Consider the following 60948-nt stretch of genomic DNA (forward strand, 5'->3'; position numbering starts at 1 on the left):
GGAGCCAATCTTGGGTAACTAAGGGAATAAAAGATAGTATCAAATTAAAATCTCATGTGTACAAAGTTGCAAAGAATAGTGGGAGACTGGAGGATTGGGAAAACTTTAACAAGCAACAGGGAACAACTAAACAAGAAATAAGGAAAGGGAAGATAGAGTATGAAAGTAAATTAGCACAAAATATAAAAACAGATAGCAAAAGTTTTTATAAATATATAAAGTGGAAGAGGATGGCTAAAGTCAACATAGGTCCCTTGGAAGACAATAAGGGGAAATTGATATTGGGTGATAAGGAAATGGCTGAGGCATTGAATGACTATTTTGTATCGGTCTTCATGGTGGAGGACACGTCGAATATGCCAAAGAAGGATGTTATGGAAGAAATGGGAGGTGTGAACCTCGATAAATTCGCTGTCACTAAAGAGGTAGTGATCAGCAAACTAGAGGGCCTGAGGTAAGTAAGATGCCTTGTGCAGGAAGGCACAGAGTCGACTGTACTTCCTTAGAAGGTTGGCGTCATTCAATGTCTGCAGTGAGATGCTGATGATGTTCTATAGGTCAGTTGTTGAGAGCGCCCTCTTCTTTGTGGTGGCGTGTTGGGGAGGAAGCATTAAGAAGAAGGACGCCTCACGTCTTAATAAGCTGATAAGGAAGGCGGGCTCTGTCGTGGGCAAAGTACTGGAGAGTTTAACATCGGTAGCTGAGCGAAGGGCGCTGAGTAGGCTACGGTCAATTATGGAAAACCCTGAACATCCTCTACATAGCACCATCCAGAGACAGAGAAGCAGTTTCAGCGACAGGTTACTGTCGATGCAATGCTCCTCAGACAGGATGAAGAGGTCAATACTCCCCAATGCCATTAGGCTTTACAATTCAACTGCCAGGACTTAAGAACTTTTTTTTTTTTTTTTTTTTTTTTTAAGCTATTATTAATGCTTTTTGAGTTAGTGATTTAGATGCATATCATATTATTACTGAGTTAAGTATTGTATGTAAGGAGTTTTTGCTACAACAAGTGTATGGGACATTGGAAAAAATGTTGAATTTCCCCATGGGGATGAATAAAGTATCTATCTATCTATCTATCTATCTATCTATCTAAGTCCCCTGGTCATGATGGGATGCATCGCAGGGTGCTGAAGGAATTGGCGGAGGTTATAGTAAACGAGTTGGTAATCATTGATCAAAACTCTGTAAACCCTGGGCAGGTCCCGGTGGATTGGAGGACAGCAAATGTCATGCCACTTTTTAAAAAAGGATGTAGGCAAAAGATGGGTAACTATAGGCCAGTTAGCTTAACATCTGTAGTCAGGAAAATGCTTGAAGCTGTCATTAAGGATGAAATAGTGAAACATTTAGAAAGGAGTGATTCCATCAGACAGAATCCATGGATTCAGAAAAGGCAGGTCCTGTTTGACAAACTGACTGGAGTTCTCTGAGGACAAAATTAGTGCAGTGGATAGAGGGGAACAGGTAGATGTTGTATACTTGGATTTCCAGAAGGCGTTCAATAAGGAGCCACACAAGAGACTTATAAATAAGATATGGATGCATGGAGTCGGAGGAAGTGTATTGGCATGGATAGTGGATTGGTTAACCGATAGAAGGCAGAGAGTTGGTATAAATGGGTGTTTCTCTAGTTGACAGTCAGTGGTGAGTGGGGTGCCATAGGGGTTGGTGCTGGGCCTGCAGCTGTTTACCATTTACATTGATGATTTGGAAGAGGGGACTGAGTGTAGCGTAGCAAAATTTGCTGATGACATTAAACTGAGTGGAAAAGCAAATTGTACAGAGGATGTGGAGAGTCTGCAGAGGGATATAGGTAGGTTAAGTGAGTGGGCCAAGGTCTGGCAGATGGAATACAACATTGGTAAATGCGAGATCATCCACTTTGTAAGGAATAATAGAGCAGCAAATTACTATTTAAATGGTGAAAGATTGGAGCATGCTGTTGTGCAGAGGGAATTGAGAGTGCTTGTTCATGAATCGTAAAATGTTGGCTTGCAGGTTATTAAGAAGGCAAATGGATTGTTGGCCTTCATTGCTAGAGGGATTGAATTCAAGAGCAGGGAGGTCATGCTGCAACTAAACAGGGTACTGGTGAGGCCGCACCTGGAGTACTGTGTGCAGTTCTGGTCTCCATATTTCAGGAAGGATATACTGGCTTTGGAGGCAGTGCAGAAGAGGTTCACCAGGTTGATTCCAGGGATGAAGAGTCGCCTGGGTCTATACTCTCTGGAGTTCAGAAGAATGAGAGGGGATCTTACTCAAAATTTTGGAAGGGATAGATAAGATAGAAGTAGGAAAGTTGTTTCCATTGGTAGGTGAGACTAGAACTAGGGGACATTGCCTCAAGATTCAGGGGAGAAGATTTAGGATGGAGACGAGGAGAAACTGTTTTTCCCAGAGAGTGGTGAATCTGTGGAATTCTCTACCCAGGGAAGCATTTGAGGCTCCTTCACTAAATATATTTAAGAAACAGTTAGATAGATTTTTACATAGCAATGGAATTAAGGGTTATGGAGATAAGGCAAGTAGATGGAGCTGAGTTTACGGACAGATCAGCCATGATCTTATTGAGACAGGTCAGGCTTGATGGGCCGAATGGCCTGCCCTGCTCCTATTTCTTATGCTCTCATGAGACAGGCTGAATGGCATTTTTCTGTTCTGTCCTGGTCCTTGACTCTCAGAGGTTAAGGGTGAAATGTGAGATATTTAAGGGGAATTTCATTGAGAGGGTGGTGCGATTGTGAAACCAGTGGCAGTGGGCTCGATTGAACGTTCAAGAGACATCTGGATAAGTACATGGATGGGAGGGGTATGGAGGGCTATGGTCCGGGTGTAGGGTTGATAAGACTATTGCAGAATAACAACATGGCACGGACTAGATGGGCTGAAGGGCATGTTTCTGTCTTGTAACACTCTATGACTCTACAACTGGTCACAGGCTCGGTGGAAGACTGCCTGTCCTGGGCTTGGAGGCCTGTCTGGGTCAGCAGGAGTGTGTGGGAAAGGGCCTTGACTTGCTTTTGCAACACACACAGATGAGTATCACGTTTAATGAGCCCTGTGTGTGTCCTGAGAAAGGGTCTCGTCCTGAAACATCGACTGTTGACTCTTCTACATAGATGCTGCCTGACATGCTAAGTTCCTCCAGTGTGTGTTGCTCTGGATTTCCAACACCTGCAGATTTTCTAGTGTTTGTTGTCTTGCTATTGTCTTGTTGTGTTGTTTTCTGAACATGGTACATTGCTGCGGGAATCTGTGGTGACACTTTCGCCCCCGACCCCCTCCAGCCCATCCTTGTTAACTCTAACGATGCATTCACTGTTCCTATGATGAATCTGTAATTCTCATATCTGCACTGATCACAGAAATTAGTCACTTGCAGTCAGATCCATGGCTGCCCTCATGTGGTGGAATGGGATATTACATGCAATATGGTTGGAAGAATTCAAAGGCTTCGTCCCCGCGAAGGAGACTAGAACCATTCCCCATCCCACCCCAATCTACTGAATTTGAATCCAGATCAGGTTTAATCAGGCACGTGTCCTGAGTTTTTTGTTTGAAGCAGCAGTATATTGCAATACCTAATAAGAAATATTTATAAAAGTTAAATTTTAAAAGTAGCGCAAAAAGAGAGGATATAATAGTAAGGAAGTGTACGTGGGTTCATTGTCCATCCAGACATCTGATGTAGAGGTAAATAAGCTGTTCCTGAAAAATTGAGTGTGTCTTCAAGTTCCTGTCCCACTTCCTTGATGGTAGCAATGAGAAGAGGGCATGTCCTGGGTGATGGAGGTCCTTAATGATGGATGCTGCCTTTTTGAGGCATCATCTTTTGAAGATAGCCTCAATGCTGGGAAGCTGGTGCCCTTGGTGGAGCTGGCCGAGTTTACAACTTTCTGCAGCTTGTTTCGATCCTATGCAGTGGCCCCTGCATACCAGATGGATATGCAACCAGTTAGAATGCTCTCCGTGGTACATCTGTTAAAAAAAATGTATCTTTGATGAGATGTCAAGTCTACTCAAAGTCCTAATGTAGCCACTGTCATGCCTTCTGTGTAATTTCATCAGTATGTTGGGCCCAGGATAATCTTCAGCGATGATGACATTCTAGAACTTGAACCTGCTCACCCTTTGCAATGCTGATCCCTCAATGAGGACTGGTGTGTGTTCCCTAGATTTCCCCTTCCTGACCCTGAGGCACATACTGAACCGCTTCTTGGCAGAAACACAGAACTCAACATACACAGCTAGGATTGTGATTAGATTTGACTGTGATCAGGCAGCACAAAAGCATAGTGATTGCCATAATGCTATTACTGCGACCTGGGTTCAGTTCCACCGCTGTCTGTGAGGAGTTTGTACAGTACATTCTCTCTGTGACCTCCTGAGTTTCCTCTGCTCTGAATTCATTCCACAGGCCAAAGACATATGGGTCATTAGGTTAATTGTTCAGATACAACACACACACACACACACAATGAACTCAGCAGGTCAGGCAGCATTGATAGATGTTGCATTTTGGGTAGTCGACATTTTGGACTGAGACCCTTCATCAAGAGTGGAAAGGAAGATGCCAGATTAAGAAGGCTGAGTAAGGGGAAGAAGGTGATAGGTGAAGCCAGGTGGATGGGGACTAAGTAAGAAGCTGGGAGGTGATGGGTGGAAAAGGTAAAGGGCTGGAGAAGGAGAAGTCTGATAGGAGAGGAGAGTGGACCATGGGAGGAAGGAAACTGGGGGGCAAACCAGAGGTAGGTGATAGGTGAGGAGGAGTGTGATCAAGAAACCGTTGCAGCAGGAAGGGGAGGAGCGAAGGGCTCATGAGGTAATTGGCAGGGACAAATAAAAGGACAGGTAACTGAAGATAGCAGCCAGTGGTGTGAGTGGCTCAGGGTGTAAGTGAAGCTTCGAGGCTTTGGCTCGAAAGGCTTTGGCGAGCAGAGGCTGAGGACGAGCTTTCTCCAAGTGAGGTAAGGCCGGGTAAGTTCCTTTAATTAATTTAATTAGCTTAGGAGTAGGTAATGGAGGCAGCAGTTAGTGCTGTCGAGTGTTCTGTATGCAGGATGGGGCAAGTCAGGGACAGCACAATTGTCCCTGATGACTACACCTGTAAAAGGTGCATCCAGCTGCAGCTCCTGACAAACCAAGTCAGGGAACTGGAGCTGGAGCTGGATGAACTTCGGATCATTTGGGAGGCAGAGGCAGAAATAGACAGGAGTTTCAGGGAGGTAGTCACCCCTAAGAGTCAGAAGGCAGGTAGCTGGGTGACTGTCAGGAGAGGAAAGGGGAACAGACAGGAGGAGCAGAGCACCCTGTGGCCGTTCCCATCAACAATAAGTATACCGTTTTGGATACTGTTGGTGGGAACGACCTACCAGGGACAAATTTTGTGGTCACGTCTCTGGCACCGAAACTGGACTCTCAGCTCAAAAAGGAAGGAGGGAAAAGAGGAGAGCAATAGTGATAGGGGATTTGATAGGGAGACAGATAAGAGGTTCTGTGCGATTGATCGAGAATCCCGGATGGTCTGTTGCCTCCCTGGTGCCAGGGTCCGCGATATCTCGGGTCGAATTCTCAGTATTCTCAGGATGGAGGGTGAGCAGTTAGATGTCGTGGTCCATGTAGGGACCAATGACGTGGGCAGGAAGAAGGAGAAGGCCCTGCAAAGAGAGTTTAGGGAGTTAGGTGCAAAGTTGAAGGACAGGACCTCCAGGGTGGCAATCTCAGGATTGCTACCAGAGCCACGTGCTAGTGAGGCTAGAAATAGGAAGATAATGCAGCTAAATACGTGGCTAAGGAGTTGGTGCAGGAGGGAGGGCTTCATGTTTCTGGACAATTGGGCTTTGTTCCAGGGAAGGTGGGACCTGTTCTGATGGGACGGTTTGCACCCGAACTGGAAGGGGGACTAACATCCTTGCGGGAAGGTTAGCTAGAGCTGCTCTAGGGGTTTAAACAAGATTTGCAGGGGGAGGGGAACCAGAGTGTTAGAGCAGATGGTGAGATGGAGGAGGATAAAGGTCATGCGAGGACTGCTTGTGTGGACAGAAATCAAAGGTTTGTTTGTGATAGAAATGTTCTCAGGTACCAAACTGAAGAGACTGGGGAAGAGGCGTCTGGCTCTCAAATAGAGAAAGATAGGAGAAGTAGTAAAATGGATTCAGCAGTGGCTGGATGAAAGATGCCAGAGAGTAGTGGTGGATAACTGTTTGTCAGATTGGAGGCCGGTGACTAGTGGTGTGCCTCAGGGATCTGTACTGGGTCCAATGTTTTTTGTCATATACATTAATGATCTGGATGATGGGGTGGTAAATTGGATTAGTAAGTATGCAGATGATACTAAGGTAGGTGGCGTTGTGGATAATTAAGAAGGTTTTCAAAGTTTGCAGAGAGATTTAGGCCAGTTAGAAGAGTGGGCTGAGCGATGGCAGATGGAGTTTAATGCTGATAAGTGTGAGGTGCTACATTTTGGTAGGAATAATCCAAATAGGACATACATGGTAAATGGTAGGGCATTGAAGAATGCAGTAGAACAGAGTGATCTAGGAATAATGGTGCATAGTTCCCTGAAGGTGGAATCTCATGTGGATAGGGTGGTGAAGAAAGCTTTTGGTATGCTGGCCTTTATAAATCAGAGCATTGAGTATAAGAGTTGGGATGTAATGTTAAAATTGTACAAGGCATTGGTAAGGCCAAATTTGGAGTATTGTGTACAGTTCTGGTCACCGACTTATAGGAAAGCTGTCAAAAAAATAGAGAGAGTACAGAGAAGATTCACTAGAATGTTACCTGGGTTTCAGCACCTAAGTTACAGGGAAAGATTGAACAAGTTAGGTCTTTATTCTTTGAAGCATAGAAGGTTGAGGGGGGACTTGATAGAGGTATTTAAAATTATGAGGGGGACAGATAGAGTTGACGTGGATAGGCTTTTTCCATTGAGAGTATGGGAGATTCAAACAAGAGGACATGAGTTGAGAGTTAAGGGGCATAAGTTTAAGGGTAACACGAGGGGGAATTTCTTTACTCAGAGAGTGGTAGCTGTGTGGAACGAGCTTCCAGTAGAAGTGGTAGAGGCAGGTTCGGTATTGTCATTTAAAGCAAAATTGGATAGGTATATGGACAGGAAAGGAATGGAGGGTTATGGGCTGAGTGCGGGTCAGTGGGATTAGGTGAGTGTAAGCGTTCGGCATGGACTAGAAGGGCCGAGATGGCCTGTTTCCGTGCTGTAATTGTTATGAGACAGTGTGTAAGGGAGGATAGGCAGGTGATAGAGAAGGGCGCTCAGACCGAAGGCTTAAGGTGTATCTACTTTAACGCAAGGAGAGTTGTGAACAAAGCAGATGAGCTTAGAGCATGGATCAGTACTTGGGGATATGATGTGGTGGCCATTACAGAGACTTGGATGGCTCAGGGACAGGAATGGTTTCTTCACGTACCGGGTTTTAGATGTTTCAGGAAGGACAAGGAGGGAGGTGGGGGCGTGGCACTGTTGATCAGAGATAGTGTCACGGCTGAAGAAAAGGTGGACGCCATGGAGGGATTGTCTATGGAGTCTCTGTGGGTGGAGATTAGGAACAGGAAGGGGTCAATAACTTTACTGGGTGTTTTTTATAGGCCGCCCAATAGTAACAGGGATATCAAGGAGCAGATAGGGAAACAGATCCTGGAAAGGTGTAATAATAACAGAGTTGTCGTGATGGGAGATTTTAATTTCCCAAATATAGATTGGCATCTCCCTAGAGCAAGGGGTTTAGATGGGGTGGAGTTTGTTAGGTGTGTTCAGGAAGGTTTCTTGACACAGTATGTAGATAAGCCTACAAGAGGAGAGGTTGTACTTGATTTGGTATTGGGAAATGAACCTGGTCAGGTGTCAGATCTCTCAGCGGGACAGCATTTTGGAGATAGTGATCATTATTAGACAATAGACAATAGGTGCAGAAGTAGACCATTCGGCCCTTCGAGCCTGCACCGCCATTTTAAGATCATGGCTGATCAACTACTATCAATACCCGGTTCCTGCCTTGTCTCCATATCCCTTGATTCCCCTATCCATAAGATACCTATCTAGCTCCTTCTTGAAAGCATCCAGAGAATTGGCCTCCACTGCCTTCCGAGGCAGTGCATTCCAGACCCCCACAACTCTCTGGGAGAAGAAGTTTTTCCTTAACTCTGTCCTAAATAACCTACCCCTTATTCTCAAACCATGCCCTCCGGTACTGGACTCTCCCAGCACCTGCAACATATTTCCTGCCTCTATCTTGTCCAATCCCTTAATAATCTTATATGTTTCAATCAGATCCCCTCTCAATCTCCTTAATTCCAGCGTGTACAAGCCCAGTCTCTCTAACCTCTCTGCGTAAGACAGTCCGGACATCCCAGGAATTAACCTCGTGAATGTACGCTGCACTTCCTCTACAGCCAGGATGTCCTTCCTTAACCCTGGAGACCAAAACTGTACACAATACTCCAGGTGTGGTCTCACCAGGGCTCTGTACAAATACAAGAGGATTTCCTTGCTCTTGTACTCAATTCCCTTTGTAATAAAGGCCAACATTCCATTAGCCGTCTTTACTGCCTGCTGCACTTGCTCATTCACCTTCAGTGACTGATGAACAAGGACTCCTAGATCTCTTTGTATTTCTCCCTTACCTAACTCTACACCGTTCAGGTAATAATCTCCCTTCCTGTTCTTACTCCCAAAGTGGATAACCTCACTCTTATTCACATTAAACGCCATCTGCCAAGTATCTGCCCACTCACCCAGCCTATCCAAGTCTCCCTGAATTCTCCTAACATCCTCATCACATGTCACACTGCCACCAGCTTAGTATCATCAGCAAACTTGCTGATGTTATTCTCAATGCCTTCATCCAAATCGTTGACGTAAATGGTAAACAGCTATGGTCCCAATACCGAGCCCTGTGACACCCCACTAGTCACCACCTGCCATTCCGAGAAACACCCATTCACCGCTACCCTTTGCTTTCTATCTGCCAACCAGTTTTCTATCCATGTCAATGTCTTCCCCCCGATGCCCTGAGCTTTGATTTTACCCACCAATCTCCTATGTGGGACCTTATCAAATGCCTTCTGAAAATCGAGGTACACTACATCCACTGGATCTCCCCCGTCTAACTTCCTGGTTACATCCTCGAAAAACTCCAACAGATTAGTCAAGCATGATTTACCCTTGGTAAATCCATGCTGGCTCGGCCCAATCCTATCACTGCTATCTAGATATGCCACTATTTCATCCTTAATAATGGACTGTAGCATCTTCCCCACCACCGATGTCAGGCTGACAGGTCGATAGTTCTCTGTTTTCTCCCTCCCTCCTTTCTTAAAAAGTGGGATAACATTAGCCGTTCTCCAATCCTCAGGAACTGATCCTGAATCTAAGGAACATTGGAAAATGATTACCAATGCATCCGCAATTTCCAGGGCCACCTCCTTTAGTACCCTAGGATGCAGACCATCTGGACCTGGGGATTTGTCAGCCTTCAGTCCCATCAGTCTTCTCATCACCATTTCCTTCCGAATGTCAATCTGTTTCATTTCCTCTGTTACCCTATGTCCTTGGCCCATCCATACATCTGGGAGATTGCTTGTGTCTTCCTTAGTGAAGACAGATCTAAAGTACTCAGTAAATTCTTCTGCCATTTCTCTGTTTCCCATAACAATTTCACCCAATTCATTCTTCAAGGGCTCAACATTGTTCTTAACTATCTTCTTTCTCTTCACATACCTAAAAAAGCTTTTGCTATCTTCCTTTATATTCCTGGCTAGCTTGCATTTGTACCTCATTTTTTCTCCCTGTATTGTCTTTTTAGTTAAGTTCTGTTGTTCCTTAAAAACTTCCCAATCATCTGTCCTCCCACTCACCTTAGCTCTGTCATATTTCCTTTTTTTTAATGCTATGCAATCTCTGACTTCCTTTGTCAACCACTGTGGCCCCTTTCCCCCCTTTGAATCCTTCCTTCTCTTGGGGATGAACTGATTTTGCACCTTGTGCATTATTCCCAAGAATACCTGCCATTGCTGTTCCACTGTCTTTTCTGCTAGGCTATCTGTCCAGTCAACTTTGGCCAGCTCCTCCCTCATGGCTCCATAGTTTCCCCTGTTCATCTGCAACACTGACACCTCCGAGCTGCCCTTATCCTTCTCAAATTGCAGATAAAACCTTATCATATTGTGATCACTACCTCCTAATGGCTCCTTTACTGCAAGATCGCTTATCAAATCCTGTTCATTACATAACACTAAATCCAGAATAGTCTTGTCCCTGGTCGGCTGTCATACAAGCTGTTCCAAGAATGCATCCTGTAGGCACTCTACAAACTCCCTATCCTGTGGTCCAGCACCAACCTGATTCTCCCAGTTCACCTGCATGTTGAAATCCCCCATAACTACTGCGACATTACCTTTGCCACATGCCAATGTTAACTCCCTATTCAACTTGCACCCAATATCCATGCTACTGTTTGGTGGCCTGTAGACAACACCCATTTGGGTCCTTTTGCCCTTACTGTTCCTCAGTTCTATCCACACAGACTCTACTTCTCCTGACCCTATGTCCCCCCTTGCAAAGGACTGAATCTCATTCCTCACCAACAGGGCCACCCCACCCCCTCTGCCCACATTTCTGTCCCTACGATAGCACGTATACCCTTGTACATTCATTTCCCAGGTCTGATCTCCCTGCAGCCATGTCTCCGTTATCCCAACAACATCATAGTTACCCATTCACACCTGGGCTTCAAGCTCATCCACCTTATTTCTGACACATCGTGCATTCAGATATAGAATTTTTAGCCCATTTCTCCTCTCTCTGTTTGAATCGCTGCCTATTGTACTTAACCCAGCTCCCTGAACTCCCATCAGGTATACGCCCCTAGAATTTTGTTGTCCCTCCTAAATTTACTTATTCTTTCAACACATTTAACTCCATGTTCCGTCAGACCATCCCTCTGTACATGTGTCCTCCTTATCGCTTGTTCCGCCTCACCTTTCTCTACTACACACTTAATATTCCGGAACCATGTAGTCCCCACCTGTCCTTTATTCTTCCTCTCGCTATCCTCTCTCACATTCTGGATCCCTGCCCCCTGCAAATTTAGTTTAAACCCCCCCCCCCCCCCCCGAGAAGCACGAGCGAACTTTCCTGCAAGAATGTTAGTACCGCTCCAGTTCAGGTGTAAACCGTCCCTTCGGAACAGATCCCACCTTCCCTGGTACAAAACCCAATTATCTACAAACCTGAACTGATATTCTATCTCCTTCACAGTAGCATTGGAGAGAGATAGGAACAGACAAGTTAGAAAAGCATTTAACTGGAATAAGGGGAATTATGAGGCTATCAGGCAGGAAATTGGAAGCTTAAATTGGAAACAGATGTTCTCAAGGAAAAGTATGGAAGAAATGTAGCAAATGTTCAGGAAATATTTGTGTGAAGTTCTGCAAATGTACGTTCCAATGAGACAGGGAAGTTATGGTAGGGTGCAGGAACCGTGGTGTACAAAGGCTGTAATAAATCTGGTCAAGAAGAAAAGAAAAGCTTACAAAAGGTTCAGAGAACTAGGTAATGTTAGAGATCTAGAAGATTATAAGGCTAACAGGAAGGAGCTTAAGAATGAAGTTAGGAGAGCCAGAAGGGGCCATAAGAAGGCCTTGGCAGGCAGGATTAAGGAAAACCCCAAGGCATTCTGCAAGTATGTGAAGAGCAAGAGGATAAGATGTGAAAGAATAGGATCTATCAAGTGTGACAGTGGGAAAGTGTGTATGGAACCGGAGGAAATAGCCGAGGTACTTAATGAATACTTCACTTCAGTATTCACTATGGAAAAGGCTCTTTGTGATAATAGTGACAACTTGCAGCAGATTGAAAAGCTTGAGCATGTAGATGTTAAGAAAGAGAATGTGCTGGAGCTTTTGGAAAGCATCAAGTTGGATAAGTCGCCGGACCCAGACGAGATGTACCCCAGGCTACTGTGGGAGGCGAGGGAGGAGATTGCTGAGCTTCTGGCAATGATCTTTGCATCATCAGTAGGGAAGGGACAGGTTCCAGAGGATTGGAGGGTTGCAAATCTTGTTCCTTTATTCAAGAAAGGGAATAGAGATAGACCAGGAAATTAGAGACCAGTGAGTCTTACTTCAGTGGTTGGTAAGTTGATGGAAAAGATCCTGAGAGGCAGGATTTATGAACATTTGGAGAGGTATAATGTGATTACTTACTTACTTTACTTTATTGTCACCAAACAATTGATACTAGAGTGTACAATCATCACAGCGATATTTGATTCTGCGCTTCGTGCTCCCTGAAGTACAAATCGAAGTAAATGTAATAAAAATTTTAAATTATAAATCATAATTAGAAAATAGAAAAGGGAAAGTAAGGTAGTGCAAGTTAGGTCGGGATATTTGGAAGGTACGGCCCAGATCCGTGAATACTCAGTATGGCTTTGTCAAGGGCACGCCGTGCCTTATGAGCCTGATTGAATTTTTTGAGGATGTGACTAAACATATTGATGAAGGAAGAGCAGTAGATGTAGTGTGTATGGATTTCAGCAAAGCATTTGATAAGAAACCACATGCAAGGCTTATTGACAAAGTACAGAGGTATGATCAAGGGGACATTGCTTTGTGGATCCAGAACTGGCTTGCCCACAGAAGGCAAAGAGTGGTTGTAGACGGGTCATATTCTGCATGGAGGTCGGTTACCAATGGAGTGCCTCAGGGATCTGTTCTGGGACCCTTACTCTTCGTGATTTTTATAAATGACCTGGATGAGGAAGTGGAGGAATGGGTTAGTAAGTTTGCTGATGACACTAAGGTTGGAGGTGTTGTGGATAGTGTGGAGGGCTGTCAGGGGTTACAGCAGGGCATTGATGGGATGCAAAACTGGGCTGAAGTGGCAGATGGAGTTCAACCCAGATAAGTGTGAGGTTGTTCATTTTGGTAGGTCAAATATGATGGCAGAATATAGTATTAATGGTAAGACTCTTGGCAGTGTGGACGATCAGAGGGTTCTTGGGGTCCGAGTCCATAGGATGCTCAAAGCAGCTGCACAGGTTGACTCTGTGGTTAAGAAGGTGTACGGTGCATTGGCCTTCATCAATTGTGGAATTGGATTTAGGAGCCGAGAGGTAATGTTGCAGCTGTATAGGACCCTGGTCAGACGCCACTTGCTCAGTTACTGTGCTCAGTTCTGGTCGCCTCACCACAGAAAGGATCTGGAAGCCATAGAAAGGGTGCAGAAATTTACAAGGATGTTGCCTGGATTGGGAAGCATGGATTAGAAACATAGAAAATAGGTGCAGGAGTAGGCCATTCCGCCCTTTGAGCCTGCACCGCCATTCAGTATGATCATGGCTGATCATCCAACTCAGAACCCTGTACCTGCTTTCTCTCCATACCCCCTGATACCTTTAGCCGCAAGGGCCATATCTAACTTCCTCTTAAATATAGCCAATGAACCGGCCTCAACTGTTTCCTGTGGCAGAGAATTCCACAGATTCACCACTCTCTGTGTGAAGAAGTTTTTCCTCATCTCGGTCCTAAAAGGCTTCTGCTTTATCCTTAAACATTGACCCCTCGTTCTGGACTTCCCCAACATCGGAAACATTCCTCCTGCATCTAGCCTGTCCAATTCCTTTAGAATTTTATACGTTTCAATAAGATCCCCCCTCAATCTTCTAAATTCCAGTGAGTATAAGCCTAGTTGATCCAGTCTTTCTTCATATGAAAGTCCTGCCATCCCAGGAATCAATCTGGTGAACCTTCTTTGTACTCCCTCAATGGCAAGAATGTCTTTCCTCAGATTAGGGGACCAAAACTGCACACAATACTCTAGGTGCAGTCTCACCAAGGCCTTGTACAACTGCAGTAGAACCTCCCTGCTCCTGTATTCAGTTCCTGTTGCTATGAATGCCAACATACCATTTGCCTTTTTCACCACCTGCTGTACCTGCATGCCCACCTTCAATGACTGGTGTACAATGACACCCAGGTCCCATTGCACCTTCCCTTTTCCTAATCGGCCACCATTCAGGTAATAATCTGTTTTCCTGTTCTTGCAACCAAAGTGGATAACCTCACATTTATCCACATTAAATTGCATCTGCCATGAATTTGCCCACTAACCTAACCTATCCAAGTCATCCTGCATCCTCTTAGCATTCTCCTCACAGCTAACACTGCCGCCCAGCTTCATGTCATCCGCAAACTTGGAGATGCTGCATTTAATTCCCTCATCTCATCCCTCAATTAATATATATTGTAAACAACTGGGGTCCCAGCATTGAGCCTTGTGGTACCCTACTAGTCACTGCCTGCCATTCTGAGGATAGGTTGATAGCCTTTTCTCCTTGGAGTAACAGAGGATGTGAGGTGACCTGATAGAGGTGTATAAGATGATGAGAGGCATTGATCATGTGGATAATCAGAGGCTTTTCCCCAGGGCTGAAATGGTTGCCACAAGAGGACACAGGTTTAAGGTGCTGGGGAGTAGGTACAGAGGAGATGTCAGGGGTAAGTTTTTTACTCAGAGTGGTGAGTGCATGGAATGGGCTGCCGGCAAAGGTGATAGAGGCAGATTTGAAGTCCAAAAGTGGACAAGTTTAATGTTCAGCAGATCAGCACCCCTTCAGAACTGCCAACTCCAAGCCCATGACTGTGTGAATAAGGTTTCAGTGGTGCTCACTGGTGTCAATGTGTTACTGGAAAACTCCTATGAAGGCTGACTTAACTATTGAAAGTGAAAGGCTGAAAGTGAGTGGACATGGAGAGGATGTTTCCTATAAATGGGGAGTCTCAGACCAGAGGGCACAGCCTCAAAATACGAGGACCTCCCTTTCGAACAGATATCGGAGTTGGGAGCAACCAGAGTGGTGGTAGATGGTTGCATCTAGGTCTGGAAGCCTGGGGCTAGTGGTGTGCCACAGAGATTGGTGCTGTGTCCTTAGATGGTCACCGAATTATAGGAAAAATGTCAACAAAATAGAGAAGAGTACGGAGATTTACTAGAATGTTACCTGAGTTTCAGCACCTAAGTTACAGGGAAAGGTTGAACAAGTTAGGTCTTTATTCTTTGGAGCGTAGAAGGTTGAGGGAGGACTTGATACAGGTATTTAAAATTATGAGGGGGATAGATAGAGTTGACGAGGATGGGCTTTTTCCATTGAGAGTAGGGGAGATTCAAACAAGAGGACATGAGTTGAGAGTTAGTGGGCAAAAGTTTAAGGGTAACATGAAGGGGAATTTCTTTACTCAGAGAGTGGGATCTATGTGAAATGAGCTTCCAGTAGAAGTGGTAGACGCAGGTTCAGTATTGTCATTTAAAGTAAAATTGGATAGGTATTTGGACAGGAAAGGAATGAAGGGTTATGGGCTGAGTGCGGGTCAGTGGGACTAGGTGAGAGTAAGTGTTCAGCACGGACTAGAAGGGCTGAGATGGCCTGTTTGTATGCTGTAATTGTTATATGGTTTGTCATCTACATGGTTAATTGGATCAGCAAATTCAGATGACTCTGAGATGGGGGGTGCAGTGGACAGCAGGGAAGACTATCAAAGCTTGCAACAGGATCGGGACCAGCTGGAAAGTCTCAAAAACGGCAGATGGAATTTAATACAGACAAGTGTGAGGTGTTGCAATTTAGGAGGACCAGCCAGGGTAGAACAAACACAGTGAGCAGTAGGGCACTGAGGAGTGCAGAACAGAAGGATCTGGGAGTGCAGATCCATAATTCCTTTGAATGTGGTGTCATGGTAGATAGGGTCATAAAGACAGCTTTTGACGATTGGCTCTCATAATCGAATGTTATGTTGAAGTTGAATAGGATGTTGGTGAGGCCTAAAATGGATTATTGTGTGCAGTCCTGTTATCGACCTGCAGGAAAGATTGGAAGAGTGCAGGGAAGACTTGCAAGGATGTGGCCAGGATTTGAAGATCTGAGTAATGGGGAAAGGTTGAATAGGTTAGGACTTTATTTCATAGCGAGTAGAATAATGAGGGTATACAAAATTATGAGGGGTAAATGCAAGTGAGTATTTTCCACTGAGGTTATGGAACTAGAGGTCATGGGTAAAGAGTTAAAGGTGAAAAGGTTAAGGGGAACATGAAGGGAAACTTCTTCACTCGCGTATGGTGAGACTGTCAGAAGTGGTGGATGCAGTGTTGATTTCAACATTTAAGAGATGTTTGGATAGGCACATGAATGGGAGGGGGATGGGTTCAGGTCAATGGGAGTAGGCAGATAAGAAGTTTGGCATTAACTAGAGAGGCCCATGGACCTGTTTCTGTGCTGCAGCACTCTGACTCTGAGGAATTTCTTTAGCCAGAGGATGGTGAATCTGTGGAATTAATGATCGCAAATGGCTGGAGGACAAGAAATTGAGTACTATTATATTTAAAGCTGAGGTTCTTGCTTAGTCAGGGTGACGAAGGTTATAGAGGGAATGGGGTTGAGAGGGCTAGCAGATCAGCCATGATTGAATGCCAGAGCATTCTTTATGGGCTGAATGGCCTTGTCCTGCTCCTGTATCTTAGGGAATGAGAAGCGCCAAATTCTAATTAATGGTGCAATCTGATTGGAGGGGAAGGTGGGTAGAGGGGTGGGCTCTTCGAAGTTAGGGAAGACTCACATATTAATGCCTTGAAGTGAATTGATAGAGGTGAACATGATGATCGAGTTGTCCCTGGCTAATTCTACAGAGCTCAAGTTAAAAGTGATTGAAACAAAGGATAGGGGGATGTCAGAAGTATGTTGTATTTTGAAACAGAGTGGTCAGCATGTGGAACACACTGCTTGGGGCAGATATATTAGGGATATTAAAAAGACTCTTAGGTGGGCACCTGGATAATAGAAGAACAGAGGGTCGTGTGTGATCCTGGTAGTGTTGGTGGTTAGTGTAATCGCTTTACAGCACCAGCAAATGGGATTCAAATCTGCTGTGTCTGTAAGATGTCTGTATGTTCTCCCCATGACTGCAAGGGTGTTCTATAGGTGCTCTCGGTTATTTCACATTCCAAAGACATACAGGTAAAGGTTCGGAACTTGCGGGCTGCCCCCAGCACATCCTCGGACTGTGTTGCCCATTGACATACTGTACTCTTTGATTTGATGTATGTGACAAATAAAGCTAATTTTATATTAGAGATAAAAAAAGCTGATCTTATATTACCTAGAGAACTTCCCCAGAATGCAAACTTCCCAACCCCGACTCACCACCTCCTTCTCCTCACACGCTGACAGCTCGATAGCGTAATGGCTGGCCTAACTTCATTACAGCACCTGCAACCCAGGTTCAATTCCACCACTGCCTGTAACGAGTTTGTCTGTTCTCCCCGTGACTGCGTGGGTTTCCTCCCACAGTCCAAAGATGTACGGGTTAGTGGGTTAATTGGTGAGAAGAGTGTAACTGGCCAGCACAGGCTTGTTACCGTGCTCTAAGTTAAAGAAGATTCTTTAGGGCTGCTCTCTGCCTGGTTGCTACTTTGGGTCAGCAAGGGAGAGCAATGGTCAAAATAGTGACGCACACAGTCGCAGTGACCTCACCAACTCCAATCAACGGTGAAATTTCCTGTCCTTTTCCTTTTTCTATGGTGGAAAACCACTGCAGGTCATAGAGAACACTAAAATCTGTAGGTCTACCTTGCTAATGACTGTGCTGTGGTGATGTATGTTTTGTGGGTGCACTGTTCCGGAGGAACACTGTTTTGTTTGTATTGTCGTACAATCAGATGACTATAAACTTGAACTTGGAGTATTAAAATGGGAGCTCAGGAGACCCCAGCAGTACAGTACGCAGCAGCCTTGACGGGCTGAATTACGTACTCCTGTGCCTTAGGATGGAATCTGGCCCACACCTTCAGTTAGGTACCCATCTACACATTTGTGGTGAACTACATATACCTGTCTGGACACGCCCCTCTGCTGACTGCTTCTGTGGCTCTTCCCACCGACCCCTGTATAAAGGCAATTGGAGGCACTGCTCCTCCCTCAGTCTCCAGGATGTTGTGTTGTGTGGTCTCTTGCAACTAATAAAAGCCTATCGTTCGCCTCCGGTCTCCGAGAGTTATTGATGGTGCATCAACATTAACGCCAAATACCAGCAGATATATATTTATTTTACATCCCAAGAGTAGAAAAAACAGTAACCATGGTGATGGGGGTGGGGGGAGAAGGTAAAAAGGAATGAGGTGAGGGAATGTTGGAAAGGAGAGTTTAAAAACTGCCCCCCCTTTCCACCTCTCTCATATCCATCATCCAAGCCTTACCGAAATACAAATTATTTCCACAGAAACAGGCCTTGCAGAATAAACTGAGAACATCTTAAACAGCCTGTGCTTTACAGTTAGAGGCCTCGTGTATTTTACATTTGTACAATGGAACGCAGACGGCCGAGCCCCGGCCCCGTGCCCTCTCCAGCCTGGTCCTGGCCCCCACCCCCCCCCACCCCACGCAGGTCTCGTGGTGAGATTCAGTGCAAATTGAAACCACAATCCCCAAACTTCACTTGTACCCCATAATACCTTCTGTTCCTTTCCGGAACACTATGTACAGAATTTCAAAGCTATATACAAAGTTAAACACTGGACCCAGGTGTAACATTACTGATCAGTTAGAAGCTCCCTGGGCTGCTTCACAGGGGCAGGTACGTGCAGAGATAGCCCTTGTGGACTGGGTCATTTACCAAGAACCCCTACACCAACGCTCCCCTGGGCTGCTCGGTATTGCATTGAGGTGCTGCAGTCACTGGGCTCACTCCCACCTTCCCCCAGACATCATCAGCTGGCTATTCACCTGTAGAGGCAGCCAAGTTGTTGCCTGTGCTGATGTCCACAGGTGACCCAGGGCATCATTGCCCAAGCCACTAGTCCTCCAGAACCTCACCCACAACCAAAAACCCCTCCAAAACAGGAGCTCCATCGCTGTGTTTAAAACCCTGCCCGAGGAAAATGAGTAACACAAGAGATTCTGCAGATGCTGGAAATCCAGAGCAACACATAAAATGCCAGAGAAACTCAGCAGGCCAGGTAACATCCGTGGAAATGAACAGTCAATATGCCGGGCCGAGACCCTTCGTCAGGACTGAAAAGGAAGAGGGATGCCAACCAATTTAAATTCTATGCCCATTCCACCATGTCACTCCATGGCCTCTCTACTACCACACACGGCTACTCTCAGGTTGGAGGAGCAACACCTCGTCATCTGTCTAGGTAGCCTCTAACCTGATAGAATGAACATCAATTTCTCCAATTTCCAGTCATCCCCCTTCAATTCCACACCACCTTTTCCTCACCTGCCTATCATCTCCCCCCAGTGTCCCTCCTGCTTCCCTTTCTCCCACGGTCTACCCTCCTGTCTTATCAGATTCCTTCTTCTCCAGCGCTTTATCTTTATCTTTCCATCTGTCACCTTCCAGCTCCTTACTTCATCCCCCTCTCCCACCCACCTGGATTTACCTGGCACCTTCCAGCTTGCCCTCCCCCCCAGATTCTGATTCTGGCATCTCCCCCTTCCTTTCCGGTCCCAATAAATGGTCTCAGCCTGAAACATCAACTCCATCATTTCCATTGTTGTTGCCCGACCTGCTGAGTTCCTCCAGCATTTTGTGTGTGAGTGTGTGTTGCCAAGAAAAATCACAGCACATCCTCCTCTCCTGAGAACTATCAGAAGCCCCACAGCACTGGATTGGAAAGTGCACGTAAAACGGAAACCGGATTGGTTCAGCTCGAGCAGGTGAAGTTCCAACAGTGGACCTGTGCTACCAACTCCGCCAACTAACATGATACTCGGGCGCAAAACAGTTTCAGTTAAATAAGCTTAAAATGCTCTGAGCAGGTTGCTTCGGACCTGAAGTTCCTGCTTTTGCCAGGTGAAATCTCTGCTAACTGGTAGCAACTCAAGAGGGGAAGGGCAGCAAGTCATGTGTTGGGCCAGATCCAAGGTGGCAGTGTTTCCAACAGCCCAATCGCTCCCCGTGTCCCGCCTGACAGTGGTCTGGTTTCCCTGGGAATGGAGCACCAGCCAGCCAGTTGGCACTTCCAGGCACAGGAGCAGGGAGAAGGCACGAGAGAGATGGTACAGGAGCCACACTAGCCATGTATGTTCTTGCATGGCCAAGGATTGAATTAAGGCAGCGGACAGCTGGATAGTGCCCTGGCCACACCACCAAGCTTCAGATCGGTCAGCGTCTTCGCGTTATGCTTTCCCAGCAGCAACTCTGCCTGCCCCCAACCAAACCACGGCAGATTGCTTAGTATTCGCGAGCCTCCAACGCCTCACTCAGGACTTGTTCAGAGGAACAGGGAAGGTGGGGGCCATTGCCCTTGGCAAGGGACATCTCTGGCTGACCCACCCCTCCCACTGCCTTAGGCGAATTACACACGTTGGAACGAGGACACATGCGTGGTGACACAAATCACAGCCCAGAAGCAAGAGGATCTCCAGCTATAATTGCACTTGGTTTGAAGAACAGCAGAATGGCGGGGGCGCGGGGAGGAAGAAAGTGGGGCTTCCCAATTTCCAAAGTTAAATGTGGTGTGGAACAAGGAAACCCAGTCACTCAGTGGGCAGAGGACTGTAACCGGGGTAAAGGAGAGATCCAGACTGCTGTGGACCCTCAGAGTCAACATATACGCCAGATAGAGGGATGAACAAGTCTCCCCCTCTCTGTCGTCACCAACTCTGCCCCTCACCATCAACCCCACTCCAACCCACAATCAACCCAGCATCTCAAGCACCTCTGTTGTCAATGGGCATATAAATCACACTAACAAATATTCTATGGCAACTCTTTACATAGAAGTCCTGCTTCGTAAGTCAGTGAAGCCACAGATCTGAGTTAAACACAAGAGTATGAAGACGTCACCGTCTTGGTCCACCCTTCAAGCCCCACATTCCATCCAAGACGCCGAAAGTGATGGAATAGTGGGACTGAACGGCGTTCCCAGGGCTCGGAATATATACACATTCATCGCATGGTGACCCCTGCACCATTCTGCCTCTTCGGAAAGGCGCATCTTCAACATGGGGCGAGAACCAAGTGTTTCTCAACTACCATCGTTCCTGATTGTCTGCAAGACTGGGCCACAGAGCCAAGCTATTCGCTGAACCGTTTCTTGGGGCCGGTCCGAGCCCGATTTGATCTCCTGATGTCCTGCTTAGAGTCCTTGCACTTCTGGCAAATGAAGACCTCAGGGACATTGGACTTCCTGATCTTGGCGCAAGAGAGATGGATCCACGTCGCGCATTCGTTACACTCAATCATCGGCCGGCCTGCGAAGGGCTTCATACAGAAGCACGTGATCAGGTCCCAGGAATCGTCTTCTGAAAAGGAAGCAAATTGATCATCAAACTACATATACGGTACCATAACAACCCTGAGATTCATTTCCAGTAAATACAAACAATGACAATAAACAAACAATAAATATCGAGAACATGAGATGAAGACAAGGAAAGTGAGTCCGTAGGTAGTGGGAACAGTTCAGTGTCAGGGTGAATAAAGTTATCTCTTCTGGTTTTGGTGTGCAGTTTTGGGCTCCTTATTTTAGAAAGGATATATTGACATTGGAGAGGATTCAGAGAAGATTCATGAGAATGATTCCAGGAATGAAAGGGTTGACATATGACATCTGGCAGCTCTTGGGCTGTATTCCCTGGAGTTCAGGAGAATGAGGGGGAATCTGATAGAAACACTCCAAATATTAAAAGGTCTGAACAGATTAGAGATGGCAAGGTTATTTCCCATGGTAGGGGAGTCCAGGACAAGAAGGCACTACTTCAGGATTGAAGGATGTCCACTTAGAACAGAAATGCGGAGAAAGTACTTTAGTCAGAGGGTGGAACTTGTTGCTACGAGTGGCTGTGGAGGCCAAGTCACTGGGTATGTTTAAGGCAGAGATGGGTTTGCCAGGGCATCAAAGGGTATGGCGTGAAGAGGAGTGGGATGACTGGAAGAACTGGATCATCCCATGATTGAATGGCGGGGCAGACTCAATGGGCCGAATGGCCTAGTTCTGCTCCTTGCTGATGGCAGCAGCGAGGAGTGAGCATGGCCTAGAGGTGGGGATGTGACTTTCCTGCGGCAGTGCTTCAGGTAGATGCGCTCAATGATGGAAAGGAAACCATGAATATAGGAGATCCAGTTAGAAAGTAGCCCTGGGCTCAGCTTGATGCAACCGTCAGACCCGCCCTCCTGCTGAGCCCACAGCATCACACTACCCTAAGGAAACCTACCCACAGGAGGTTTACAATTACAAATCCACAAGGAAGATGCCAGGATTTGAGGATCTGAGATTAGGGGGAAAGGTTGAATAGGTAAGGACTTTATTCCCTGAAACGTACAAGAATGAGGGGAAATTTGATCAAGTGCACAAAATTATGAAGGTGTTTTTTTTTAATTCTGAGGTACAACATGGAACAGGTCCTCCCTGCCCCTTCGAAACACACTGCACAACAACCCCCCGATTTAACTCTAGCCTAATCACAGGACAATTAACCTACTAAGCGGTACATCTTTGGACTGTGGGAGGAAACTGGAGCACCAACAGGGAACCCACACACCCATGGGAAGGTATGTACAAACTTGCTTACAGAGGAACTGGTAAGCCCTGGGCTGTAGTAACATTGAGCTCCAGGAAAGTAACGACCAACACAGTCTAAGGATGCGCTGGGGGCATTCAGAAGAAACCCACACAGTCACAGAGAGAACGTACAAACTGAACTGAATCCCAGTGGCTGGTGCTGTGAAGTGTTAGGCTTACTTAGCTACATGACACGTGAGAGCAGCTATATTTCATTAGGAGTTTGAGACTTGCTATGTCACTGAAAACTCACAAACTTCTACAGACGTACCACGGAGAGCATTCTAACTGGTTACATCACCGTCTCCATGGAGGGGCCAGCTCACAGGATTGGAAAAAGCTGCATAAAGTTGCAAACTCATCCAGCTCCATCATGGGCACTACACTCCCCAGCATCGTGGACACTTTCAAAAGGCAATGCCTCAGAAAGGTGGCACCCGTCATTAAGGACTCCCATCATCCAGGACATGCAATCCTCTCATTGTTACTATTGAGGTGGTGGTACAGGAGCTTAAAGACACACACTCAACGTTTCAGGAACAGCTTCTTCCCCTCCGTCATCAGATGTCTGAATTGACAATGAGTCCATGAGCACTACCTCCTCTCTTTTTGGCTTTTGCACTGTTTAAAAATTCTATAGATATATTTCTTACTGTGGTTTGTGTATATATTTCTTGTGTATATATTGCCGCACAACAACAAATTTCGTGGCATATGCCAGTGATATTAACCTGATTCTGATAGTAAAATGGTAGTGGAATTATTTATTGGAATTTAGTGGGAGCTGTGCTACCATGCTGCCGTGAACCTTGACCCAGTCTGGTCCTTCATACTCTCACTCATCAGTCAGCCTCTGACCAGACTCGCTGCCAGTGAAACCAGGTGAGTGGGGGGGTGGGGGTGCAGATGAAGTCAGAAGCTGGGAGGTGATAGGAGGAAAAGGTAAAGAGCCGGAGAAGAAGAAATCTGATAGGTGAGGAGAGTGGACCATGGGAGAAAGGGAAGGACACCAGGGGAAGTAATAAGCAGGTGAGGAGAAGTAGTAAGAGGCCACAGTGGAGAAAGAAGAGGGAAGAAACTGATGTTCATGCCATCAGGTTGGAGGCTACCCAGTTGGAATATGACGCGTTACTCCTCCAACCTGAGAGTGGCCTCTTCATGGCAGAAGACGAGGCCATGGACCGATACGTCGGAATGGAAAGAGGGGAAGTATTAAAATAGTTGGTGATCGGGAAGTTCTGCTAGATGAAGATGGAGCGGAGGTACTTGACAAAGTGGCCCCCAATGCACAACCATACACTGTATTCCACCTGCTACTGCAAGGAATAAAAACTAAAGAGTCGACTGAAGGTGGTAGCGAAGTAGAGTCTCACACGTGGCAAGTTGGCCCCTATGACACTTACCTTCAATCTTAAGGCTTTCTGCAGGAGCAGCGTCGGGAGCACCTGCCAGAGAAAGTGGAAGCAACTTGGTCAATTCCTTCTTCAAAGCATGAAAAAGCCATTTGACCCCTTGGCATATTCTACCATTCAATAGGATTGCAGCTGTCCCCAACAATCTCAACCAACATAAACCCATCAGTTAGTCTTTAAACTCGGTTAACACTTTCCCAGATTACACGGAATGTTAGCAGAGCTGAAAGCTTGGTGCAGTCTTACTCCGGACCTAAGCAACTGGGAGAGCAAATTCAATGTGGGCCAATAATAAATCCTCTGTGCATACAGAGGCTGTTTGAGTGACTATTTGGTGTCAACATCTCTGAAAATCTATCCTGGGCCCAACATATGCGTCAATTACGAAGAAGGACATAACAACAGCTACATTTCATAAGGTGTTCCAGGAGATGTGAAAGAGTCTTTAAAGTGCAGGGGGCTAAACGCAGAGCCCTGTTGTGCAACTTTGCTGAGGGAGACCATGGAGGAGATGTTGTTGCCAATTTGAACTGACTGGGGTTTGCAAGTGAGGAAATTGTGGACCCATTTGCACCAGGTGATATTGAGGCCAAGGAGTTGAAGCTTATTGATCAGTTTTGAGGGGATGATTGTATCGAGTGCTGAGCTGTAGTCAATGAAGAGCATCCTGATGCATGCAGCTTCACTGTACACACATTCCCAGGCTAAGTGAAGAGCCAATGAAATGGTATCTACGGTGGACCTGTTGTGCTGGTGGGCAAATTGGACCAGATCCAAGTGACTTCTCAGACAGAAGTTGATGTGTCTCATCGTTAACCTCTCAAAACACAATGGATGCAAGTGCCCGTAAGGAAAGAAATCTCGGAGTTGTATATGCTGACATTATGTACTTTGTTAATAAACTGAGTCTTTGGTAACATAAAAACTAACAGATGTATGATTGAGAACTTTCTGACAGGCTGTATCACCGTCTGGTATGGAAGGCTACTGCACAGGACCACAGTAAACCACAGCCAGTTGTAAAATTCATCAGCTCCATCTTGGGTACTAGCCTCCATAGTATCCAAGACACCTTCAAGGAACGATGCCTCAGAAAAGCAGCATCCATTATTAAGGACCCCCATCACACAGGACATGCCCTCTCTTCACTGTTACCATCAGAGAGGAGGTACAGGAGCCTGAAAGCACACACTCAGTGATTCAGGAACAGCTTCTTGTCCTCTGCCATCCGATTCCCAGATGAATACTGAACCCATGGATACTATCTCACTACTTTTTAAATTTCTGTTTTTGTACTACTTATCTTAACTACTTAATATTCATATAGTTCCAGTAATTCAGTTTTTTTCTACACTTTTCAACATACTGCTTTCTATATTTATCATTGCACTGCTACAAACTTCACAACATACACTGGTGATACTCAACCCAATTCTGATCACCATCTGGCATGGGGTCAGCAAAGCACAGGATCAAACGAAGTCTACAGAGGGTTGTAGACACTCCCAGCTCCATCATGGGCACAACCCTCCCCTCCGTACCAGACACTGATGCAACCAGTTACAATACTCTCCATGGTACTTCCGTAGAGATTTGCCAGAGCCTATGGTGACCTATCAAGTCTCCTCAAACTCCTAATGAAATATAACCACTGCATGCCTTCTTTGTAATTGCAAAATGGTGGCAAAAAGGGTATGATACACCCACATCACATATCCCATTCTCACAAGTGTGGCCTTAAACACAACCAGGTTGGTGTCAGATCGCGAGAGGGAATTTGTTGAATGCCTATAAGGTGGCTGTTTAGGAGCAGCTTGTGGTTGAGCCTACAAGTGGAAAGGCTATCTTAGACTGGGTGTTGTGTACTAACCTAAATCTTATTAGGGAGCTTAATGTAAAGGAAACCTCTGGCGGTCGTGATCATAATATGATTTAATCCATACTGCAGAGAGGGAGAAGCATAGGTTCCATGTATCAGTATCCGTAATGGAATTACAGAGGCATGAGAGAGGATCTTGCCCAGGTGGATTGGAGGGGGATACTGGTGGGATGATGGCAGAGCAGAGGTGGCTGAAGTTTCTGGGAATAGTTCACAAGGCACAAGATAGATATGTCCCACAGAAGAAGTTCTCAATTGGCAGGGGAAGACAACCATGGCTGACAAGGGAAGGGAGGGATTACATAAAACCCAAGGAAAGGCCATATAGTGTAGCAAAAGTGAGTGGGAACTTGGATGATTGGGAAGCTTTTAAAATCCAACAATAGGCAATTAAAAAAAGCTATAAGAAGGTAAAAGAGTGAACATGAGGGCAAACTAGCCAATGATCTAAAGCAGGATGCCAAAACATTTTTTCAGTGTATAAAGAGTAAAAGGGAGGTGAGCGTTGATATTGGACCACTGGAAAATTATGCTGGTGAGGTAGTAATGGGGGTCAAAGAAATGGCAGATGAATTTAATAAGTACTTTACTACAGTCTTCACTGTGGAAGACACTATCAGTATGCCAGGGGTCAGTGAGTGTCAGGGAGCAGGAGTGAGTGCCATTGCTATTACAATGGAAAAAGTGCTAGGTAAACTGAAAGATAAGTCACCTGGACCAGAGGGACTACATTCCAGAGTCCTGAAAGAGGTTGCTGAAGAGATAACCGTTGTGATGGACATGATCTTTCTAGAATCATTTGATTCTGGCATGGTCCTGGAGGACTGGAAATTGCAAATGTCGTTCTACACTTTAAGAAGGGAGGAAGGCAAAAGAAAGAAAATTATAGGCCAGTTAGTCTAACCTCAGTGGCTGGGAAAGTGTTGGAGTCTATTATTACGGATGAGGTTTCGGGGTACTTGGAGACTAATGATAAAATAAGTCAAAGTCAGAATGGTTTCTGTAAAGGAAAATCTTGCCTGACAAATCTGTTGGAATTCTTTGCGGAAGTAACCAGCAGGGTGGACAAAGGAGAGGCAGTGGATGTCATTTACTTAGGTTTTCAAAAGGCATTTGATAAGGTCACATTATGCTGCTTAACAAGATAAAATCCTATTGCGTTACAGGAAAGATACTGGCATGGATAGAGGAATGAGTGACAGGCAGGAGTGGGAATGAAGGGGGCCTTTCTGGTTGGCACCAGTGTCAAGTGGTGTTCCTCAGGGGTCAATATTGGGACCGCTACTTTCCACATTATTTGTCAGTGAGTTAGATCATGGAATTGATAGGTTTGTGCCAAAGTTTGTGGATGATATGAAGATAGGTGGAGGGGTAGGTAGTGCTACAATGCAATTGTAGCAGGACTTAGACAAATTGGAAGAATGGGCAAAAAGTGGCAGATGGAATACAGTGTTAGAAAATGTATGATAATACATTTTGGTAAAGGGAACAATACTGTGGACTGTTACCTAAATGGGGAGAAAATTCAAACATCAGAAGTGCAGAGGGAATTAGGAGTCCTTGTGCAAGACTCCCAGAAGGTTAATTTACAGGTTGAGTCCATAATAAAGAAGGTAAATGCACTGTTGGCATTCATTTCAAGGGGAATAGCAAGGAGGTAACGCTGAACATTTATTAGACACTAGTCAGGCCGCACTAGAGTATTGTTGACATCGCAGAAAGGATGTGTTGTCACTGGAGAGTCCAGAGGAGGTTCATGACAATGATTCCGGGAATGAAAGGGTTAACACGTGAGAAGGATTTGGCAGCTTTGGGCCTGTACTCACTGGAATTTAGAAGAATGGATGCTACGGTTTCATTGAAACCTACGGAATGTTGAAAGGACAAGATAGGGTGGATGTGGAGAGGATGTTGCCTATGGTGGGGGTATCCAGAACTAGAGGGCACAGCGTCAGAATTGAAGGGCAATTTTTTAAGAACAGAGGGAGGAATTTTTCTGTGGAATGCTCCACCACAGACTGCTCTGGAGGCCAAGTCAATGGGTATATTTAAAGCAGAACTTAATGGTTTCTTGATTGGTCAGGGCATCAAAGGAGAGAGCAGGTGTATTGGGTTGAATGGGATCCGGGATCAGCCATTATGAAATGACGAAGAGGGCTCGATAGGCTGAATGGCTTAATTCTGCTATGTCTTGTGGTCTTATACAGGTAAGCCCTGTGTTATACTTGTTCAGATAATAGAAATTTGACCTTACACAGGTCACTGTAAATATTTGAGAAATGGGTTAAAATCAGTTCTCATGAATTTTGCTTGAGACCACCAGAAACATTTTCTTTTCCAATTGCAGTAGTCACTGGTTCATTGGTGAGACTGACAGCTGGCGAGCTGCGTGGCCTCAGTTGTAGTTCGGACCAGGCCTCATGCCGCAGTGTCACCTCTGGAGCCTCCCCTCCTGCTGCGGTGTGGTGCGGTATCTATGCTGGATTGGGGGCAGGTCCCTCCAGTCAGTGCTGCCCTCCAGTGTTCATTCGGTGGAGTACAAGCTGGACTGTGTGCGTGCATGTTCATCAAATGACACAGCCCATGTCCTATGAGTGCTACCCATTGTAACTCGGGGTCACCTGTATTCAGCAAATGTTTATACTCCAGTTAGGTTATCATCCTTACCCGGACTGGCTGAAGTCCCATCTGCTGCTCCGGTCTCTAGCTCTTTGCTGTGTTTCTCCTCCTCCTGCTCTTCGACCTCCTCCTTCACCTCTTTCTGATCTTCCACCTCTATCTTTCCATCTGACCCATCCTCATTCTCTTGGGTTTCCCGAGCCTCCTTCACTTGCTCACCCACTGAGGGTCTCCCGGGGTCTGCTGGCTCCTTCTCAGGCTCCTCCGGTGTCATAACGGGTTTGCAGACTTCCTCTTCCTCCGGTGCAATTTTCAGCATTTCCTCGTCGGACTCCGTTTCACTCTGCGGTGCCTTCTCAATGGACTGGTGGATCTCAACAGGCTGGGGGAGGGGGACCACTGGCCGGGATGTTACTATCACCTTCCTGACGGTGTCCGAAGTAATTTTCTTCCCGCTTTCAAGAACTTTCCTCCTCCTCGTGCCATCCAGGCTCACCTTTTTCAGGGAGATCTTCTTCTTCTTGGCCTTGTCGCACTTGGTTTTCTCAGGGCTACTGAACAGGGCGCCGGCAAAACTGGGCCGATCCTGTAAAAAGCTGTCCGATCTCCCCCGCTTTGCCCCCTCTTTAACCCCTGTGCATTTTATCTTCTTGCCACAGTGCAGGATGTGGGAGTCAGAGGATCTGGAGGACTCCCAGCTGTCGCTGTCCAATGTGCTGCCAGTACTGTTCCGGGGACTTAGACTTGCATGCGCCCAAGGGTCGTGCTGTGAACAGGAAGCACAGAGAGCTTAGAAAGGGAAGTAGGATGCTTTGCACTTAACTGTAACTCAAAGGTCAAAGTAAAATGTTATCTGAGCAATCCAAGGCTTTGGAGAGGGCAGTTTACCAGGATACACCCTCTGGATTAGAGGGCATGAGCTACAATGAGAAATAACAAAATACAACAGAATCTACAAAAAGCTATACATAAACAAAAACTGATAAACAACCAATGTGTCAGCGTGTGGTCGGAACACAAGAGGAGATCTATATAATAAGTAATACTTAACATACTTAACGTGTTGGTGCGTGGCCAAGTGGTTAGTTCGTCTAGTTATCTGAAGGTCGCTAGTTCGAGCCTTGGCTGAGTTGCGTGTGTGTCCTTGAGCAAGGCACTTAACCACACGTTGCTCTGCGACGACACCGGTGTCAAGCTGTATGGGTCCTAATGCCCTTCCCTTGGACAACATCGGTGGCGTGGAGAGGAGGGACTTGCAGCTTGGGCAACTGCCGGTCTTCCATAAAAAAAACCTTGCCCAGACTTGCGCCCTGGAAACTTCCCAAGATGCAAACCCATGGTCTATCGAGACTAACAGAGGCCTTCACACTTAACAAAGACGTCCAGGTTAAGGTTAGTAAGTTGTGGGCATGCTAAGTTGGCGCAAGGCATGGCATCACTCGTGGGCTGCCCCCAGCACATCCTCAGACTGTGGTGGTTGTTGATGCAAACAACTCATTTCCCTGTATGTTTCAATATTTTGATATACCAGTCACAAGTTTTAGTAAATTTATTATCAAAGTACGTATATGTCACCATATAGAGCCCTGAGTTCTGTTTTCCTTGAGACAAATAAAGCTAGTCTTAAATGTATGTTGAAGTCTACATGCCAGCAACATCCTTGTAAATTTTCTTTGCATTCTCTCAATCTTACTGATCTCTCTTGTAGGCAAGCGACCAGAACAATGCACAATACTCCAAAATAGTCCTCACCAGCATCTCACACAGCTTAACATATCACCCAAACTCTATATTCAATACTTTTATTTATAGAGGCCGATGTTCCAAAAACTCTCTGCACGCTCATGACGCCACTTTTAAGGAATTATTCTCAGATCCTTCTGCGCTACCACACTCCCCAGTGCCCTACTGCTCCCCCTAGAAGATGGAACCTGGCTGGCCCTCCCAAAGTGCGACACCTCACACTCGTCTGTGTTCAATTCCATATGCCATTTTTCAGCCCATTTCAGCAGCTGGTCCAGATCCTGCTGCAAGCTTTGATAGTTTTTGTTGATATCCACTCCACCCCAATCTTGGTGTCATCCACAAATTTGCTGTTCCAGTTTAGCACATTATCATCTGCATTGTTGATCTAGATGACAAACAACAATGGACCCAGCACAATCCTCTGGCACTGCATTAGTCACAGGTATTCAGTCAGAGAGGCAAACAACTGCCTCCACTCCCTGGCTTCTCCCATCTTAGGGACTAAACTCGAAATCCATTCAACCTTTCCTTATAACTCAGGTCCTCAAGTCCTGGTAACATCCTTGTAAATTTGCTCTGCACTCTGAAACTTATTTACAATCTTTGCTGTAGGAAGATGACCAGAAGTGCCTTCTGCCATTCTCTCCGATGCCTCAATTGCAGAGCTCAAGGTGAATCCAATCCATCAACTGGCCCAAGCAACCGATCTTTCGAACTTTAATAAGATTTACCAAGAATTCATGTTAAAAGCATCCATAGAACATGGAAACTACAGCACTGCACAGGTGCTTTGGCACACAATGTCATCTCAACCTTAAACATTCAATGGAGTTCATTCTGTGGGCGGCAAGGTGGAAACATGTCTCTATCAGAGGAGGTGTGAGGTGGTGGATGGAGACGTGTCCCTACCAGAGGAGGTGTGAGGGGGTGGGTGGAGATGTGCCTCACCAGAGGAGGTGTGAGGTGATGGGTGGAGATGTGTCTCACCAGAGGAGGTGTGAGGTGATGGGTGGAGATGTGCCTCACCAGAGGAGGTGTGAGGTGGAGGGTGGAGATGTGCCTCACCAGAGGAGGTGTGAGGTGATGGGTGGAGATGTGTCTCACCAGAGGAGGTGTGAGGTGGTGGGTGGAGATGTGTCCCTACCAGAAGAGATGTGAGGTGGTCGGTGGAGATGTGTCTCTACCAGAGGAGGTGTGAGGTGGTGGGTGGAGATGTGTCCCTACCAGAAGAGATGTGAGGTGGTGGGTGGAGATGTGTCTCTACCAGAGGAGGTGTGAGGTGGTGGGTGGAGATGTTTCTCTACCAGAGGAGGTGTGAGGTGGTGGGTGGATGGGTCTGTCCCAGAGGAGGTGTGAGGTGGTGGGTGGAGATGTGTCTGTCCCAGAGGAGGTGCGAGGTGGTGGGTGGAGATGTGTCTCTACCAGAGGAGGTGTGAGGTGGTGGGTGGAGATGTGTCTGTCCCAGAGGAGGTGTGAGGTGGTGGGTGGAGATGTGTCTCTACCAGAGGAGGTGTGAGGTGGTGGGTGGAGATGTGTCTGTCCCAGAGGAGGTGTGAGGTGGTGGGTGGAGATGTGTCTCTACCAGAGGAAGTGTGAGGTGGTGGGTGGAAACATGTCTCTACCAGAGGAGGTGTGAGGTGGTGGGTGGAGATGGGTCTGTCCCAGAGGAGGTGTGAGGTGCTGGATGGAGATGTGTCTCTACCAGAGGATGTGTGAGGTGGTGGATGGAGATGGGTCTGTCCCAGAGGAGGTGTGAGGTGGTGGGTGGAGATGTGTCTGTCCCAGAGGAGGTGCGAGGTGGTGGGTGGAGATGTGTCTGTCCCAGAGGAGGTGTGAGGTGCTGGATGGAAACATGTCTCTACCAGAGGAGGTATGAGGTGGTGGGTGGAGATGGGTCTGTCCCAGAGGAGGTGTGAGGTGGTGGGTGGAGATGTGTCTGTCCCAGAGGAGGTGCGAGGTGGTGGGTGGAGATGTGTCTCTACCAGAGGAGGTGTGAGGTGGTGGGTGGAGATGTGTCACTACCAGAGGAGATGTGAGGTGGTGGGTGGAGATGTGTCACTACCAGAGGAGATGTGAGGTGGTGGGTGGAGATGTGTCACTACCAGAGGAGATGTGAGGCGATGGATGGAGATCTGTCTCTACCAGAAGAGGTGTGAGGAGGTGGGTGGAGATGTGTCACTACCAGAGGAGATGTGAGGTGGTGGGTGGAGATGTGTCTGTCCCAGAGGAGGTATGAGGTGGTGGGTGGAGATGTGTCTCTACCAGAGGAAGTGTGAGGTGCTGGGTGGAAACATGTCTCTACCAGAGAAGGTGTGAGGTGGTGGGTGGAGATGTGTCTCTCCCAGAGAAGGTGTGAGGTGGTGGGTGGAGATGTGTCTGTCCCAGAGGAGGTGTGAGGTGGTGCGTGGAGATGTGTCTCTACCAGAGGAGGTGTGAGGTGGTGGGTGGAGATGTGTCTGTCCCAGAGGAGGTGTGAGGTGGTGGGTGGAAACATGTCTCTACCAGAGAAGGTGTGAGGTGGTGGGTGGAAACATGTCTCTACCAGAGGAGGTGTGAGGTGGTGGGTGGAGATGTGTCTCTCCCAGAGGAGGTGTAAGGTGGTGGGTGCAGATGATTCTCACCAGAGGAGGTGTGAGGTGGTGGGTGGAGATGTGTCTGTCCCAGAGGAGGTGTGAGGTGGTGGGTGGAAATGTGTCTCTACCAGAGGAGGTGTGAGGTGGTGGGTGGAAACATGTCTCTACCAGAGGAGGTGTGAGGTGGTGGGTGGAGATGTGTCTCTCCCAGAGGAGGTGTAAGGTGGTGGGTGGAGATGTTTCTCACCAGAGGAAGTGTGAGGTGGTGGGTGGAATCATGTCTCTACCAGAGGAGGTGTGAGGTGGTGGGTGGAGATGTGTCTCTACCAGAGGAGGTGTGAGGTGGTTGGTGGAAACATGTCTCTACCAGAGGAGGTGACAGGTGGTGGGTGGAGATGTGTCTCACCAGAGGAGGTGTGAGGCGATGGATGGAGATCTGTCTCTACCAGAAGAGGTGTGAGGAGGTGGCTGGAGATCTGTTTCTACCAGAGGAGGTGTGAGGTGGTGGATGGAGATGTGTCTCTACCAGAGGAGGTGTGAGGTGGTGGATGGAGATGTGTCTCTACCAGAGGAGGTGTGAGGTGGTGGGTGGAGGTGTATCTCTACCAGAGGAGGTGTGAGGAAGTGGGTGATCTGTCTCTACCAGAGGAGGTGTGAGGTGGTGGGTGGAGGTGTGTCTCTACCAGAGGAGGTGTGAGGTGACGGGATAGATATGCCTCTACCAAAGTTGGTGTAAGGTGGCAGGGTGGAGATACAACTCTACTAAAGGGTGTAAGGGGGGGTGGGGGATCTTCTTTCCACTAGCCTGCAGATCACCCTTGGGCAAATTGTAGCCCCTGATCAGGATCACAGGAAGCCAGGGAGCAGGTGGTGGACGGTTGTATGAGCAGCCGGTACATATTCCAAGCGCAAACACGAGGAAATCTGCAGATGCTGGAAATTCAAACAGCACACACAAAATGCTGGTGGAACACAGCAGGCCAGGCAGCATCTATAGGGAGAAGCACTGTCGACATTTCGGACCAGACCCTTCATCAGGACTCCACCCGAAACGTCGACAGTTCTTCTTCCTATAGATGCTGCCTGGCCTGCTGTGTTCCTCCCACATATTCCCAGCCCTGGTTATGCAACCACTGACACTGGGCAGACAATCTCTGAAAAGTATTGATAATGGCTGAGGTCATCTGTCCTGTAAAGACACTGCCCTGAAGAAGGTAATGTCAAACCACTTCTGCAGAGAAATTTGTCTTTAAAGATACATTAAGGGATCATAAACATTCCACCCAAGAACTTGGAGAAACAGACTGGTAAAAAGCCGGAGAAACTACAGTTGCTGAAGCAGAGGAAGCTTACCTCCTTGGGATATGGGATGTAGCCAGCATAAGCCAACACGAAGGTACAGAACTGGTTGAAGTCCTCCACTGTTCTCTGTCTCTTCTTTGGTGGCTAAAAATAAAACAGATGATTTGAGATTTGACAAATCACTGGGGGCAATTGACCTAACTGTTCCAGTCAACCAATAATCCCAGTGATCACCTGATCTTGCCAATGCCCCAGATTATTCAACATTCAATATTGTTTATGTCATTTTCAGTACACAAGCTTAAAGGAGAACAAAATAATTGTTACTCTGGACCCAATGCACCACAAAAAGCACAGACACAATAATAATATCCATAAAGTGACACTAGGCACAGGAGTGTCTGTACATAAGGTGATTCTGACAGGAAATGATAAAGTAGTGGAGGTTGGGGTGTGGAGGGGTGGGTTAGTGGGTGGAGATGTTGATCAGCCTCACTGCTTGGGGAAAGGAATTGTTTTTGAGCCTGATGGTCCAGCCCTGGATGCTATGCAGCCTCCACTCTGACAGTGCGACAAACAGTTCATGAACAGGGTGGGTGGGATCTTTCATGATACTGGAAAACAGCCAGTAACATCTTTTTGCATACATGTCCTTGAGGGCAGGGAAGGCTGGTGCCGATAACGTTTTGGGCAGTTTTGACTATCTGTTGTAGAGCGTTCCTGCCCATGCTAAAATTAAATGTCCCCATTTAATCGCACCACTCTGATTCTGATTCAAGTAGATGTATGAACTGACAGGGAATGGAGGTCTTTTTTCACTCTGCAGATGGGATCAGTTAGGTTGGCATGATGTTAACATGGAAACGACAGGGTCAAAGGTCCTGTTCCTCTGCTGTGCCATTCGATGTACGAGCACAGAATCAAAGATTCAAACACTTAGAATCTGAATCAGGTTTAATATCACTGGCATATTTCACGAAATTTGTTGTCTTGTGGCAGAAGTACATTGCAATACACAATAAAAAATCTAAATTAAGACATGATATATATAAAAATAAATTAGCAGTGCAAAAAAAGAACAAAAAGGGAAAAAAAATGGTGAAGTTGTGTCCATGGGTTTATTGTCCATTCAGAAATCTGATGGTAAAGGAAAAGGAGGTGTTCCTGAAATGTTCAGTGTGCATCTTCAGGCTCCTGTACCTCCTCCTTGATGATAGCAATGAGAAGAAGGCATGTCCTGGGTGATGGATGTGCTTAATACAATGTTGGAAAATGCACGGTCATGCACTTTGGTAGGAGAAATAAATGTGCAGACTATTTTCTAAACAGGGTGAACATCCAGAACCTGAGATGCAGAGGGACTTGGGAGTCCTTGTACAGAACACCCTGAAGGTTAACTTGCTGGTTGAGTTAGAGGTGAGAAAGGCAAATGCCTTGTTAGCATTCATTTCAAGAGGTCTAGAATACAAGAGCAGGGATGTGATGCTGAGGCTTTATAAGGCACTGGTGAGGCTTCACCTTGAGTATTGTGAACAGTGTTGGGCCCCTCATCTCAGAAAAAATGTGCTGGTATTGGAAAGGATCCAGAGGAGGTTCACAAGGATGATTCCAGGAATGAAAGGGTTTCCATACAAGGAACATTTGATGGCTCTGGGTCTGTACTCACTGGGATTCAGAAGGGGGATCTCATTGAAACCTTTCAAACGTTGAAAGGCCTAGACAGAATAGATGTGGAAAGGATATCTCCCATGGTGGGAGAGTCTAGGACAAGAGGGCACAGCCTCAAGATAGAGGGGCTCCCTTTCAAAACAGAGATGTGGAGAAATTTCTTTAGCCAAAGGGTGGTGAATTTGTAGAACCTGTTACCACAGGCAGCTGTGGAGGCCAGGTTATTGGGTGTATTTAAGGCAGAGATTGCTAGGTTCTTGATTGGACATGGCATCAAATGTTACGGGGAGAAGGCCAGGAGCTGGGGTTGAGGAGGACATAGGAAACAGGATCAGCCATGATTGAATGGCGGAGCAGACTCAATGGGCCAGATGGCCTAATTCTCTTATGGTCTTAAAAATGGACGCTGCTTTTTGAGGCATCACCTGTTGAAGGTATTCTCGACCCTGGGCGGTCTGGTGCCCATGATGAGGCTGGCTGAATTTACAACTTTTTGCAGCTTTTTCCAATCCTGTGCACTGGCCCCTCCAGAACAGACAGTGACGCACTGTTACAATGCACTGCAGATAAACTTGATGCTATTGCCAAGTTTGCTCTCAATATATGATACACAGTTAAATGTGACATATCAAGAAAGGTCAGACCATTAGCTGGGTGTGATTTATTAGTGTGATAAAGGCATTGTACATCCTCAATTAACTATTAGAAAATTGAAATGCCAGGCACCAAAGATGAATGGAAAATATACTGGGCAAAGTTCACAAGACCTATATGCACTGGGATTTACAGACCAGATCACATCCAACATTTCTACAGGGGCACCATCGAGAGTCCCCTGTCTGGCCTGCATCTTTGCAGGGTACAGAAGCTACAAGGCATCGGACAGCAAGACACTACAGAGGACAGTAAAAATCACCGGGATCTCCCTCCTCCCGAATTGTGACATTTACCAGGAGTGTTGTAGATGAAGAACCCAAAGCATCGTTGAGGAACCCTACAATCCATCCATGATCTCTTTGACCCACTACCATCAGGAAAGAGGTACTGAAGCATCAGGATTAGAACCTCCAAACTGGCCAACAACTTTTTCCCTCAGATTGTGAGACTAATGAATACCCTGGCACTACTCAGAAAATGTCACGAGGACAGCAAGCTGTTTACTTTTAAACCCATGCTCTGCACTGCACATATTTTGAATTCTGTTTTAACATTTGTGATTATGGTTTATTTAACGTGCTCTGTGTGAAAAATGTTTTGTGGGGGCACTGTGGTCCGGAGAAATATTGTTTCATTTGGTTTGATATATGTACAGTCAGATGTGATTTCATTATCCTCGAGCGCTCACCTTTAAATTTATTCAATGGCAATAACAAACAAGGAGACACGCATTTTCAAGAAATGCAGAGGAAAATGAGGCTACTTCAGCACATATCATGGTAACATGGTTACAGAGCTGACCCCACCGCTACCCTACCCCGGTGTTATACAGTGACAGACCCATCCCCACCAGTACCCTACCCCGATGTTACAGGTATCACACTGTTTAACACCGGGATACGGTACTGGTGGGGACGGGTCTGTCACTGTATAACACCGGGGTACAGTACCGTTGGGGAAGGGTCTGTCACTGTATAACACCGGGATACGGTACCGGTGGGGACGGGTCCGTCACTGTGTGACACCGGGGTACGGTACCATTGGGGACGGGTCCGTCACTGTGTGACACCGGGGTACGGTACCGGTGGGGATGGGTCCGTCACTGTGTGACACCGGGGTACGGTACCGGTGGGGACGGGTCCGTCACTGTGTGACACCGGGGTACGGTACCGGTGGGGACGGGTCCGTCACTGTGTGACACCGGGGTACGGTACCATTGGGGACGGGTCCGTCACTGTGTGACACCGGGGTACGGTACCATTGGGGACGGGTCCGTCACTGTGTGACACCGGGGGTACCGTACCGGTGGGGATGGGTCCGTCACTGTGTGACACCGGGGTACGGTACCGGTGGGGACGTCCGTCACTGTGTGACACCGGGGTACGGTACCGGTGGAGACGGGTCTGTCACTGTGTAACACCGGGGTACGGTACCGGTGGGGACGGGTCTGTCACTGTGTGACACCGGGGTACGGTACCGGTGGGGACGGGTCTGTCACTGTATGACACCAGGGTACGGTACCGGTGGGGACGGGTCCATCACTGTGTGACACCGGGGTACGGTACCGGTGGAGACGGGTCTGTCACTGTATAACACCGGGGTACGGTACCGGTGGGAATGGGTCTGTCACTGTGTGACACCGGGGTATGTTACCATTGGGGACGGGTCCGTCACTGTGTGACACCGGGGTACGGTACCGGTGGGGACGTCCGTCACTGTGTGACACCGGGGTACGGTACCGGTGGAGACGGGTCTGTCACTGTATAACACCGGGGTACGGTACCGGTGGGAATGGGTCTGTCACTGTGTGACACCGGGGTATGGTACCATTGGGGACGGGTCCGTCACTGTGTGACACCGGGGTACGGTACCGGTGGGGACGTCCGTCACTGTGTGACACCGGGGTACGGTACCGGTGGAGACGGGTCTGTCACTGTATAACACCGGGGTACAGTACCGGTGGGGACGGGTCTGTCACTGTATGACACCAGGGTACGGTACCGGTGGGGACGGGTCCATCACTGTATAACACCGGGGTACGGTACCGGTGGAGACGGGTCTGTCACTGTGTAACACCGGGGTACGGTACCGGTGGGGACGGGTCTGTCACTGTGTGACACCGGGGTACAGTACCGGTGGGGACGGGTCTGTCACTGTATGACACCAGGGTACGGTACCGGTGGGGACGGGTCCATCACTGTATAACACCGGGGTACGGTACCGGTGGGAATGGGTCTGTCACTGTATAACGCTAGGTCCCACGACCTATGTGGTACTGGGGTACTATAGGGAAGGGCTTTTTTGGGATTTGAACACAGTGTTATCTGTATCAACATCCAGGACCCAGGAACAAGGCGTAACATTAAAAATCTCCATCATGCGTTTCTTAAAACACGCCAAGCACAACCTTATCTCATTACCTGCACCCGTTGCGACCCTGCGCTTTTCATGGCCCCACCGTGTCAAAGAAACACTCGGAGTCCTTCGCAGACACAACAACCCGCTGTGTGGCCATACAGGAGGGGCTGGCGAGGTAAGGTTGGCAGCGACGCGCCGCCTCAGGCTCTCCCGAACAAAGTGCCGCGTCTACCCCAACTTGAAACCGTATAAGCGGTGGATTCTCCTGAAGTGATTCTCTTTGCAAGAAAACAAACGACACCGCGGGGCAGAGGGAGGGGAGGGGCAGCAGCAGGGAAGACTCAGCGAGAGGCGAGGCGAGGCGAGCGGAGGCGCAGACCAAGCCATGGCGCGGGACCGAGTGCTGGTGGCTCCCTCTGACCGGAGCTCCTGATCCAAGGCCCAGAGAGGACCGTGGCTGGGGTGAAGAGAGGATCACGGAGCGGGGTTGGCCGGGGGAGAGGAGTGAGCAAGGGAGAAAGGAGGGGAAAGTATGGTCGGCGGAGAGAGAGGGAGGAAGGGCAAGAGATGTTCGGAGGGAGGGTTTGTTACGGGGGAGATGGGTGAGCAAGGGAGAAAGGAGGGGGAAGTATGGTCGGCGGAGAGAGAGGGAGGAAGGGTAAGAGATGTTCGGAGGGAGGGTTTGTTACGGGGGAGAGGGGTGAGCAAGGGAGAAAGGAGGGGGAGGTATGGTCGGCGGGGAGAGAGGGAGGAAGGGCAAGAGATTTTCGGAGGGAGGGTTTGATACGGGGGTGAGGAGACCCAGGGGAGGGGTAGGAAGGGGGAGTGGAGATGTGGTGGGAGAGAATCGCGTAGAGGGTCAGCAGAGAGAAAAAAGATTCGAGGGCGTTTGGGAGGAGGGAGTGGTGAAAGAAGCGGGGGTGGGGCGTGACGGGAGGTGGCCGGGACCAGAAGGAACGGAGATGCCGATTGCCGAGAGGCAGCGCCCGATCCCAAGCGATCGACTGCAGAATCACAGCGAATCCTAACACACTCCCCACTCCTCCCTCCCTCCCTCCGGTATCAGCGCCACCACCAAACGCCCCCACCCTCTCTGGACCAAACATCGCCCTCAAACAAGAACCAACAACAAGCTGAACACGGCCACAGATAACAATCCGCAAGTGTCCAAAATGCGGGGGTGTCCGAAGTCTCGAATACGCCGACGCTAGTAACCCGGAGCCGTTCATATAGATGATTAACTTAGTTTTTTTAAATGCTTAGCTGAAGGAGACGAGGAACACTGAGAGGGCGCAATAGGGCCTGCAACCTGAGTGGTCCGCAGACCCAACGAGCGAGCCGTCAGCCGGTTTCGCCCCGGGATCAGCCCGAGCGCCGGCAGCAGGATTTTAAACCATCACAGCACGGGGTGGGGGGTAGTGAGAATGGAGGCTCCAACACATGTTTGGCAGGGGAAACTGACAAAAAATAAATAAGTAAGGAAATCAGAAGTAGACAGCGACAATAAGAAAAAGAGGAAAGCACACACAATGGGAGCGGGCGGCTGAGCGCGGCCGGAGTGTAGGTCAGGGCTGGGGAGAGGGTCCCACGGCCTCCGGGTGAGGGGGATGGAGCGGGGTACCCCACTATCTCTGTCTCCTCCACCATCCTTCCATCAACAGCTCGGGGCAAGCCTCGGTCACACTTCAGCCATACTTTGCAGCCTTTTGTCCGAATTCACACTCACTTTTTAAACTGACATCCCACCGGCAAGATGGCGACGGCAGGCAGGAGCCTGTCTGTACTCAAAGAGTGCTCGCACCGCCCTTTCGGGCTTATGTCTCATGCAACAGGACACGGTGAGGGAATACCGAGACGGCAAGTGACGGACAACCCGATCGACTTTACCACATATCTGCTCGACCACCAACCCGCTTCCCCAACCACCACAATAAAACAATATATCACTAGTCTACAACGAACCCAGTGCAAACAGCTTCCTGCAGCCAGCCTCCCCGTCACACAAGGGGCTTTCTTGCCTCCAGTGCGGCAGGGAGAACACCATGTCACAGCAACCCGTCAAAGAACTGCGTTAGAGATGGGGGTAAAAAAAAACCCTGGCATCCAGGAACTGACCTCTGACATCGCCGCCGCTCCGGAGGCTGGCTCTGTAAGACAAAAACATCTTTGGATTAATTACAACAAAATACACGGAATAAGACAGAGACGAGACATCCCTTCTCACACACGCACGCACTCAAAGTTGAGAAAGAAGACAGTGAATGCCCAGTAGAACTTGAAGTCCTTAAGATCCGCTCGAAAGTCAGTCTTGCCCCCCCAACACACCCACCCACCAAGCATGGTGCATATCTTTGGATTGAGTCCTGCCCTTGTTTATGGCAAGCCCAAAAGTGAAGGGGAAGAGAAGAACGGAGCGGCTGGGACGCGCCCAGTCCCATACACTCCATTACAAAGACATTCTCCGGCCACAGCACGCCCCAAACTAACCCCCACCCCGGAGCCTCCGCACCCCTCACCTGCACAAACTTCGCTATCGATCTGCGATGTCATGCCTGCGACCCGGCCGCCACTCTCCGCTCCACCGGCTCCGATGACAAAGAGCAACACCGCACGCTGGGCGGGGAGGGGGAGGGGGGAGACGGAGCGCGGCGCCACCGACACCCGGATCCGACCCTCGGCCAAACTCAACCAGCCAGTTCCGCCCCTCAATGACGTCACCCGGGACCTGCGGCTGTGCCACCACCCATGTGCCACGGGTGTTCTGGAGGAGAACCGAGAGGCAAAGGCGGGTAGAAATCACCTCAGATCGTCACACAAAGCACTGACAGATATTGCATCCTTTGGATCAAATTAGCTTCAGGACGGCCAGCTTATTGTGTGTGGATTTTATGTCAACCGTATTTCGGATATTTTGATCACCACCCCTTGCAGCAGCAGGTTGAGTGTTCATTAGTTGGTATCGTCCGCTCTGTTGACGTGCCCAGCCTCGTTTCCGGGCGCGGTCTATAAATTCCGCGACGGCGGGGGAATTTAGTCCGAGCTGCGTGCTCGGCTGTGGCTGTGGGTCGAATGCTGTCCGTCGTGAGGAAGGAAAATACAATCTGATGGGAATGCTCCCCAGGAGAAGGCAATTCCAATTCCTACTGGCTGTTCGTTACTCACCGATCATGGCATCCACGGAACTTCGAGCACGGAGCTGCGGAGAGCCGGCGTAGGCCCTGCTGACGGGGTGAGGGAGTTCTTGAGGGGATGGGTGCGTGGGCGGGCTGGACCGGACCGGGTGGGGGTGTTGGCGCGCTGGGCTCCGGTGCCCCACCCTCACGCCGTCATCACGTGATCTCCCGCCTCCGGGCGAGTGTCCAAGGAGGGGAAGTGACGAACTCAGCAGGCCATTCGGCCCCCTGTGCCGTCCCGCCCGTGCTAGCTCTCTGCAGCAACAACCTGTTTGATGCCAACGCCCGTCCCCGTTCCCTCCGCCTGACATAAGCACGGCTGGAGTTGACAGAATTCGTGTACAACTAAAAAGTTACCAAACTGCAGCAAAAGGAAGATGCTGTTGGAGAAACTTAGCAGATCAGGCACCGCATGTGGAGATGGTCAAGCTGTCGGGCCACGGCCAAACTCGGAGTTTGTTATAAAACACTGCTTCAACACTGAAGCAGGCTTTTGGAGCAGAGCTATTAATCTGCTTAGTCCCATCAATCTGGACCATAGCTCTCCACACCTTCTCATCTGTATACCAATATAAATTTCTCTTAAGTATTGAAATCAAACCCGCTTTCACACACTCACCACCCTCTAAGTGAAGCGCCCTTTATACATTTGATCTTTCACCCTTAACCTCTAGCTTCACATTGATTTTTGCTGTAATGTAAAATATATTAACATTTAGTACAGGAGTAGAATTAGGCAACTGCACTCTGCCATTTCATCATGGCTGATCCCAGATCCTATTCAACCCCTATATACACCTGCCCTCTCACCATATCCCTTGATGCCTTGACCAGTCAGGAATCTATTAACTTCTGTTTTAGCCACTGCCTCAGTCTGTGGCAGAACATTCCACGCGTTCACCACTTTCTTACTAAAAAATTCCTCCTTCATTCTATTCTCTGGACTTACTCCAATGATAGATAGATAGATACTTTATTCATCCCCATGGGGAAATTCAACACATCCTTTCTTTACCACAGACTCAACTGGTAAATTAACCTGGGAGTCTTGCACAAAGATATTCAGTCCCTCTTCACCTCTGATGCTTGAACCTTCTCATTTAGATAATAGTCCACACTATTGTTCCTTTTACCAAAATGCACTATACATTTCCCAATACTGTATTCCATCTGCCACTTTTTGCCCATTCTTCTAATGTGTACAAGTCCTGCTGCAATCACCTTGCTTCCTCAGCACTACCTACCCCTCCACCTATCTTCGTATCATCCGCAAACTTTGCCACAAAGCCCTCAAATTCACAATCTAAATCATTGACGATGTAAAAAGTAGCAGTCCCCTTCCTGATCCCATATGAATACCCCTAGTCATTAGCAGCCAACTAGAAAAGGCCACCTTTATTCCCACTCACTGCTTCCTGTCTGTCAGCCAGCATCATTCCTGTAATGTGAGGCACCTTATCAAATACCTTCTGAAAATCTAAGCAAATGACATCACTGCCTCTCCTTTGTCCACCTGCTTGTTACTCAAAGAACTTGAACAGATTTGTCAGGCAAGATTTCCATTGATAGAAATCATGCTGACTTTGACTTATTTTATCATTAGTCTCCAAGTACCCCAAAACCTAGACCTTAATAATGGACCAGAGCTTTCCCAGTCACTGAGGTTAGGGTAACTGGACTATAATTTCCTCTATTTTGTGTTCCTCTCTTCTTAGAGTGGAGTGACATTTGCAATTTTCCAGTCCTGTGGGACCATGCCACAATCAGGTGATTGTTGAAAGATCATGACCAAAGCATCTGTTATCTCTTCAGCAACATCTTTCAGGACTCTGGGATGTAGTCCATCTGGACCAGCTGACCTGTCCACCATAAGACCTTTGAGTCTGCCTAGCACTTTTTCCTTCATAATAGCAATGGCGCTCACTGCTGCTCTCTGACACTTACGGACCTAAGGCATATGGTTATGTCTTCCACAGTAAAGACTGAAACAAAGCTATTTCTTTGTCCCCCATTACTACCTCATCTGCATCACTTTCCAGTGGTCCAATATCAACTCTCACCTACCGGATATTCTGTATACAGCCGAAAAAATCTTTTAATATCCTGCTTTATATTATCGGCTAGTTTGCCCTCATATTTCATCGTTTCCCTTGTAGCTTTTTTAGTTGCCTTTAACAGCTTCCCAATCATCCAACTTACCACCCACTTTTGCTACATTATATGCCCTTTCTTTGGCTTTTATGCGGTCCTTAACTTGCCTTGTTAGCCATGGTTGCCTAGCCCTGCATTTGAGAACTTCTATCCTACACCTTGTGAATTATTCCCAGAAACTTCAGCAGCCTCTGTTCTGCCTGTATCATCCTCCAATCCACCCAGGTAAGGTCCTCTGTCATGTCTCTCTAATTACCTCTATTCCACTACGATACTGATACACATGACATGTGCTTCTCCCTCTCAAATTGCAGTATGAATTCAATCATATTATGATCACTGCCTCCTAAGGGTTTCTTTACATTAAGCTAACTAATAAATTCTGGGTTATTGCCTTATTACAAGCCTTTTCCAGCTCCCTTTGCAATCTCAACTACTCATCTTGACTACTATTAACTCCACCCACAAAGATTCAACATTCTGTGACACTACATCACCGCTTTCTAAAGATGTAATTCCATCTCTTATCAACAGAGCCACACCAACATCTATGCCTTTCCAGCTGTCCTTTCGATAGAAAGTATATCTTTTGATTTTAAGCTCCCAGCTATGGCCTTCTTTCAGCCACAACTGAGTAATGCCCACAACATCATACTGACCAATCTCTAATTGTGCCAAGAGTTTGTCCAACTTATTCCAAATGCTACACACATTTAAATACAGCACCTTCAGTCCTGCATTGAATTTTGCCTCTGTGACTCTGTGCTCTGTCTGTGTCCTTCCTTCCATTCATGTTACACCCATCATCTACCTGTAACCCTGCTGGCTCATCCTCAGCTCTATCATACTGGTTCCCATCCCCCTGTTAGTTTAAACCAGTCCCAACAGCTCTGGCAAACATGCCCACAAGAATATTGGTCGCCCTTGGATTTTGTGCAACCTGTTCCTTTTGTACAGGTCACACCTACCCCAGAAGTAGTCCCAATGATACAGCAATCTGAATCCCTGCCCCCTGCTCCAATAAAATAATGTATATTATTCCCACACAGATCAGGGATCCATGCCAAAATCACCGGACTCAAAAAGTTAGTTTCCCCAAGCAGTAAGGCTGATCGACACCTCCACCCCAACCACCACTACTTTACCCTGTCAGTCACCTTATGTACAGACGCTGCTGTGTCTAGCGTCATTTTATGGACGTACAATCAATTGATGTACACAGGCTGTCTTGTGTATTTGTGTTTACTGTTATTATTACCGTCTTCATCTTGTTTTTTTTGGTGCTGCCTTGGTCGGATCTGGGGTAACAATTATTTTGTTCTCTTACGCACTTGTGCACTGGAAATGACATTGAATAATCTTGAAGCTTGAATGTAATATAATAATAACCTCAGTTTTTTAGATAAATGTTATTGTATTTCTTTATAAATACCTGTATGAAAATTTATCTGTGACATTATGTACTTTAATAATAAATTTCCATTGAACTTTGGAAAAATGACTGAGGATGCTTGGGGTGGTGGGACCAGCATCTTTGCTCTTCAGCTGGGGATACCACGGATCCTGGACATAAACCGTCAACAATTTCTCCTTTCCCACCCCATCCCCACAAATGCAGCCTGACCTGGATAGCTTCACTGTTGCTGTCCTCTGAAGCATTACTGGAACTACTAGACAAACTGGGTTAGGTGTTCCTGGGCCCAGTGATCGCATCACCCCTTGGAACATTAGCTAGCCCGTGAACCTATTACACTGTCAAGATGGCGACTACAAATCTTGTAAATATCATCCTGAACCACTCTCACTGCAACCTGCAGTCTGTAATTATCTTTTATTTATTGTTTTGTTTTTGTATTTGTACAGTTTGAACCATAGAACACTACAGCACAGTACAGGCCCTTCAGCCCTCCATGTTGTGCTGACCCATATAATCCTTTTTTTTAAAAAAAGCACTAAACCCACACTACCCCATAACCCTCCATTTTTCTTTCATCCATTTGGTTGTTTGTCCGGTTTGTGACTCTATTGTTTCTATGAATGCCCACAAGAAAATAAATCTCTGGGTTGTATTGGCATATATTTAGTGACCAGTTGGGGTTTGGGATCGACTAGAGCAATTAAAGGAAGGAAGGGCAAGTGCAAAGTGCAGCATCCATAGTCGCAGTGGCCGTCATCAGAGTGGATTGAGTCAGAGTGGTGATCTTGAGGCTTTAACTTTTCGAGGCTTCGGCAAAGAGAAGCTTCACTCAGAGAAAGCAGAGGAAAGAAAAGCTCGTTTTTATTTCCTTCTCTTCTTTATATCTGCTCAGCAAGGACTGTGTAATGCTTCTCTTGCAGGATGTGGGAAGGCAGAGACACCTGCGGTGTTCCTGAGGACTACAACTGTACGACATGTATCCAGCTGCAGTTTCTAAAACTCTACTTTAAGGAATTGGAGTTGGAACTGGTGGGCTGGAATGGTTGGATCTCTGGCACTGCCTCTGGGACTCAAAGGCAAAGGCACTCTGTGGTGATAGGGGATTCGTTAGTTAAGGGGAACGGATAGGAGGTTCTGTGGGTGAGAATGAGATTCCCAGATTGTAAGTTGCCGCTTGATTGTCAGTGTCCGAGATATCTTGGATTGAGTTCTCAGCATTAAGTTGGAGAGTGAACAGCCAGAAGTTGTGATCAATGACATGTGTAGGAGAAGTGATGAGTTCTGCATCGGGAGTTGGTTGCCAAGTTAAAGGGTAGGACCTCCAGGGTTGTTATCTCAGGATTGTTACCCATGACGTGCTAGTGAGGCCAGAACCAGGAAGATTATAGAACGTAATATGTGGCTAAGGAGTTGGTGTAGGAGGGAGGGCATAGACTTTTTGATCATTGGGCTGTATTCCAGGGAAGGTGAGACTTGTACAGAAGGGATGGTTTGCACCTGAACTGGAAGGGTACTAATACTCTAGCACGAAGGTTTGTTAATGCTGTATGGTCGGCATTAAATTATTCCAGGGGGATGGGAACCAGAGTGCCAGAACAGTAGAGAGGTTGTGGAGACAGATGTTGGTAAGACCTCAGACAAAGTTAGGGATCAAGAGGTTGAGCATGGTGCGATTAATGTCCTGAGCTGCAAGATGTATCATTGGAAAGGAGGGGTATCAGGTTTACAAACAAAGACAATGTGTAGAGAGGAGAGGCTGTTGATAAAGCAAAATTGCAGTCAACAGGATGAGTTGCAACATAAAAGGTGGACAAAATCGAAAAAGGTGATTTCAGGACTGAAAATGTATTTGAATGTGCAGTACATGGAATAAGGTTGGTAAACTTGCAGAATGGCAGGTATGATGTTGTAGGCATCACTGAATCATGGCAGAAAGATTATAGCTGGGAGCTTAAGGTACAAGGATACACATTGTAGTGAAATGATAGGCAGGAAGGCAGAGGGGGTGGCATTGCTCTGGTGAAAAATGAAATCAAACCGTCAGACCACTGCAACACAAGAATGAGAGGTGACCTCATTAAAGCTTATAGAATGGTGAAAGGCCCTGATAGTGTTTTTGGAGAGGATGTTTCCTATGATGGGAGAATCTAAGACCAGAGGACACAGCCTCAGAATAGAGGGGTGTCCTTTTAGAACGGTGATGAGAAGGAATTTCTTTAACCAAAGAGTGGCTAATCTGTGGAATCCTTTACCACAGGCAGCTGTGGAAGCCAAGTCTTTATGTATATTTAAGGCAGATGTTGATAGATTCTTGCTTGGTCAGGACATGAAGGGATATGGGGAGAGGGCGAGAGACTGGGGCTGAGAGGAAATTTGGATCAGCCACGACGGCTGATGGTGGAACAGACTCAATTGGCCAAATGGGTTAATTCTGCCTCAGATCTTATGGTCTTTGTATGTAATATCTATAAATGTAATTTCTCTAATTATTATGGTGGCATGAAAATCTCCCACAGTCGGAGATTATCGAGCTGCTGAGTTGTGTAATTCTCTAATCAGTTTGGACTTCTGAATCCCAGCTGGTCAGGCTGCATTTCTGGCGAGGAATAAACAGTCAACTTTACGAGCTGTTGAAGGATCTTGGTTCGAAACAGCAAGTGTTTATTCACCTCCATAGATGTTGCTTGACCTGCTGAGTTCCTCCAGCATTCAGATTTCCAGTATCTGCAGACTCTCTTGGGTTTACAATTCATTCTGTGCTGAGAATTTCTACAATTCATTATATCCACAAATAGTCTGATCGCCAGCCTTCAAAGAGTGCTGGTAGCTCTGGTCTCCAGCCCTCTTGCAAATAACAGCTAGAATTTGCAGCTTTAAAGTACATCAGTCTTAACATCTTCCCAGTCTCAGGATGTCTTGGATATGGCAGTTATTTCCCATGGTAAGGGAGTCTAGGACAAGAGGGCAGGACTTCAGGATTGAAGGACATCCATTTAGAACAGAGATGCACAGTAATTACTTTAGTCAGAGGGTGGTAAATTTGTGGAATTTGTTGCCACAAGTGGCTGTGGAGGCCAAGTCGTTGGGTGTATTTAAGGCAGAGATAGATAGGTTCTTGATTAGCCAGGGCATCAAAGCATATGGGGTGAAAACAGGGGAGTGGGGATAACAGGAAGAATTGGATCAGCCATGATTGAATGGCGGAGCAGAGTCAATGGGCCGAATGGCCTACTTCTGCTCCTATATCTTTAGGTCTTATATCCCCAGCATCTCTCAGTCGTTGAAACTGGACTCAGGTCCTGTTCAATCCCAGGAGGGTCAGCTGGTTTGATACTGGGAAACCTCATGGGAACACCATCTGACCCCTCATTTCCACCCCCAACCAGATTGGGAGAATGACAACCCAGAACTGAAGGACTTCTTGTGTTTATGGTGGGCTTCTGAATCTACCAGCTTGACCTGATAGAGATTGTACAACCCAACAGGCCAGAGGTCGTGCATTTTTGTAGCATGTCTCACAGGTTTGTATGGCTGTAGGGTGTAGTTACTTGTAGATAACTTCCTGCCATTCTGTCAGATCACAACTAAGCCAATCTGGGCCTCAGATGCCTGATTCTCCAGAATCACATACACCCACAGGAAAACTCCCTGAAGCAGCTTGGAAACAGAATTCCAAAGATCCCATGCGCTCTGCAGAAATCCCATTGTATCTTTGTTGTAGGAGGGTGAACCCTTCAGAAAAGTGCAGTAGAATACAAGAGCAGGCCCTTCAACCTGCATTCTCTGTGCCAACAATTATACCAAATTAAACTCATCTGCCTACATTTCATCGATTTCCCTCCTTCCCTGCCTGTACAATCACCTCTACTGAATGACCTAATTATGTTCCTATGTCTTTGTGGTCTCTTAAATGGGCTAGTAACTTTACCAAAGATCCCATCCACCCTGCTCATGGACTGTTTGTCCCACTCCCATCAAGGAGGAGTATCCACACCAGGAACAGCAGACTCAGAAACAGTTTCTTTCCTCAATCAGTAAGGCTGATTAACACCTCCACCCACTAACCCATCCCTCCGTACTCCCAGCCACCACTACTCGTATCATTTCCCGTCAGTTAACTTGTGTACAGACACTCTTGTGCCTAGTGTCACTTTATGGACATACAATCAGTGTATATAAGCTATCTTATGTATTTATATTTATTGTTTTTAATTATTATTGTGCATTGGAACTGGAGTAACAATTATTTTGTTCCCTTTTACACTTGTTTACTGGAAATGACATTAAATAATCTTGAATAATAAATGGCTCTTTCCTCAAAATGAGGCTATGTTGGAGATTTACGCTGTCTGAACCAGTCAAAGAACAATGTGCCTCAGAAACACAGCAGGCCAGGCAACATCTTATGGAGAGGAATCAACAGTTGGTGTTTTGGGCCAAGACATTCTTTGGGGTTTCTAGTGTCTGCAGAATCTCTTGTGTTTATGAACACTTTCAGCCTTGTTTCTTAAAGAAGCCTGAGTTTTATAACACTTGGATAGAGCACTGATACACATGGGTCTGTTACTGCATATCAAAGTATGGATTGAGTATTAAAATAGCATTGATTGCAGTTTATATCACATTACAGGCTATCCTTTTAAGTTGCTCTAAGATCAATCTAATTCTTCCATCTTACATAGACCTCCATTTTTCTTTCATCCATGTGCCTATTTAAGAGTTTCTTAAATGCCTCTAATGTTTCTGTCTGCTGGTGTAATAACAACAACCTCCCACTCAATGTCAGTAAGTCCAAGGAAGTGATTGTAGACTTCAGGAGAGGGAAACCAGAAGTCCATGAGCCGGTTATCAGAGGTGGAGAGAGTCAGTAACTTTAAATTCCTGGGTGTCACTATCGCAGATGATCTGTCCTGGGTCCATAAATGTAATTGCAAAGAAAGTACAACATCACCTCTACTTCCTTAGGAGTCTGTGGAGATCTGGCATGTCATTAAAAATGTTGGCAAACTTCTATAGGTGTGTGGTGGAAAGTGTTCTACACTTTTTTTTTAAATAACCTCTTGACAACCCCCCCCCCCCCCCCACACCCACACCCACACACACTTTCCTCCAATTACCTTTAAATTATGCCCCTGTGTGTTAAGCATTTCTGCCCTAGGGAGAAATGTCTCTGACTGTCCATGGTACCTATGCCTCTTATCATGTACATCTCTATCAAGTCATCTCCTTCGCTCCAAAGAGAAAAGTCTGAGCTTACTCCATCATTTCATAACACGTTACCAAGGTGTGTTCACAAAAAAATGTGGAAATCACTATTAAATATCAAACAATGAAGATTTGAAAATAAAATCATCCATGATTTTATTGTTGGAGTAGACTTGTTGAACTGAAAGTCATTATTCTGCTGCTCCATCATCAAAGGATCCCCACCAGCTGGACCATGCTCCCCTCGCTGCTGCCGTGAGGAAGGAGGCATCAGAGCCTCAGGTCCCACACCACCAGGTTCAGGAACAGTTATTACTCTTCAACCATCAGGCTCTTGTATCAGTGTGGATAACTTCACTCATCTCAACAGTAAATTGATTCCACAACCTACAGACTCACTTTCAAGGACTCAACAAGTCGTGTTCAGGATTCAAGATTTTTTAATGTTATTTCCAGTACACAAGTGTAAAGGAATATTAAATAATTGTTACTCTGGATCAAATCCAGCAAAAATAAAACACTAAGGTAAAGTACACAGCAATAAATTGTAATTATAAATACATAAGACACAATCTCATACGGCTTTAGACCACCTGGACAACATAAACATCTATGTCAAGATGCTGTTCCATCGACTACAGCTTAGCATTTAAAACTATCATTCCCGCAATCCTGATTGAGAAGTTGCAGAACCTGGGCCTCTGTACCTCCCTCTGCAATTGGATCCTTGACTTCCTAACCAGAAGACCACAGTCAGTGTGATTAGTGATAACATCTCCTCTTCGCTGATGATCAATGCTGGTGCACTTCAGGGGTGTGTGCTTAGCCCATTGCTCTACTCTCTGTATACACATGACTGTGTGTCTAGGCATAGCTCAAATACCATCTATAAGTTTGATGACGATACAACCATTGTTGGTAGAATCTCAGGTGGTGATGAGAGGGCGTACAGGAGTGAGATATGGCAACTAGTGGAATGGCGCCGCAGCAACAACCTGGCACTCAACGTCAGTAAGACGAAAGAGCTGATTGTGGACTTCAGGAAGGATAAGATGAAGGAACACATACCAATCCTCATAGAGGGATCAGAAGTGCAGAGAGTGAGCAGTTTCAAGTTCCTGGGTGTCAAAATCTCTGAAAATCTAACCCGGTCCCAACACATTGATGTAGTCATAAAGAAGGCAAGACAGCGTCTATGACGCTGAGTCCTGACGAAGGGTCTCAGCCCGAAACGTCTACAGCGCTTCTCCCTATAGATGCTGCCTGAACTGCTGCGTTCCACCAGCATTTTGTGTGTGTTGCTTGAATTTCCAGCATCTGCAGATTTCCTCATGTTTGCCTTTTAAAGACAGCATCTATACTTTGTTAGGAGTTTGAAGCGATTTGGCACGTCAACAAATACACTCAAAAACATCTATAGTTGTACCATGGAGAGCATTCTGACAGGCTGCATCACTGTCTGGTGTGGAGGGGCTACTGCACAGCACCGAGAGAAGCTACAGAATGCTGTAAATCTAGTCGGCTCCATCTTGGGTACTAGCCTACAAAGTACCCCGGACATCTTTAGGGAGCGGTGTCTCAGAAAGGCAGCGTCCATTATTAGAGAATTCCAGTTCCCAGGGCATGCCCTTTTCTCACTGTTACCATCAGGTAGAAGATACAGAAGCCTGAAGGCACACACTCAGGGATTCAAGAACAGCTTCTTCCCCTCTGCCATTCAAAGACTTTGAAGCTTTGGACAGCACCTCACTTTTTAATATACAGTATTTCTGTTTTTCCACATTTTTAATAATCTATTTAATATATGTAATTGATTTACTTGTTTATTATTATGCTTTTTTTTTCTCTCTTTCTGCTAGATTATGTATTGCATTGAACTGCTACTGCTAAGTTAACAAATTTCACGTCACATGCCGGTGATAATAAACCTGATTCTGATTCTGAGCTTGTATACAGAAATTGATTGTGTGTCTGTAAAGTGCTGCTAGACTCAGGAGTTCTGTACATAAGGTGACAGACAGGAAATGTCAGTCAAAGTGAAAACATCTCTTCAAAGTGATTGAAATTATTTACAAATATAAAACAAAATAATTGATTGCATAAGTATTCACCCCCTTTAATATGACACACCAAATCATCACTGATGCAGCCAATTGGATTTAGAAGTCCCTTAATTAGTTAAATGAAGATCACCGTGCGCAGTTAAGGTGTTTCAATTGAATGTGGTAAGAATACACCTGCATCTGGATAGTGCAACTGCTGGTGAGTCAGTATCCTGGCAAAAACTATACCACAAAGACAAAGGAACACTCCAAGCAACTCCACAAAAAGGTTTTTGAAAAGCACAAGTCAGGAGATGGATAAAAGAATATTTCCAAGTTGTTGAATATTCCTTGGAGTACTTAAGTCAATCATCAAGAAATAGAGAGAGTATGCAACAACTATAAATCTGCCTAGAGTAGGCCATTCTCAAAAACTGAGAGACTGTGCAAGAGGGGACTAGTGAGGAAGGCCACTATGATAACTCTGGAGGAGGTACAAGTTTCAGTGGCTGAGATGTGAGAGACTGGACATTGAATAACTGTTGCCCAGGTTCTTCACCAGTCAAAGCTTTATGGGAGAGTGGCAAAGAGAAAGCCACTGTTGAAAAAAACTCAAATGAAATCTCAGCTAGAGTTTGCCAGAAGGCATGTGGGATACTCTGAAGTCAGCTGGAAGAAGGTTCCATGCTCCGATTAAACCAAAATTGAGCTTTCTGGCCATCAGACTAAATGCTATGTTTGGCATAAGCACATCTCAAAACACACCATCCCTACCTTGGCTGCATCATGCTGTGGGGATGCTTCACTGCAGCAGGCCCTGGAAGGCTTGTGAAGGTAGAGGGTAAAATGAATGCAGCAAAATATAGAGAAATCCTGGAGGAAAACCTGATGCAGTCTGCAAGAGAACTGCAACTTGGGGGAAGATTTGTTTTCCAGCTAGACAATGACCCCAAGCATAAAGCCAAAGCTACACAGGAATGGCTTAAAACAACAAAGTTAATGTCCTGGAGTGGCCAAGTCAGAGTCCAGACCTTAATCCAATTGAGAATTTGTGGCTGGACTTGAAAAGGTCTGTTCACGCACGATCCCCATACAATCTGGCAGAACTTGCAGTTTTGTAAATAATGGGGGAAAATTGCAGTGTCCAGATGTGCAAAACTGATAGAGATCTATCCACACAGACTCAGGGCTGTAATTCCTGCCAATGGTACGTCTACTAAATACTGAATTGAAAGGGGTGAACACTGATGCAATCAATTACTTTGTGTTTTATATTTGTAATTAATTTAGATCACTTTGTTGAGATCTGTTTTCACTTTGACACAAAAGTCTTTTTCTGTTGATCAGTGTCAGAAAAGCCAAATTAAATCCACTGTGATTCAATGTTGTAAAACAATAAAACATGAAAACACCCAAGGGGGGTGAATATGTTTTATAGGCACTGAATATGTATTCTGATAATAGATAGACTTTGAACAATATTACATGGCCTTGTTTCAATCGTGTTCAGTGCCTGTGTCATAAATGTAACAGACTCGGGTGTAGACTCGTCGAATTCATGACACAGGAAGCTATTGTTTGCGTTGGTTAATTTAAAAATAACTTAGCTGAATCACGTGATTGGGTTCCACGTTCCTGCAGACCATGGCTCTTCAATTAGGGTGTTACTCATTCATTGAGTTCTTGATTCTGCCACTCTCTGTGTGATTTTATTTGTGAAAATACATTGCTCATTTCTCCTGTAATTACTTGCCCTTCTTTTGATTCATTTATGGAGCCATAAGGTTCGTCACTGACACAATTCCTTAGATGTGCAATTGAGAGTATATTGACTGGTTGCATAAATTCCTGGTATGGAAACTCCAAAGCCCTAGACTGGAAAACCCTACAAAAAGGAATTGATACGGCCCAGTACATCACAGGTAAATCCCAACCGACCATTGAGCACCACTACATGGAGCACTGTTGCAGGAAAGCAGCCCTCCATTTCTAAACTTTAACCTTTGGACCCATTCTTTCTTTTTCCATAACTATTTAAAAACTAGTAGACCTGTGGTCACTGGACCCAACGTACTACCCAGCTGTCATTTCAGTTACTTTTGGTCTGCCTTGTTCTCTAAGAGGAGGTCCAATATTGCCCCTTCATGAGTAGATTTTTCTGTTTTGCTGCATGAGGAAATTATCTTGGAAGCACCATACAAATTCTGCCCCATCCCGGCCCTTGGCAATAGGTGGCCCAATCAATCCTGGGAAAATTGCAATCTCCCACTAGCACGACCCTTCTGTTCTCACAACTGCATGCAATTTCTCAGCACATTTGCTCTACAATAAGAAATATATTTTTTTAAAACAAATAATAAGTTGCATTTATGACACAATTTAAAAAAGTAAACACTATAACGCTACTGATGGTTCATGCATGATGAGAGCTGGGTGGTGATACAGAAAAACGAGTTTCCCCATTAGGATATTTGTTCCCCTCTAGTTCACGTGCAACTCATCCCTCTTTTACAGAACATCTCTATCCCAGAAGAGATCTCAATAATCCAACAACCTGATTCCCTGTAGCACGTCATCTTTTCTGTGATATTAAAACCCTGAACATGAATCTGGACCCTTTCCCTCAGACGGTCACAGTGTCAGAGACCGGGCTATGACAGCTAGCCCCAAAGGTAAATGTCCTTCGTATTTATTCTACTCACCTAACAGTCCATTTATCATGTATAATTTGGTCAAATTTAGGTATAGTGTATAAGGAATTTGTGTTACTAGAGTCTTTTCAATTTTCAAATAAACTCACTCAGACAGGATGTCTTTGAGAAAGTACCACATTATAATTAAATGCTCCATTCACGACAAAAAAAATAATTTCACACCCTTCCTACAATGTGTTCACCTCAGCTTGTGGCTTAATTGGTTCTTTTTCAAAGTTAAACACAACTGCCTTGCTTTAATGAAACTTAGGACCCAATGCATTTATTCAGTATGTCCTTTCAGGTGAAGAGATGTGTGTACAGATACACCCAGGTTTCTGTTCCTATACGTTCTCCAGAATTATTTTAGGTGATTTGGTATGTTACCAAAAGACTCACAAATTTCTATAGATGTACCATGGAGAGCCTGCATAGGATCGGAAAAGTCTACAGGAAGTGTTAAACTCAGCCAGCTCCATCATGTGCAAGGGCCTCCCGAGCGTCAAGGACACCATCAAAAGGTGATGCCTCAGAAACACAGCATTTAGCATCGGGGTCACTCATCACCCAGGACATGCCCTCTTCCCATTACTACCATCAGGAAGGAGGTACAGGAGCTGAAGACACACGCTTAATTTTACAGAAACATCCTCTTCCTCTTGGCCATCAGATTCCTGAATGGATAAAGAATCCATGAACACTACTTCACGATTTTTGCTCTCTTAGCACTACTTATTTAAGTATGTACAGTATATATTATTGTGATTTATAGTTTTTATTATTATGTTTTGCAATGTACTATTGCTGCAAAACAACAAATTTCATGACTTATGCCAGTGATATTAAATCTGATTCTGATACTCTTTGGTGGACTTTTCTTGCACCATTAAATGATTTTTCTCATGCCACAGTAGTGCAGCAGTTAGCACAGCGCTATTACAGCTCATTGCAGAGGAGTTCAGAGTTCAATTCTGAGTTAGTGGTGGAGAGGAGGTCACTGAACAGACTGTTATCAATAATGGACAATCTGGCACATCCTCTCCATGACCGACTGAATAAGCAGCGGAGCCCCTTTCTAACAGACTCACTCAGCTCCGCTGTCACAAGGATCATTATGGAAAATCTTTCATACCTAATGCAATAAGCATATACAACAGTTCATATCTGTGTGACAGGAGAACAATACAATAGTACAATATTTTCTGTTTTATTATTTTGTACATTAGTATTGCACAGTACTGCACATTATTTCACATTGGTAAATTATTATTCTGTATATTATTATTCTGTACTTTATTATTAGTTAATATATTTATTGTTATTATTGCTAAGTGTGTTTTTAAATGTCGCTGCTGTAATGAAATGATTTTGTTATTTCAGATCAATAATGTACGTATTATTATTCTGATGTCCTCTGTCAGCAAGTTTGTATGTTCCTTTCAGTGTGCATGTGGGTTTCCTCTGGGCACTCCAGCTTCCTCCCACTGTTCAAAGACATACCAAATAGGAGGTTCATTGCTGATCATTAACTGTCCTGTGATTAGGCTCAGGTTAAATCAGTGGGTTGCTGGGTGGCGCAGATCAGTGGGCTGGAAGAGTCTATTCCGCACTGTATCTCTAAATAAATAAATAAAACAAATAAACGTCCATTGCCAAGTGGTTGCCTGCTCCATCAGCCTGTGTCCTCCAATCATCTTCTAAACTGTGAGCCATTAACCGGTGTGGTCTTTATTATGGAAGCATGTATATGAAGCCATACACTGTTGATTAAGGGGAAAATGAGGGGAAACCTTTTCTTGGGCTATGCAGGTATGGTAAGTGTCAGCATCAGAGGCCCACCACAGTTTGGAGTGCAGATGTGAAAACTGCAGACTCGGAAAAATCCAGTCTTCTTTCGGTGGCTGAGTTGCGGGAGTGTGAGTGTTGGTGTCCGCCCTCTACGGAAGTTGGGAGAAAGGATATAAAAGGAGCAGATTCGGGCAAGGCCGGTATTTTGGGGCTGCGCAGGCACATTAGGTATCAGAGGCCTAAACTCAGCTACAAATAAAAGGAAGGTAGGCTCAAGTGGAGCGGACATTGCTTGAGTGGGAAGTCTTTGGCTAAACAGGTGGAGGTACAGTTAAGAAGAGGTAAGCTTTTTTTTGTATAGTGTAGTCAGAATGGAATGCTCCTCAGATTCAGTTTATTGTCATTTAAAAACCACAAATGCAAAGCAGTTAAAAAATGAGACAACGTTCCTCAAGAATGATATCACAAAATCACATGACAAAACAGACTACACCAGAAAATCCACATAACGTTTGGCAATCCCCAATCCAGAGTCTGGAGAGGCTGCTGCGTATTAATATCGCACTACCATCTTAGCGCTTTTTCCTGAAAGGAGCTCCAAATCCACCAGACAAAACAAGACCAAAAACTAAATCTACAAGACCTGCACAAAACCACATAGTTACAACAGTGTGAACAATACCATAATTCATTAAAAAAAAACAGACCATGGGTAAAAAAAAGTCCAGAGATGCTAAGAGGATTAAGCATTCCCCTTTGAATACTGTTAGGAGGGATGATCCATCAGATCAGGGTAGCAGCAGGCGGGTTGGTGGTTCGGAAGCTGGACAGGAAAGGGTTAAGTCAAGCAGTGTGTAGTTATGGAGGACTTGATAGTTAGGGGGGAACAGAATGGAGATTCCGTGGCTGCAAAAGAGACACCAGGATAGTGTGTTACCTCCCAGGTGCTAGGCATAATGTAAAAGAGCTGCTGCAGGATATTCTGAAGGGGGTAGGGGAACAGCCAGAAGTCGTGGGACATATTGGCACCAATGATATTGCTGAAAAGGGGAAGAGACTGAAGAGAAGGACCTCCAAGGTTGTAATCTCCAGAGTACTCCTTGTGCCCAGGGCCAGTGCAGGTAGGAATGGGATGATAGCATGGATGAATGAGTTGCTGACGAAATGGTGCAGGGGATGGAGTTTCAAGTTCTCGGATCATGGAACCTTTTCTGGGGAAGGGGTGAAGTATACAAGAACATAGAATAGTACAGCACATTACAGGCCCTTCGACCCACAATGTTGTGCCGACCCTCAAACCCTGCCTCCCATATAACCCCCCACCTTAAATTCCTCCATATCCATGTCTAGTAGTCTCTTAAACTTCACTATTGTATCTGTCTCCACCACTGACTCAGGCAGTGCATTCCACACACCAACCACTCTGAGTAAAAAAATCTTCCTCTAATATCCCCCTTGAACTTCCCTCCCCTTACCTTAAAGCCATGTCCTCTTGTACTGAGCAGTGGTGCCCTGGGGAAGAGGCGCTGGCTATCCACTCTATCTATTCCTCTAAATATCTTGTACACCTCTATCATGTCTCCTCTCATCCTCCTTCTCTCCAAAAGAGTAAAGCCCTAGCACCCTTAATCTCTGATCATAATCCATACTCTCTAAACCAGGCAGCATCCTGGTAAATCTCCTCTGTACCCTTTCCAATGCTTCCACATCCTTCCTATAGTGAGGCGACCAGAACTGGACACAGTACTCCGAGTGTGGCCTAACCAGAGTTTTATAGAGCTGCATCATTACATTGTGACTCTTAAACTCTGTCCCTCAACTTATGAAAGCTAACACCCCATAAGCTTTCTTAACTACCCTATCTACCTGTGAGGCAACTCTCAGAGATCTGTGGACATGTACCCCCAGATCCCTCTGCTCCTCCACACTACCAAGTATCCTGCCATTTACTTTGTACTCTGTCTTGGAGTTTGTCCTTCCAAAGTGTACCACCTCACACTTCTCCAAGTTGAACTCCATCTGCCACTTCCCAGCCCACTCCTGCATCCTATCAATGTCTCTCTGCAATCTTCAACAATCCTCTACACTATCTACAACACCACCAACCTTTGTGTCATCTGCAAACTTGCCAACCCACCCTTCTATCCCCACATCCAGGTCATTAATAAAAATCACGAAAAGTAAAGGTCCCAGAACAGATCTTTGTGGGACACCACTAGTCACAACCCTCCAAACTGTATGTACTCCCTCTACCATGACCCTCTGCCTTCTGCAGGCAAGCCAATTCTGAATCCACCTGGCCAAACTTCCCTGGCTCCCATGCCTTCTGACTTTCTGAATAAGCCTACTGTGTGGAACCTTGTCAAATGCCTTACCAAAATCCATGTAGATCACATCCACTGCACTACCCTCATCTATATACCTGGTCACCTCCTCAAAGAACTCTATCAGGCTTGTTAGGCACGATCTGTCCTTCACAAAGCCATGCTGACTGTCCCTGATCAGACCATGATTCTCTAAATGACCATAGATCCTATCTCTAAGAATCTTTCCCAACAGCTTTCCCACCACAGACATAAGGCTTACTGGTCTATAATTACCTGGATATCCCTACTACCCTTTTTTGAACAAGGGGACAACATTCGCCTCCCTCCAATCCTCTGGTACCATTCCCATGGACAACGAGGACATAAAAATCCTAGCCAGAGGCTCAGCAATCTCTTCCCTCACCTCATGGAGCAGCCTGGGGAATATTCCGTCAGGCCCCAGGGACTTATCCTTTCTTGCTACCCTATATTCCTCAATAGACCCATCTGATCCTTGCTTCCTAAACCTCATGTATGTTGTCTTCTTCCACCTGACTAGCTTCTCCATCTCACTTGTCACCCATGGTTCCTTCACCCTACCATTCTTTATCTTCCTCACCGGGACAAATTTATCCCTAACATCCTGCAAGAGATCCTTAAACATTGACCACATGTCCATAGTACATTTCCCTGCAAAAACATCATCCCAATTCACACCCGCAAGTTCTAGCCTTATAGCCTCATAATTTGGCCTTCCCCAATTAAAAATTTTCCTGTCCTCTCTGATTCAATCCTTTTCCACAAGAGGGAACAGCTTGCACCTGAACTGGAGGGGAACCAATATCCTGGCTGGGTGGTTTGTTGATGCTACTCAGGAGATTTTAAACTAGTTTTGCAGGGGACTGGGAACTGGAGCCCCAGGTCAGTAAGGCAAAGATCAGACCAGACAGTAGATGTCAGGGAAAGTATTGAAAAGCAAATTAAAAATAACAGGTATATTGGGTCGGATTGTTTGAAGTGTGTATATTTTAATACTAGGAGTATTATGGTTGAGGGTGATGGACTTAGAACATGGATCAGTACATGGAATTAAAATAGTGAAACCAATCCTGAAACTTGGTTGAGAGAGAGGCAGGAATGAGTGATTAATGTACCAGGTTGTCAAAGTTTTAGTATAGATAGAGAAGGAGGCAAAAGAGGTGTGGGAAGTTGCACTATTAATTAGGCACAGTATCACAGTTGCACTCAGGGGAGACATAATGGAGGAGTTGGGTACTGAGTCCATTTCAGTAGAACTCCGGAATAGGAAGGCTACAATCACACAGATGGGATTATATTACAGACCTCCTAATAGCCACTGGGACATTG

The 60948-nt window shown here is 46.2% G+C and overlaps 1 protein-coding gene across 3 annotated transcripts; it reads right to left on the reverse strand.

Moving 5' to 3' along the window:
* Window positions 1-18106: 18106 nt before the first annotated feature.
* Window positions 18107-41498, reverse strand: LOC140725791 (PHD finger protein 13-like). Of its 3 annotated transcripts, none has more exons than XM_073041709.1 (6): window positions 41322-41498; window positions 40921-40952; window positions 34174-34266; window positions 28550-29267; window positions 23995-24036; window positions 18107-21329 (listed from the first exon to the last, which is right to left on the reverse strand). In XM_073041709.1, exons 1-6 carry the CDS (start codon window positions 41353-41355, stop codon window positions 21106-21108), a joined length of 1143 nt encoding a protein of 380 aa, XP_072897810.1. In that variant the 5' UTR covers window positions 41356-41498; the 3' UTR covers window positions 18107-21105. The 3 variants fall into 3 exon arrangements, with proteins under 3 accessions (XP_072897810.1, XP_072897809.1, XP_072897811.1); XM_073041708.1 differs by having other exon boundaries at window positions 18107-21332; XM_073041710.1 differs by lacking the exons at window positions 40921-40952; window positions 41322-41498 and adding an exon at window positions 38868-40747 and having other exon boundaries at window positions 18107-21332.
* Between the last annotated feature and the right edge of the window lie 19450 nt (window positions 41499-60948).

Source organism: Hemitrygon akajei, chromosome 3 (genome assembly GCF_048418815.1).
Source record: "Hemitrygon akajei chromosome 3, sHemAka1.3, whole genome shotgun sequence".
NCBI lineage: Eukaryota > Metazoa > Chordata > Chondrichthyes > Myliobatiformes > Dasyatidae > Hemitrygon > Hemitrygon akajei.

Bases quoted from the DNA above. Each gene is read 5' to 3' on its own strand.
- LOC140725791 (XM_073041708.1), bottom strand. From the start codon at position 41,355: ATGACATCGCAGATCGATAGCGAAGTTTGTGCAG. The intron at 40,953-41,321 runs GTGAGGGGTGCG...TTTGTCTTACAG, and splicing joins CGATAGCGAAGTTTGTGCAG to AGCCAGCCTCCGGAGCGGCG. The intron at 29,268-34,173 runs GTAAGCTTCCTC...TCCTGTTCACAG, and splicing joins ACATCCCATATCCCAAGGAG to CACGACCCTTGGGCGCATGC.